Source organism: Mustela erminea, chromosome 1 (genome assembly GCF_009829155.1).
Source record: "Mustela erminea isolate mMusErm1 chromosome 1, mMusErm1.Pri, whole genome shotgun sequence".
NCBI classification, from domain to species: domain Eukaryota; kingdom Metazoa; phylum Chordata; class Mammalia; order Carnivora; family Mustelidae; genus Mustela; species Mustela erminea.
The window spans coordinates 105,230,895-105,301,409 of NC_045614.1; the positions used below are offsets into that span (position 1 = coordinate 105,230,895).

General features: G+C 49.6%; 1 protein-coding gene and 1 long non-coding RNA gene across 8 annotated transcripts; one reads left to right on the forward strand and one right to left on the reverse strand.

Annotated features, from left to right (window-relative positions):
• Positions 1 to 24,597: 24,597 nt before the first annotated feature.
• Positions 24,598 to 26,896, reverse strand: HES1 (hes family bHLH transcription factor 1). Its single transcript, XM_032337568.1, is given in 9 exon segments — positions 24,598 to 24,958; positions 24,960 to 24,998; positions 25,000 to 25,032; positions 25,034 to 25,063; positions 25,065 to 25,139; positions 25,141 to 25,262; positions 25,931 to 26,018; positions 26,286 to 26,381; positions 26,518 to 26,896. Coding segments are annotated over 9 exon segments (849 nt in total). The 5' UTR covers positions 26,626 to 26,896; the 3' UTR covers positions 24,598 to 24,700.
• A 627-nt stretch (positions 26,897 to 27,523) lies between these two features.
• Positions 27,524 to 53,012, forward strand: LOC116586975. 7 transcript variants are annotated; one of them, XR_004284243.1, is made up of 11 exons: positions 27,524 to 28,140; positions 31,804 to 31,868; positions 31,959 to 32,024; positions 34,786 to 34,873; positions 36,244 to 36,441; positions 41,116 to 41,223; positions 44,765 to 44,955; positions 45,913 to 46,126; positions 47,526 to 47,831; positions 49,763 to 49,831; positions 52,565 to 53,012. It is a non-coding gene; the product is annotated as an uncharacterized LOC116586975 (long non-coding RNA). The 7 variants fall into 7 exon arrangements; XR_004284248.1 differs by lacking the exon at positions 31,804 to 31,868; XR_004284241.1 differs by lacking the exons at positions 27,524 to 28,140; positions 31,804 to 31,868; positions 31,959 to 32,024 and adding an exon at positions 33,276 to 33,447.
• The last annotated feature ends 17,503 nt before the right edge of the window (positions 53,013 to 70,515 follow it).

A 70,515-nucleotide genomic window follows, 5' to 3' on the forward strand; every position in this document is an offset into this window, starting at 1 on the left:
AAAAAAGATAGTGAATATATCCATCACCCACGAAAGTTTCCCCCTCTCCATTTGCGTCCCTGCCTCCCCAACCCTCGGTGCCCTTTGCCCCCTCCCCCACTCCCATCTCTAGGCAACTAGATGATTTGCCTTACATCCCTATATGAGTTTGCATCTTGTAGAATGTCATATAAGTGGAATCATAAAGGAGTTATTCTTTTTTTTTCTTTTCTTTTTCTGGCTTCTTTCACTCAGCATGATTATTTTGAGATGTACCCTTGTTGTTGTATATATCAATAATTTATTCCATTTTATTGCTAGGTAGGAATCTATTGGAGGGAAATACTGCAATTTGTTTATCCATTCACTTATTGATAGACCTTTCTACCATTTCCAGTTTGGGGCTCTTACAAATAACGCTCCCTTGGATATTCAGGTATAAGTCTTTTATTTCTCTTGGGTGAACACCAGGGAATGGAAGGGCTGGGTCATATATTAGGCATATGTTTAAAGAAACTGTTTTCCAAAATGTTTTTATTGTTTTACATTCTCACTGGTGGTGTGTGAGAGTTCCGGTTGTTCCATATCCTTGCCAACACTTGATACAGTTAGGGTTTTTTTTGTTCTATTTGGGCTAATTTTAGCGAATGTGTCATGGGGACATGGTATCTCATTGTAATTTTAATTTGTGTTTCCCTAATGACAGACGATATGTATCTTTTCTTTTTTTTAAAGTTTTTTTTTTTTTTTTTTTTTAATTTATTTGACAGAGAAAGACATAGCGGAGAGGGACCATAAGCAGGGGGAGTGGGAGAGGGAGAAACAGGCTTCCTACTGAGATCATGAACTGAGCCAAAGGCAAACGCTTAAGGACTGAGCCACCCAGGTGTCCCGATATTTATCTTTTCATGAGTTGTTTGCCATCTATATTCTTCTTAGATAAAGCGTCTGTTTAAATCTTTTGCCTATTTTTTAATCTTTTTTTTTGTTTTCCTATTATTGAGGTTTTTTTCCCCCCAACGATTTTATTTATTTATTTAACAGAGCGAAAGTGAGATCACAAGTAGGCAGAGAGAGAGGGGGAAGCAGGCTCCCTGCTGAGCAGGGAGCCTGATGTGGGTCTCAATCCCAGGACCCTGAGATCATGACCTGAGCCAAAGGCAGAGAGAGGCTTAACCCACTGAGCCACCCAGGTGCCCCTATTATTGAGTTGTAAAACTTTTTGGTTTTTAATTTTTTAATTTTTTAAAAAGACTTTATTTATTTATTTGAGAGAGAGAGTGAGAGAGAGAACAGGAACAGGGAGGAGGGTCAGAGGGAGAAGCAGACTCCCTGCTGAGCAGGGGTCCTGCCCCAGGACTTGATCCTGAGACTCCAGGATCATGACAATAGCTGAAGGCAAACACCCAATCAACTGAGCCACCCAGGTGCCCCGAGTTTAAAAGTTTTTAAACTTAATTTGGGTGCAATCCTCTTATCAGATCTGTGATATTCTCCAAATTCTTTTTTCTTTTTTTCTCCAAAGTGTTTTTGTTTATTTATTTGTCTTTTATTTTCAAAACATTGTTTTTGGAAGAGAAGCTCTTAATTTTGGTAAATTCTAATTTGCTGAATTTTTGTAAAGCACTGTGCTTTTTGGTGTTGTATCTAAGAAATACTGGCCTAATCCTGGGTCACAAGGATTTTCTCCTATGTTTCTTAGAGAAATTTTGTAGTTTTAGAGGCACCTGAGTGGCTCAGTGGGTTAAGCATCTGCCTTCAGTTCAGGTCATGATCCCAGGGTCCTGGGTTTGAGCCCCGCATCAGGCTCTCTGCTCATTGGGGAGTCTGCTTCTCCCTCTCTCTCTCTCTGCCCCCCTCCCTGTTTGTGCTCTCTCTTTCTCTCAAATAAATAAATAAAAAGTCTTTTAAAAAATGGAATTTTATAGTTTTACATTTTATATTTATATCTTAAGATGTATCATGGGTTATTTCTTGAACACGACAGGAGGCATAGATTGAAGTTCCTTTTTTTTTTGCATTGTTATCCAATTGTTCCAGTGCAGTTTGTTTAAGTAGATCACTTTTTCTTCATTAAATTTTAGTTTCTGCCTCTATATACATGTGGTATCCATGTGTAGATTCTCTGTACTATTTTATTGATCAGTTTGCCCATTGCTACACCAATGTCATATTGTCAAGATTAATGTAGCTTTAAATGAGTCTTGAAATACATGTATAAGTCTTCAGTTTTGTTCTTTTTCAGAAGTGTTTTGGCTATTCTAGTTTCTTTGCATTTCTAAATTGGATAGGACTAGCCTCGTGTGGGACACACAGATGAGAGTCCAAACTTCCTTAAACCACACTCGCCATCAGCTCCTTATAAAAGAGGATTCAGAGACAGATACTCAGTCATTATACCTTTATTTATTTATTTATTTGACAGTGAGAGATCACGAGTAGGCAGAGAGGCAGGCAGGGGCGGGGGGGGGGGGGGGGAAGCAGGCTCCATGCGGAGCAGAGGAGCCTGATGTAGGGCTTGATCCCAGGACCCTGAGATCATGACCCAAGCCGAAGGCAGAGGCTTTAACCCACTGAGCCACTCAAGTGACCCTATACCTTTATTTAGAAGTAAGTACACAAGTATCTTGAAAGATACGTGTTTGATAACTTGAAAGACAGGAAGTGAGGGAGGAGGGAAGATAAAGTTTATGGAAGAGATGAAATTTATTGATAGAAATTTAAAGTAGGGAGTAGATAGAACATGAGTTAGCATCTAGAGAGAATTATATAAAGTACTTTCAGCAAGAATTCCAATTAGATTGTGAGAAAGGGTGTATAAAAAGTACAATGGGAGACAAAGCTAAAAAAAGGGGTTGTCTTCAGACCGTAGAGAGTCTTGAAATGGAGGTTGAAGAGTTTGTGCTTAATTTTCCGGGTGATGAGGAGCCATGGAGTTGCTTTGTTTTGTTTTGTTTTGTTTCAGAGAGAGAAGGTTTCTAATTGGGAGGGGATTGTCATGGGAGTTGAACCCACAGCATTAACTGAGCCACTTGAAGCTCATCCTGTTACAGATCCAATCACGTCTCACCTGCTGGCCCCTAGACGCAGGAGGAGGAGGAAGAAGAAGAAGGGAGGACTAGGACTTGTGGGAGAGGCTGATTGGCAGCAGGGCTTTAATTTCAATGGAATGTTTTCATGGGCATTGCCTTTCCCTTCCTGGATGGGTGAATGAGTGGAGTTTCCTTGGGAGTGTTTTTCTTGGGCACTTTCATTGGGTTTCAACTAAAAACACAGGATATTGGTATGGATCTTCATGGTTTAGGTTGAATTGCAGGCCACCACCAAAACTTCCTTGAGGTTACATTCTATCCAACCCTTCTTGTTGCTCAAATGCCAACCAAACACAGATTTATAGAACGCCGAAGCTGGAAAGGGCCTCCGGGACCATCTGAACCATTCTTCTCCTCTTACTTCCACTGTTCTGTGGAAAAGTGAGAGCCGGAGAGTGACTCAATTCCAATAACGTGAATCTGATGGTACCATTTACTCTGTAGAACCCTTCAGTGGCAGCCCAAGGTCTTTAGCTGGTGTGGCCATGCATCCTGGTTTTCCCAGTATAGTCCTATGTTCCTTGTTCCTTGTTCCTCTGGTGCAGTTATTCATAGTGACCCCATTCACTCTCCAAAGTGGACCAATCTGGATGAGAAACTGTACGGTCACCCTAAGTACTGGGTAGGGCCCCAAGTATGGAGTACAGTGTGGGGTCAGGCATGGGTGTAGGGGGGTGGGCTCTTAGAGTTACTATAGATGTTTCTATAGAGTTAACTCTACAGTATTGTAACTCTATAGAGTTACTATAGATGTTACTATAGTTTCTCAGAAAAATAAGACTACTACATTTTAATCATCTAAGGTGAATGTTGAAGTCACGTATAGGAATCCCTGGAAAATATGGGGACATAATGACCTAAGGGATCCAACCCTCCTTATCTGCCCTTTCCCCTTCCTGCTTATCTCCTAACCACCTGTGGTCCTGCCCTAGGGGTCATTCATGGTGACAAGACTCTGCCACGTAGTGCTTTTGAACATGTTTCCATCTGCTGGAAGACATGGGCCACCCCCACTCCCTGCCTTGTCGGACTCCTGAATGCCCCCCTCTTTCAAAGCTCAGAGTTGCCGCTCCCCCTGTCCTCCTTCCCCACAAAGGGCAGGCCTGAGCTCTCTTTTCTGAGCCTCCCTGCGCCCTGTTCTCTTCTGTCGTGGCACCAGCCCATTAACACTTTATATGGGCTGTATTTGTGGATGTGCATGTCTCCCTCCTGGTCTGTGAGCACCTCAAGGGCCTGGGCTGTCTCTCAGCTCTGAACACGGTGCCTGGCCCAAGGAAGGAATGCAGGAAACGTTTGCCAAGTGCATTCATTCAGTCAGTATTGAGCATTCATTTTGTTCCAAGCACAATACTGCCGGGGACCCAGAAGGGCACGCAGCAGCATCCCTGTGGCTGGACCTCAGAGTCCAATCCGTGAGCCGATGCATGTCTGAGCTGCCTGGAACCTCGGGTTCCTCTCAGGAAGTCAGAACCCTTCAGAACAAATCAGTCTTTTTCCGTGCAGCTTCTTTGTGAATTAAAAAGCATAAATCTCTGATCTATTTAAAAACAGGGTAAGGGAAGTCTATGGAGGCTAAGTTAACTTTCTCAAGGTCACCGAATTGTGTGGTTAGTTCCCTGGGAGAGAAGCTTTGTGCCTTGGACCCAGCTTCATGGGGGGAGGGGTGACTGTGATCCCACCAAGCCCTGCCCACTCACATGGGAGGTGGGGGAGAGGGTCCTCAGGGTTGCCTGTAGGGGACAGGCAGGCTGTGTTGGTGCCTGTCACCAGACAGGGCCCCTTCCCAGGAGCTGGTTCAAAGCCTCAGAGGCTGAGCAGAAGCCAGCAGAAGCCTCTTCAATGTTTGTGGTGAGGAGGGCTCTGCTCCTCACGGTTTATTTGAGCAATTCCTGGAGTGAGAGGGAAGGTTTGCAGCTGGGGCTGAAGTCAATACCAGGTCCCAAGATGCTCCACCACTGATAATGCAAAGCCCTGAAGCCAAAGAAGAGGGAGGTGGGAGGGAGAGAGGGAGGGGGAGGGGGAAGCGGGAAGCGAGAAGGTAAGTGGAGTGTGGGGGTGGGGAGGTGGAGGGTGGGGGGCGTGGGAAGGGAGAGAGATTGAAATCTGGAGACCCTCAGGCTGAGCCGAGATTCAGCTGTGGAGGGGGAGGAAAGATCCAGTTTGCCCTCAGAATTCTGTCAATCTGTCTCCTTCTCTCTCTCCCTCCCTCTCTCTCTCTCCACACCCACCGCCCCACTTTGTCACCCCAGTTCATTTCTGCCTTGAAACAGCTCCCCCCATCCCAGCTCAGAGCATTCTTTCTCCTTGCATTTGGAGGTTTGGCGACTTTGGGCTGCCCCTGGGTTCCCAATTCAGGACTCCTCCTTCCCACCTTCACCCCTCCTGAATTCCATATTTGAACTCTCCTGGGGACAGAGAAGAGTGAGGCTGGGAGGGGGCTTCCCACAGACCTGAAGGGAAAGGTGACAGTTCCTATGGGAGGTGGCAAGTCTCCAGGTCAGGCTGGGGACGGTGCGGGCCCTGCACCCCATCAGAAGCCCAGGCCTGCCTGACTGCTCTGCCCGTGGCCTGGGAGCTTGCCCAGTCTCCCTTGAGGTAGGGACTCCAGCTCTGAGCCTCTCTGTTAGACGCCATAGCAGGCTCTCCCAGTTCCAAGCAAATAAAAAGCCACAGGGACGGCAAAGAAAGTGACTTGGAGGTGGTGGAGGAATGCCAGCTGCTGGCATTTCTGAACCCTGAGACCCAAAGTACTCAGCAACCCTCCGGCAAGCCCTGAGCCTTCTCTCCCCCCCCCCTCCCCCCACTGCCTCTCTCTGCTGCTTGAATCTGCCTCCAGTGTCCCACTGCCTCCTGGTCACTTGCCCAACAATGACCACATATGCCCTTCCACTTCTTAGGGTCACTTGCCTCCTCTGTGGACCCATCAATGCACCCAAGTATAGTTGAGTGAAAAGAGAAATATATAGAGAAAAAGAGAGGGTATTCCTGTTCACTGAGGGGTTGTGCTGTGAAGGGGGTGCCATCTTGAACTTCAGTCTGGAAGGTTGAGTCTGCGGTGTGCTAGGACACCCTGTGCAGCGACTCCCCTCACCCTTCCTTCCAGGTAATCGGGCAAACATCCAGAAAATGGGTGCTGCTGCAAGAGGGCCCAGCAGGGTGGCCAGAGCCCTCCCCAGAGCCTCCTGGGTCCGGTGTCCTGGACACCCTCCCTGCCTCCCCTTCCTCCTTTCCCACTTAGCTCACTTGAGTCAGGAAGGCATAGATTCGGGGCCTGATCTAGTGCCCAGCACACATCAGGGGCTAAACGTATCAGTTGAATGAACAAGGGGATGAGTGAAAACATGAACCAGCTAGAGAGGGGGAATAACGCAAGACGGCAGGTGGAAATCGGGAGGGGCAGAGCCTGGGGATGAGGGTAGGAGGTGAGAGGTTGAAAGGGAGTTCTGTGTTCTGGGGCAGAGAATGTGCACTTGGAGTTCACAAGTCACACCCAGCTAACTGTGACACTGGCATAAATAGTTCCACAGCTCACGCTGTCGGCACGCACAGACCCCCCCCCCATGCGGCAATAGGCGTATTGGGACGGTAATTCAGGGGATTTTGTCTCAAAACTGGAGGACCCCTGGGACCATGGGATCCCACCCTCTTAAATAACAAGAAACGAGTTAAAGGCAGGTGAGTGACATTGCCAAGGTCATTCTGAGTTGGAGCAGGGCCCATACCAGCTCCAGGTCACGTTCTTCTGGTTCCACCTGTCCTCCTCCAGGGGATTTGAAGAGGCAGCTTTTCCTGGACAACATTGATTGATGGTTGTGACTCATAAGCACATGGAACCAGTCAGACCTGGCCTTTCTCTGCCCTACCTTTTGAAATCACCTCCAGCCCCGGAGCATCCTGTAACCTCTTCTCTACTTCGCTGGCTGCTCTCACCTACCAAGCTGCCTGCAATTCCCAGGCTTTCAAAAAAGAAGCACACATTTCCCTTGAATCACCTGAGGGGGGCACTTTATGTGAAATTCTTTGTTGGGGCGCCTGGGTGGCTCAGTTCTTAAGCGTCTGCCTTCGGCTCAGATCATGATCCTAGGGTCCTGGGTCGAGCCCCACATCGAGCTCCCTGCTCAGCCAGAAACCTGCTTCTCCCTCGCCCATTCCCCCTGCTTGTGTTCCTCTCTAGCTGTCTCTCTCTCTGTCAGATAAATGGATAAAATCTTAAAAAAAAAAAAAAGAAAGAAAGAAATTCTTTGTTGATACCTAAATTCCCCAGCAATTGAGAGTGTCTCACTCATCTGTTTCTCTACAGAGACAGCACATAGTAGGTGCTCAGTCAGAGTCTGGTATTGGAAGGAAGTGGGGAAGGACAGAGACCAGAACTCTAGACAACCTGGGGAGTCGTGAGCTTTGAGCTTTGTTAGTGGGTCTTCTCAGCAAAGCCCTGCCCCTATGGTGTGGCCTAGAGTAATGCCTTTCTGTGCTTGTTAGACAAGCAATGAGTGTTTGCTCTTAGACGTGTATTTATACTCAAATATATGCAAAGGATTGAACTCGGCTCCCAAAGCAAGTTAAAATCAAACCAGATCAAGTTGGTAAGGAAGAGTTCGGTAATGGAGACTGTTGCTGGCGCAGGCTTGTGAGCCCCTTGCCTTTGCACATGAATTTCCAGAGATGCAAGCACAGACTTCCTTCCTTCAGTAGCAATTTATGACTCAGTTCACTTCCAGTCTAATTCCAGAGTTGGTATCTCACGGCCATGACTAGTCAGGAGCAGCTGTGGGACGGGCACTGGCAGAGGACACATCATGTGAATTTTGTTTTGATGGCTCTTTTGGAGTGGAGTCTGCAAAATTACATATTCAGTTACTTAAATGTTTCAATCAAGGGGGAAAAGAAAAACACAAAGAATGGCTCTCAACCGTACTTCAAAGATGGCAACGTTTTTAAGGTCATAACCAAAGTCAAGGAGGAGTTTAGAGATTCCCAGCCTGGACTTGTCATAACCCATAGTGTTTCTGGTAATTTCAAGTGATGTCAGGGGTTGTTCAAAATACAATTAAGTGTACTTTAGCCTCGAAATTCATACACACACACACACACACATACACACACACCATATGATGCTTGATTATGTATATTTGCCATGTAACACTTTTGCTAAGAGTTGGATTGTGGGACAAGAACAAGCAAGAAATCAAGCAGCAAGTAGGCAACTCATATCCACATGCAGCAATTGCCTTTAAAAGAAGAAAAAAACTTTACAAAATAAAAACTCTTAAAGAAGAAGAAAACACAAAACTTCGTATGGAGAGGGAAATTCTTATTAAAGGGGAATAATACATGGAAGCAAACCCTGAAAACTTTCAATGTTTGGCTACCATCGTTCCGTGGTGGGGTAGGGATATTTTGGAAAATAAAATAACTTTACTTTTATAAGTTACTGGAGCAAGTGTGTTGAAGTGGACCAAACTGGGCCCTGGGTTTTAACTGTATTATGTAAAGGGCACACAGCAGGAAATAAGGCTAACAGGAGGGGTGGGGCTGGTCTTTGAGGGGTCTTATAGGCCTTCTGAAGGAGTTTGAACCTCACAGGCAGTGAGAGCTATGGAAGATTTTGCAGGGGAGAGGGGAGAAGGTGGGTGTTGTGTTTAGCAGAATGTGTCAGTAGCCTCATGGAGAGCGATTGGCAGAGGTGGAGGCAAAAAGCCCCGTTCAGAGACTGTAGCACTAACTGATGTGTGAAATAGGGAAGACATCTGAGCTGTGGTAAAGATGATGGACTAGCTGTGGGGGTATTTAGATAGAATTATCCAAGCTCTTGGATGTGATGGCAGGTAGACGTGAGGGGGAGAGAGGACTAAAAGACAGCTCTGAGCCCGGGAATCTGGGACGACCATGGTCATTAGATCCTCCAGTGTTCTTCTGGCTAGAATGGCAGCCACTGGCCACAGGTGTCTGTTGAGCCCCTGAAATGTGGTCAGTCTCCACTGAAAGGAGCTGTCACTGTAGCATATACACATATTTCAAAGACTCTGTACCAAAAAAGAATGTAAAATACCCCATTAATCATATGGCATATGGATTACATGTTGAAATATTTGGGGTATATTATAGGGTTAAATAAAATATTAAAATTTATTAGACTTTTAAAATATACTTTTAAATAATGTGGCTACTAGAAAATTTTAAATTGCCTCTGCTGCTGGCATGCGATCTCTCTTGGGCAATGCTGCTCCCATGGCTTCCCATTACCCCTAAATTCACATCCAAATTTCTCACCATGACTGTCAAGGCCCTCTGTGATCTGACCTCTGCCAGCCTTGCTGGCCTCAGCGTGGGCCACACTCCCTTTGGTCAGCCTGTTTCAGGCACGCTGGCCTTTCTGGTCTCCCAGCATGCCAGTGCTCTCCCTTGCCTCGAGGACTTGGCCCTGGCCGTGCTCCTGCTTGTATGTTCTCTCCTGAGATCTTAACCTGTTGGATCCTTTCACCATTCACACGCCATCAGCACAGACATCGTCTTTTGAGAGTGCTTCTTTTGACCACAGCTGTTTCTAAAACAATTTTATCTCCTTCCTGCAATATCATGCTATCCTCTTGCCTTTTTATTTTCCTCAGAACACGTCATCTGTATGGAGATTACCTTGTTAATTGTTTTGTTTGAGGCTTTCCTATCTCTTCCTGATTACTATTTTAAACTCCTAGAAGGCAAGGACCCTGTCTTTGTCCCTTTTGTATTGCCAGTGCCTGGCACAGTGCCTGGGACCTAACGGGTGTACAGTCAATATGGATGAAGGAATGAATGGAGAAATACAGAAGCATTGAAAAATGGAAGGTTTGGAGAGTGTCTGAATTGTTATTTGCTGTGTAAAAACCCCATCCCTAAACTTAGTGGCTGGAGAATGGACACCGGCTGGCCAGGACGCTGAGAACAGAAGCTACATCTTACTGTCTGAATTAGCCTGACTTCATGCTCTTTCTCTGTCTTCATTAGCAGAATTTTAGTATTCCTCTTTGTTAGTATGACCCTAGTTCAGGGAAATGGTTCGATTGTTCATTAAAGGAATTTCCCTTCCGCTCCTCAAGGGAGATAGTGACAGACAGTGTGTCCTAAAATCCTCTGAATTGCTCAGCTGAAAATCCCTGCCTTGGGTTTCCAACAGTCTTGGATTGTCACGGGGTGATTCTTGCCCAATTCTAATTATATCCCCATATGGAAAGACTGCCTTAGACCAGGCTTCTAGTTATCAATAAATTCTGACCTTCTCTCCTGTCTTGGAGACACTGACCAAGCTCTGCTAGGGGATCTCCCTTACTACAGTAAGCAATGAATTTATCTTTGTCTTATCCACAGACCATGTTCATTTTCCTTGGGGCCAGCTTTTTAGGCTTAACAGAACAACTGTCATCATGTGGGATGACGGGGCTCAGCTGGCCAGTTCTTCTTCTTCTTCTTCTTCTTTTTTTTTTTTTTAAGATTTTTATTTTATTTATTTGACAGACAGAGATCACAAGTAGGCGGAGAGGCAGGCAGAGAGAGAGGAGGAAGAGGGCTCTCTGCAGCGCAGAGAGCCCGATGCGGGGCTCGATCTCAGGACCCTGGGATCAGGATCTGATCCGAAGGCAGAGGCTTTAACCCGCTAAGCCACCCAGGCGCCCTGGCCAGCTCTTCTGTTCCACATGCTGTGCTGCCGTTGTCTTAGGACTCCACCAGCTGAAACATCTAAGATGGCTGCCTGGAACATCTGGTGCCTTGGTGGTGATGGCCGGAAGGCTGACCTCAGCCGGGATGCTGGGATGGCAGGACCTCTGTCGCTCTCTCCAGGTGGAGAGGTGTTGAGGTCTCTCCCTCTCCTGTGGCTGCCCTCTCCCGCTCTCTCTCTCCATCAGTGTAGCTGAATTCTCACAATGGCATCTCAGGGCTCCCGGTGTGCAAGAGCGAGGCTGCCAGTCCTTCTTAAGGCTTAGGCCTGGAACAGCAGCACCTCTACTACCTTCTGCTCATTGAAACGGTCACAGGGCCAGCATCGAGGGAAGGAGAAAAAACTCCACCTCTCGACTGCAGTCATGACATCTTCATCTCCCAGAGAGCTGAATTCAGAGACTTAGATGCTCGTTAGTCATCACGACCGGGGAGAAAAGTGGAGCCAGAGGCTGAAGCAAGGCTGAGAAGATGGGGAGGCTTCTCCTCGATCCTCAGGGTGAAGCCCCGGGGCTGAGTCAATCCTGTCCTACAAGCAGAGGAGCCTAACAATGTTTCTGAGAAGCCACGGTATGCCAGGCACTCCCTGGGCTGATCTTAACAGAGGGATGCGGAGAAAAGCATCTGATTGTCCCTGTACGCCAGCCTCGCCCGTGAGAGACCCAACAAAGACACTCAGGACTCGGGAAGATGGTAATTAAATGATGAGCTGAACTGTCCTGATTATTAGCATAGGGGGCATTCGGAAAGGAGAAATAGTTTCTCCAAGATGTTGCCCAAGACTCATTTTCTTAAAATAGAAGCGCCGGTTATAAAAAGAGCATACGTACTTTACAGAATATTTGGAAAATGGGGAAAGGAAAAACGCCACCGAATCTGCTCCTTCCCTAACCCAGGCGCTTGGACAGTGTCCGCGTGCTCCCTCCCAACCTTGTCCTGTGAGTGGATGCCATGCACATACCTGGGAACTGTTAAGGAACGGGTGGCTTTGGGGGGCTTGTTCAGAAGGATACAGAAAGGACTTCTAGGTCCTTTACAAAGAAACCCACTGGAGAAGTGGCTCCATCGGGGCTCTTCTCCGGTCTCCTGTCATTCATCAAACCAGAACGGCCAGCGTGAGTGGCAGGCAAGGGCCGTATGAAGAGTCTCCCAGGAACTCTGAGGAAGGCAGGGCTTGGTGGATCCCTGGTGTGGAGAGCAGGTGCACGGGGGTCCAATGCTGTGCCTGGAGGTAGGAAAAAGAGGGATGGAAAGAGGCAAGAAAGGAGGGAGGACACGCCAAGACAAAGGTTGCCTTGAAGTGCAGGGTAGGGGCAGCGTGAGCCTTCTCTGTGGCCCTGGGTGCCATGGTCAACCATTCGTAAGCCTTGCCCAAGCTGGCCAGAGGTAACATCTTCTGTCTTCACTGACTGGGTCCCCAAAATTGGGTTAGGCTTTTTGTTTGACTGACCTTCAGGGCTTCAGGGGTCACCTCCTCAGTGAGGCCTTCCCTGATTACCCATTCTAAATTAAACCCTAGCCCCACTTCAGTCCCCTTCTACCCTGCATCCTGTTTTAGTTTCCTCTTAGTATCTACCATGAGCTGACATTCTCTTCTTGGTTTCTTTCTTTCTTTTCTTTTTTATTGTCTTCTGCATGTGGAAATGGAATGTGTGCTGAAGCCATAGCCTCCCTATCTTGTTCCTTGCAGAAACTCTGGTGCCTGGAACAGTGCCTGGCACAGAATAGGCAATGCGGTAACCTCTAGTGATTGTTTAGCCAGTCCCCACCGGGAGCTGCTAGGTTGGCCAGTGACCCATCTTGGGCAGGATGCCCCTCCCTGCGGGTACTGGGCCCCCAGCTGCAGGTGACCCTGAACAAACACTAGCTTCTCCTCTAAAGAAACCCCTCAGGTAAGAGAGGCTCATTTTGATCTACCACAAAGCCGAATGCAAACCACTGGCAGTTCCAGGCAGGAGAGAAAAGCCAAACACAGCATATCTAGAAAGTTAGCAACTGCTTCACGGCTAGGGAACATTCAGCTTACAGAGACCGTAAATGCAAGAAGCATTTTTTCTAGGGTGGCCTCATCCGTAGCTGGTGCTCTGGGATCACGTGTTACACCCTTCTGTGCCTCCCCCCTCTGCTTTCTCTGGGTCCCGGTGTGACTCGTTCACCTATTTCAGGTTGGCTCTATTTCAAAACAACCATGCACATAAGATCTAAAAAATTGGAAGGCTTTTCTTCCTTCTTGAAGTTTGAGATTTACTTTCCCATTCCCTCTATAGAATTTTTGATTCTGAAAAATTCCTGGTAATGCATTTGTGTTGAAGATCATTAATCTTTCTGTTGAAAAAAACAAACAAACTTGCCTTTGATTGCATTAATTCTCTGACACCTGGGAGACAAGGGGAAGGAGGGAACCTGCAGTTCTCGTGCCTGAGAGATTTCAGTTATGTGTATTAAGACAGCAAAGCAGGACTAAGGAGAATAGATTTCCAGCTGCTCTGAATTGGTTCACGTTACATATGTAGCAAAAGTGAGGGACCGTGGAGACTGAATGTAGGCTTCCCTTGGGAGTCAGCAGGGAAGGGGTACTTGGGCAACCACTGAGACAGGTGTTAGAGCAGGGCTCAGGCCCCTCCAATGAGGCAGAGAATGAGGGAAGGCTGGCGCTCCAGCCAGAAGATGTGGGTTCCAGAGACCCCTCTCTGCTACTTTCTAGCTGCTTCCAGGCCAAACCAAATACTATCTTTGAGTCCTGCTTATGTCCGTGGATTGCTTGCGGATCAAATGAGGTGGTGTTTATGAAAGCATTTTGTGAATGTTGAAGTATTATTCAAATATTAGTTATTGTTTTTCTTAGTACCCAGCCCCTTACTATGCTGGGATACAGATTTCTGGACGTCTTCTGGATAACAGGCACTGTGCCGTATGCTGAAAGTACAGAAAAGTATGTTGTTTCTGCCTCTAAAAAACTTGCCCAGTCTGGGTTGGGGAGACAGAGAAACACACTCTAATCCAGTAGCATCAGTGCTGTGTTCAAGGCCCCAGGATGGGGCAGGAGGAAAGGGGTCCTGGCAGGGAACTGGAGGCATCTGGATGGGCTTCCGGAAGCAGGCAGATGGAGCAAAATCTTGTGGGACCCATGGGGTAGCAGGTCCCTAGATGGAGAAGCAGAGGAGGTGCGCCCCAGCACAGGACAGCATGTGTAAAGGGAAAGAAGCCAGAGGGAGCCTGGAGGGCACTGAAGCAGCCTGGCGTGTGGGTGGTGCATGGATAGGACGCAGCTTCCTTAGGGTCAGTAAGGCAAGGTGAATAGGCTGGGAGCAGATCACACAAGTTTTTCAGTCTCAGAGGTGACAGGAAACCTCTGGAAGTTTTCTCCCAGAGATGTGGTTGCTGGGATAGATGATGGGGTATAGCTGATGGTTTGGGGAGGGAGCACAACTGAAGGCAAGGAGCTCAGGCTAGAGGAGGGCAAAGCAAAAACCCAAAACTCCTAGTGACCCCTGACACTCAGGGAGGAGATGGGTAGGGTGGAGGAAGTCACGTTAAGCCTGGGAGGTAGAGATAGGCATCTCATAGGCACAGGGTTTGAGATATACTGACTGTCTGGTGGGCAGCAGGGTTCTGGTTTGGATCTCAGGAGAGAATTCTAGATGGGAGATGGCAGATTTGATGGTCTTTGTGCAGATGCCAGTCACTGCTGTGGGTGGCCAAACAACAAGGGAAATAGGACATGAATGGGGTTTTCAGGGGCAGTGACTTTAATGGGGTAAGTACAAGGAAAGAATCCAATTGATGGATGTTGAGAAGTTGCCAGACAGGTTGGAAGAAGTTAGGAGGAAGATATGCCCCAGGGGCTAAGGAAGGAGGGAATTTCAAGGATGGAGTTTGCACCTGGTCGAAACCTCAGGAATGCTGACAGAGGAGAAGACAGAAAAGTGACTATCTGGCTTGTTCACTGAGTTTTGCCCTGGCCAGAGCATTCTGTGGAGAGGGGGACACAGAAGCCTGGCCGCGACAGTGGCCATGAGAAGACTGAGACAGTGGGGGCCACGAGGGAGCTGTCAGGAGTTTCCTGGTGAGAAGGGAGAGAAGTTGCAGGTGGAGAGAGCGGAAGGCTTGAAGTTGGCTCTGTGGAGACTGTGGAGAAATAAATGTGATTCTAGGCTGTGAAGAAAAGTAAAAATAAGGTAAGAGAGGTTCAAAGTCAGGAATAAAAGTGGATGTTTTTTGAACCACACCTTCCATGAAGGGGAAAGGGGTGGCATCACAGCCCATCTCTGAAAAAGAAGGGAGGCCCAGCCAGGTGAAGGCGAGCTTGAGGGAGGTCAGGAGATGAGGAGGAACGGAGATTAAAGAGAACTGGATGCCACCAAGGACCGATCTTCACCCGAAGAAGGAGGAGCCATGGTTTGGCGAGGGTCTGGGGAGGCAGAGACTGTGTCCTCACTCATAGCCCATGGCATCCATGCTCCCTGACCCAGGTACAAACCCCTACTTCCGGGACCCCATTCCCCAGCCCGGGTGTGCACACTCCTCACCCCGCCCCCCCACCCGACTTCCTGCCTACTGGCACCCTGGGTGGGGGACATGAAGAGTCATTTATCCAGCAGACTCACAACAAAGGGAGAACCAGACAATGAGGGGGTAAAGGGCTGCGGTAATGGGGCATCCACGGAAAACAGAACAAGTTTCCAGGGAGTACAGTAGAGAGGCTGAGGAGGGTCCTGGCAAAGGAGAGAAAGCACAGAGCTGAGGCCAGGACCCCAGGCTGGAAGCTATGGGCTAACTCTAAAAGCTGGCTTTTAAAGAGGAAGCTGAATTCAGCCCGCCATCAGGTTAGACACTGATTGCCAGATTTCAAGATGATGGACTGTGGGAAAGGCAACTTCTCTTTTTTAAACCAGTGTATGTTTAAATATGACTGGCCTGAGGTCTTTGTAACTTGGTGAGGTGATAGCAACAGTTTAAGTTATCCTTTTTGTTTTTGTTTTAAAGATTTTATTTATTTGTTTTCAGAGAGAGAGAGTGCACAAGCAGGCAGAGTGGCAGGCAGAGGAGAGAGAGAAGCAGGCACCCCGCTGAGCAAGGAGACCAATGTGGGACTCGATCCCAGGATCCAAGGATCATGACCTGAGCCGAAGGCAGATGCTTAACCCACTGAGCCACCCAGGTGTCCCTAAGTTATCCTTTCTGAAAGGCTCCCAGCATTCAACTGCTTCAAAAATGCCTCTTCTGTGGCTGTTTTGAACCGACAATGAAATCTCAAACTTATCACACAGAAGTAGTTTCAGGGTTCTCTAGAGGATCATATATTAGGCAGCCCCTCCAACCTTGGCCTCCCCATCTTGCCCCTACCCCTACCCCGAAACAGGAAAACAAAAATAGCATGAATGAGGCAGGGCGCGGGCTATGGGGGGAGGTCCCACAGATCTGCCTCTTGCTCTATGGGTGTTTGGACAGAACAGACCCAGGGAAGCCTTCTACCAGCCTCCTACCACCCTCCACCCTTTGTTCTAGATGCAACCTTCGGAGCCATCTTCCTGGCCACCCTCTGCCTCCAGGATGGCCAACACCCTCTTTTGAGCTTAGCTCCTTATTACAGATCCACCAGATCTCCCAGATTCGTGAGAATTATTCCACTAAGGTGGAGGCTGCTGTTGGCCCCGCTCAACATCCATCCGCGGGGTCCTACCCCTCCCTCTGTCTGGGCTCCTATTTCCACTACTACAATGTGGCTCCAGAGGGCGTGGCCCAGGAGAAGCACTAGGGCACTGAGCTTCTCTTGCAGGTGCAAAACCAGTCCAGTGGCAGGGCCCTCTTCTAGGACATGTAGAAGCCGTCCCAAGATGAGTGGAAGGGGAACCCTGGATGCCATGGAAGGCACCCTGGTTCCAGAGAAGAGCCTGGGCTGGTCTCTTTGGAATCTGCCTGCCCTGGGTTCTGCCCGCTCAGGCCCCCACCTCTGTGACTTCCTGGAGAGCCACTTCCAAGATGAGGAGGTGAGAGTCAGCAAGTAGACGGGCGACCACCCAACTAGGAGCCTCCAGAGCCCAGCAGCCTTCCAGGGGCCCCTCTGGCCTCTCCCTGGTCCCAGGGATTGTGCCTGAGCATCTCTCTGCAACCAATAGGCAGCTTTTTAATCGCCCTGGAGCTCTCTCCCGAGCCTGGATCAAATGGACCACAATAAAGCTTTTTGCTGCCAAAAAACCAAAAAACAAAAAGCACACAAATGAGTCTTTAGTTTGGATTTTTTTTTTTTTTTGGTTTTGTTTTGTTTTTGAGACTTGCTCTCTTCTGCAAGGCATTAATGGCCAATTCCCCAGTTACCTTGTATATAGAGTTTCAAGGGAAATAGTTGTGTGATTCTACAAGATTCTGTTTGTTTGTTTTTTAATATTTTATTTATTTATTTGAGAGAGAGAGAGAGAGAGAGCATGCACACAAGCAGGGGGAGGAGCAAAGGGAGAGGGAGAAGCAGACTCCTCTGCTCCATACGAGGGAGCCTGACATGGACTCAATCTCAGGACTTCAGGACCATGACCCCAGCTGAAGGCAGATGCTTAAATGGCTGAGCCACACAGACGTCCCTTTGAAAGATTCTATTTGTATAAAAATAATCAGGGGTTCCTAATTATGGAACAGAACACAAGAAAGAAGAACTTTGTATGTTCAAGAGTACTTGTTCTTTACAAATCTGGGATGTAGGAAGACTTCCTTTACATTTTGTATCCCGTCCCTGAGTCCACATATCTATTGGGCGTTCACTTAAATGAAGAAATGCCCTCACCACGTTCCCACTTAACTTTGACTCCTCAACATCATATATGGCAGTTCCTTTTGAAACTAATTTGACATTGCCTTTAACCTCTCCTGGCCCTGTTTTTTTCTTTTTTCTCTTTCTCCTGGCCCTGTTAAGGAATGGTATTCCTGTGATATATTTTGATGCCATAAGGACAGATTTTTATGGCTAAGGGGGGAAGGCTCATAGAAGAGAAACTATGGAGCAGGAAACATGACATTTTGGGTGCCGGGGCTTGTCCACCCCGGTGTTTCTCTAAGCAGGAGTTTTCTGTGAGCTGGACTTACAAAGGTCATGTCTCATGCAGGTGAGTAAATAAGGGAAATGAATCTAACATGAAAACAGATCACATTTGTGAATAATGAAATAGTAAGCTACAAGTAGTATTCCTTAAATAACAGTGCTCTCATTGAGTGATACTTGCAATTTTAAGGAAAAAAAAAAAAAATGCATCAATCTCTGCTTGCCCAAAGGCAGACTACAACTCAAACATATCCAGACATAGACTAGCTACAGTAAAGCCTTATTATTAATTTAGGCTACAATTATTTACTTGGGTTGCAATCAGAACTCTTTTTCTTACTCCAAAGAAAGATTTATACGGTTTGCTTTTGAACAATGCAGGAACTCTAGCATGGATCTCCCCCATCCTCAAATCTGCATATAATTTTTGACTCCCAAAAGTTTATCTCCTAATAAACTACTAATAAAGTGTTGATCAGAAACCTTAGTGATAACCTAAACAATTAATTAATGCATATTTTGTATATTACATGTATTACATACTGTATTCTTATGGTAAACCAGAGAAAAGAAAATGTTATGAAGAAAATCATAAGGAAGGGAAAATATATTTTATAGTACTGTACTCTATTTACTGAAAAAAAAAAAAAGTCCACATACAGGGGACCTGCAGAGGTCAAACCTGCATTCTTCAAGGGTCACCTATTTTATAAATAATATTGCAAAAGCCACGTTTAACCGGTTTAGGAGAATACGTTCTTTAAATGACTTTATTTGTTTTATAAGAGCAAGTGCTTTTGTAAACTATGAATTCAGACTTGCTACAAGTATTTACAAAATTTACTGCTCTCCCTATTGAATTTTTAAATTTTAGATTTTTCCCTAATTCAGACTGACATTCTTGTTTAACGAGACTAATTCAGTAAGTTTATTTAATCCAGTAAGTGTACTAGTGGAAAAATTCTAGCCAGTTGGGGAACTATGTTTCCTAAGTGGAAGGAGTCCTGATAAACAACAGATCACGTTCTTTTTTTTTTTTTTTTTCAGGAAAGAAGTGGGCAAATGAGAAGGATGGGAAGCAATTTTTAGGATCAAGAAGGAAAGTGGTGGTATTTTTAACTCTTGTTATTCAGTTTTCCCAGTAAGATAACAAGATATTACAGCAAAGTATAGGGTCTTAGGAGCAGATATGTGAGCAAATCCCGGGAGACGCAATCTTCCTTTGATGTGCCGTGCTGTGAACATGATTCTCACCAACACGGCCCGGCTACAGAATCTAACATGCGGCCTGTTTGCTTGCAACAGTGGAACTACAATGCCCATCTATTCGGGTCTGCTTCCCCATCTTTTACTGCGGATGGCAGTACTTGGTTGTAAAATCATCCCAGCCTTTGGTCGAAAGTTTTGAACTATGCCAGATACACGTTCTCAGAGCCACAGAGCATGTGTCAAAATGTGGAGACACATGGAAGCAAGCTGAGGAAAGAGAATCACAGACCACGGAGTTGAAAAGGACTTTAGAGACTTCCGGTCTAAACTTCCCACCTTGTCGGGGAGGAAATGGAAGCCCAGAGACTCTAGGGGACTCACTCAGCATTTCACAGGTAGTGGCCAATTTGGAACCGGATTCCTTGAATTGTGTCCAGTTCCTTGACCACATCTCGTAGACTGTGCTCATTTGGAACATACTAGTATCATAAAAGGATTAATCTTCAAATTAACCATTTAACAATAGCTTTTCTTCTGTGGAATTTGACTAGTTACATACCATGCCTGCCATGTCTGCGGTCACACAGATTCCCAGGTTAATCATAATTTGGAGGACCAAAAACTTGCCTGCTATGACATGTTCCCTTCTTTCGCACCATCAAGGTGCACTACTTCTCTTTTATGGCACTTAACACAGACTAACTATTATTGTTATTAATTTTTTTTACTGGTTTGTCTCGCCTACTAGACCGTGAGCTTTGCAGCTATAGAGCTCACGCCTTTCTTCAGCCTTTATTCCCGTAGTGCCTCATTCAGTAATTTTTTAAAAAGATTTTATTTATTTGACAGAGAGAGACACAGAGAGAACACAAGCAGGGAGAGTGGGAGAGGGAGAAGCAGGCTTCCTACTGAGCAGAGAGCCCTATTGGGGGGGCCTCAATCCCAGCACCCTGGGGTCATGACCTGAGCCCAAGGCAGAAGCTTAACACTGAGCCACGAAGGGGCCCCAGGGAAATTGAATGAGTACATGAAATTCAAAAACTATGGAAGAAGCAGCAGGCCTTTCACATAGGGCCTGGTGCAATTAAAAGTGGTCCACTGGGCAAAGTTCAGGGTTTGGCATCCGCGTTTGGTGAGCATCCCTTCCTTGCTGGCGTGGCTTTGACCATGCGTTGAGGTCTCCTGTGCCAAGCACCATTCTAAATGCTTTACGTCCATTTACTTATTTTATCCTCACCACCTTATGAAATACTGCCCCTCTGAGCCCCAAGTTACAGACAAGGCTCAAAGAACTTAATTCGCCTTGGTCTTACAACCTAAGCAACCTGAAGCCAGACGCTATGCTTTACACCCTCGGACTTCTGCAGTAAACCAAGGACTGAAGCAGACAGACAGTTTGGTGTCCCCCCCCCCCGCCTCTAAGCCAAGTTATATATTTGAAAATTTAAATAGGACTACCACGGCGAACGTCCGGAAATTTCTCAAACTGGACCTAAATATTTACCCATCTCTGCCTCTTCGTTCACCTTCCTATGCCTCCTTTCTCTTCCTGTTGATCTCATCTTTCAGCTCTCAGCTTCAAGTGCCAACTCCCTGAAAAACTTACCTGGTTTCCTCTCAAATCAGAATTAATCTCTCTGTTCTTAGGTGCCCTTTGTTTAAACTTCATTTTTGGCGCTTACCTCATCATACCTGGGATGAGTCACCTGAAGGTTTGTCTGTCTTCCTAGCTAAACCAGAGCTCTGGGAGTTAGGGGCTGGATAGGAGTTACTGCTATCTTCGCAACTCTTGCGGTGGGCCTGCTGGACACTTTGTAGGTGCTCAGGGTTTTTAGAAACGAGGTTTTTTTTGTTTTGTTTTTTAGAGTTCAGAGTTGCTGTGGGGCGGCTCGGTCTTTTTTGGGACGCCGGTGTGGGCCAAGATGGCCTTCCCCCCTACCCCCGCCCCTCCTCCACCCCCTCCCTGCCCACTCCCGCCCTGGCTTGGCCTGACGCTTGGCAGGGCCTCGGGTGCCCTGACACTGGCCTCGGCCCAGTTTCCCCGGCTTCTAAATGCGGCCCGGAGCTACCGGGGGAACTGGAAAAACACTGGCAGGCCGCCCCACCCCCAGGCCCTGGCGGGGCCGGGCGGCCGCATTTCTGCGGCTGGGGCCTGCTGCTTGGGAGGCGCTGGGGCCCGGGGCGGGGGAAGCGGGGGAGGCGGCCGGGCGCGGGCGGCTGCCTGCCTGTCAGCGGGAGCGGGCGCGGGCTCGTGTGTCAGCGGCTCCCTCCTCCCTCTCCCCCTGCCGCCGCCCGCCCGCCCGCCCGCCGGGCCTCCCGGCCTCCCGCCGCCGCCGCCGCCCGCTCCCCCCGCGGCCTGGCAGGTTGCCGGCTGCACAGGCGGGGGTTCGCGCCGTTCTCACGACCTCTCAGGTTGCCTGAGCTCATCTGGGAGCTATTCATTTCCTGCCAGAAAGCAGCCAGGCCTGCTAAGCAAACCACCTTGGCCGCAGGGCCGCCGGGGCTGGCCCGGCGTGGCCGCCCTGGCCTGCTCCCGCCCCGGGCCGCGGGCCCCGGCGGCCTCCCTTGGAACCCCCGGGCCTCCCTGGCGGGCGCGCGGCGGGGGCAGCTCGGCGGCCCATCTGGTTGCACTTAGGAGCCGAGGAGGAAGCTAGCAGCGGGCTGTTACCGGCCAAGGGGTGTGGGAAAAGTTAATTGACTTTAATGACAGGTTTCCCGGGACGGTGGTGACGATGAGGGGGTCCAGTTTAACCCCTGGGTCCCCATTCCAGAAACACGTGGGGTGGAATGGGGCGCGAGGAGGGGGCGCGCCCCGGGGTCGCACTGATTCATTAGAGAAGGCTCGCGTCTCCACCGGGGAGAGCTCCCCTTCCAGTTCAGCGCCTTTCCCGCTCCGGATGCTGCCGGGGACAGCAGGGGGCCGGTGCCCTGGAGGGTCTCCATTGAGAGGATAATGCGCGTTGCGGCGGAGGCCGCCCGCCCGCATCCGGACGTGGAGCTGCGAGCTGGGCCTTATCTCTTGGAACCATCGGGACTGCCGGGGGCGGGAGAGAGGGGCCGCCGGGTGTGCCTCGAGGTCGTAAAACTTGGCCAGGCCGGGTGGGGGGTGGGTGGGCAAGGTTGCTGTCGTCTTTGAAGCTTCGTCCCCCACCCCCTCCCCACCCGACCAATTACTCCAGAAACAGCTTGGGTGCTTGAGGACACAAGGTCTTCGAAATAAACCCACTCGTTTTACGGACTGGCAATGTCCCCAGATAAGGGAAATGACTCATCCAAAGTGACACAGTCAGTGTTAGGGTGGTAGCTGGCACCGAATGCCTGAAAATTCCCATTGGGACCAAGATGTTACTCTTTCTCCCATGTTGTATGGAAAACAGATGCTTCATCTGAGGTCTAGACCAAATTCCAGGGGGAAACCCCCCCCCCCCGATTTTCAGATTACCAAAAGAACAAATTTTTACCTCTTTTTCTTAAATATATTATTCCGTGCCCCCAAGAGATCTTTTCCTTAAATTTCCCTCCCCCAAGAGATCTCTGTACTTTGAGTTAATAAATTTCACCTTTTTCAGTCGTTCCCTTTTAATACACGGAAAGACAAAGAGATTTAATTTTAAGTTGGTGTAGAGATTGCATGGTGTGTGTGTGTGTGCCTTAAAAAAAATACAGGTATTTTTATAAAAATGAGACCCTGATGCCTCCATTATATGCCGGGACAGTTAAGGACTTCTAGGGAGGGCAGAGGACAGGTTTGCCAAATGAAGCATTTTAGGTTTGTGTTGGGTGTCTTCACAGAGCAATTGCTTTATGTTTGTGTTTAAACAAGAGGGAAATCATGCAAAAATGGTACGATAAAAAGGAGTGTATGTGTATATATTTGTGTATTTCTCCGGGTGGGTATTGGACTCCTTTCACCTAATGAGACAAGTAGGAGCCAAATTTAAAAAGTATCTTTAAAACTCTCCCTCTGGGTCGAAGCTGGGTCGAAGGTATTCGGGTAGAAAAGTGCTGTCTGCTAGCTCGATCATTCCTGTGATAGAGCGGCTCTCCACACTGGCCTGTGGGAAAGGCCAGAGCAAGGCGGGGGAGAGGTAAAGCTTTTGAAACAAGACAGAAAATCGTTGCTTTATCTTTGTTAGGAAGGCTTCAAAGATTGATTTCTCCCGCCTCATCCTTCTCCTCCCAGAAGCCGTTCTAAAAGAAGGGGGATGAGAGGAGGCTGGGCGGGAGGGGCAGGGAGGGGAGGAGGACTGGCCGGCGGTGGGGAGGAGGGCGCGCCCGCCAGACCACAGCGCGGCTGATGTGTCTGGTCTCGCAGGGCTCGTGGTTTTCATTTCCCCAACACCTGGATGCAGTCAAACACCTGGCCAAATCTGACAAAATCTGACAAGCCTTTGTGATGGGATTTGGAAGAAATTCCCTGCAGATCCTGGCACAGTTTAAAGCTGTCCGCTTTGAGTTAGGACTTGTTAAGGAGGGTTATGTGAGCTGAAACCCGAGACAACCCTTTTGCTTCTATCTGGAGCCCACATCTTGCCTGGAAATGGGGCATGACCAAGCGAAGGGGTCGCTTGCTGTTTGTATTAAAGGGAAGATGGCCTGGTGCCTGCCAGCGCAGCCCCCCACATGCTTTCTCTATTAGAGCCAAGCGCAGAAACTTATCAAAAACATATGTCTGGTGTTAATCATCTGGACTTGGGCTCCACTTGGGAGTCTAACTAGCTGTCCCTTGGCAGAAGGAATCTGTTGACCTTCTCAGCTTGCTTGAAGAGGGTGCAGAGAGGCATTTTCAAACTTTTGGATACTGGTACAAGGGAATGCCTAGCTGCACCTTAGTATTCACTAATTAAACAGGCTCCAACATTAAACAGGCTCCAACACTGAAGGCTAGAGGCTGCCTGAATCCATTTACTTTGGACAGACGCAGTGCCAACAAGGGTCTTCCTTAATGGGAGGTGAGCACGCATTACTCTTTTAACTTCATTACTTCGGCTAGGTTCAACCTTCCTCAGAAGGAGCTAGTGGGAGAACCAGGACTGAATGATTTACCCAACTGCAACAAAACATTTTTTGAAATCCTTTAAGAGATAGACCACAAATTGATCAGAGTAGCCATATTAGATGGGTTCCTGCAAATTAAGTGTAATTTAATTCACGGAGCATTGGTAAAAGTTTTGACGGATTTTTAAAAATGTTCTTCTAATAACAAAGGAGCCAGTGACTGAATTTTCAAAATTACCAGTAATCCACCTTCTGCCAAGAGCCTCCTCTTTCTTTTTTGTTTTTTAAAAACATATTCTGAAATAATCAGCTCGAAGACATAGGAGCCTTCATTCTTTTTTCTTTTATTATATTTTCTCAAATAAACTTCCCAAAAGGAAGATATTTTAAGAGCATTTTCAAACATCTTTGGCATCACATAAAAAAGAAATCTCGTGTAAAAAACGAAATGTCATCTGAACTTTTATAATACAAAGGCGCAATCCAATATGAACATATAAAATATATACAAATATAGTGCATGGTCAGTCACTTAATACAGCTCTCTACAAAAAAGTAACTTTTTAGAAATTAAAAAAACCAAAATAACCACTTAATCACAAAAGTCCTCTTTTCTCCCAGTGTCCAAGTTCCTGTTGCGTGTCCCAAAGGAAGAGAGGTGGGTTGGGAGTTTAGGGGGAGGGGTGACCTGAGCCCCTCAGTTCCGCCACGGCCTCCACATGGAGTCCGCCGTGAGCGAGGGGCCGCTGGAAGGCGACACTGCGTTCGGGCCCACAGAGGTCCCGCTGTTGCTGGTGTAGACTGGGATGACGGGGCCACTGTGAGCGAAGGCCCCGTTGGGGATGAGGAAGGCAAATTGGCCGTCTGGAGCCGGCACCACCTGGAAACCGCCGAACACCTTAGCAGCCTCTCCAGCGGGGCTGCCCAGCTTGCAGGGCGCGCCGCCGGGAGGGGGGCGCCGCGCCCCCGGGGATGGGCACGAGCGGCGGTGGCGGCTGCGAACGGCGCGTGCTGCGGACCGCCCGGGTCCCGGCGGGGGCGGCGGCGGCGGCGCCTGCAAGTGCGGGGTGCGGCTGCCCCGGGTAGGTCATGGCGTTGATCTGGGTCATGCAGTTGGCCAGGTGGCCGCAGGCAGCCGGGTGTGCGCACCTCAGTGTTAACGCCCTCGCACGTGGACAGGAAGCGGGTCACCTCGTTCATGCACTCGCTGAAGCCGGCACGGTACTTCCCCAGCACGCTCGGGTCTGTGCTAAGCGCGGCTGCGGGCCAGAAGCAGACAGACGGTCACCCAGTGGCCCTGGCCCTGAGGCCACCGCCTCCGCCCTGGGAGGTCCCTGCGGCGCTCCTCCCTGACCACCCGCCCGCGGAACAGCCCCCGGCTGGCGTTGGGGGTAGGGTGGTGGTTTAGAAAAACCTTCCACCTCTAAACACTAGCTTGGCAGCCGGAGTTGAGACGGTTCCTCTCCATTCCCCGCAGCTCTATTTTAACCCATTCAGCCTCACATCTTCCCCCACGGTCCGCGCGCGCGTAGTGACCTTGGGCAATGCCCTTCCCCCCCCCTTCCCCGCCATCCGGACCGCATTTCCCCTACTCTAATGGGGAAGCGGGGAGTGCTAAACCAGGTGACCCATACGTTCCACGCAGCTCAAAACCGCCTCGGTTCTGAGTCTTTTCGTCCCCACCCGCTTCCCCCCACTGCCAAGCCGCCCGCCACCCTCGCCGCTACAACCTCTCTCCCTCCCTTTCCGGAACAGTAACAACTTGGAGTTGTGGCTATAAATAAGCCCCAGACCGTGGGAACGCAAGAGTGAGCCAAGGCAGTAAAATGTAGCTGAATGCCTCTCACAACCACGGGCGGAAGTCTGGAAGAAATCACCGCGGGGCGAAGGGACGCCCGCAGAGAGGGACGCGGCGAGCCGCCCTCACCCGTCATCTGCGCCCGCTGCAGGTTCCGGAGGTGCTTCACTGTCATTTCCAGAATGTCCGCCTTCTCCAGCTTGGAATGCCGTGAGCTCTGCACAGAATAAGAGGCAAGGCACTAAGTGAGAACCCGGCCAGCGGCCTCGGAGTCTGGGGTCCCTCCCCCTCACCTCCCGGCCGCGGCGCCGACATCCTCGGACCCTGGAGGGGGCTCGGCCCTCTGGTCTCAGAGAACGCAGTGCAGGCGGGGACCATCCCGCCAGTGGGGGCGGGGGCGGGGGTGGTGGTCACGTTTTGTACATGAGAAATGGTATTTCATTTTTAATTAAAAAAAAAATAAAAGGCAGCATTACCCACTTACATCTTTCTTAAGAGCATCCAAAATCAGTGTTTTCAGCTGGCTCAGACTTTCATTTATTCTTGCTCTTCGTCTTTTCTCCATGATAGGCTTTGAGGACTGTAAGGAAAAAAAAAAGAAGCCATGAGTTCCCATGGGATCTGCCATTTCACCCCGGGGTTTCAGGGAAGAAGGGAGCCCCCCAACCCCGACTTAATTTCTTAGGGCTGCAGAGAGAGAGTGGTACTGCCCTTACCTTTCTGTGCTCAGATGCTGTCTTTGGTTTATCCGGTGTCGTGTTGACACTGGCTGGGGTAGCAGCCACCGGGGACGAGGAATTTTTCTCCATTATATCAGCTGGCATTTTCTGTTGCTTTTTTTTTTTAATCCCTAGAGAATTTTATTTTTGGAGTCCTTCACACAGAAAATTGTTTTGTTTATGTCCCTTTCACTTGAGACTCTCGCAAAACTACTGAGCAAGTGCTGAGGGTTTATTATAATATCTTATGGCTACTTGGTGACCGGTAGCGCTATTCCAGGACCAAGGAGAGAGGTAGACGGGGGATTCCACTGTTATCTGCACCAGCTCCGGATCCTGTGTGATCCCCAGGCCCTGGCGGCCTCTATATATATCTGGGACTGCACGCGAACGGCTCGTGTGAAACTTCCCAAACTTTCTTTCCCACAGTAACTTTCAGCCAATGGGAGGAGGAGACACGCGGCACAGCTCGTGGACCGCGCCCCCCCATTGGCCGCCAGGCACAAGGCCTGGCGGCCAATGGCGCGCGCCTGAGCCCGGGGCACCGGAGGCTACAACGTCAATCAAAAGGATTTTAACCCTTTGCTATTCTTCCTGCTGGGCTTTGCTTTAGAGAGGATTTTTCCGCAGGTTTTGTCCCAGTCTAGTTTATTTCTTTTGGGGCCAGGGTCTTTGCTCTTTATTTCCTTTCACATGTGTAATAGAGCTGCTTTGACACTAATAAGAAGTTCATTTGAAATATATATATATATATATATATATATATATATATATATATATATATATATAAAGACTTAGAAGGACAGGGATAAAAGAGGATAACGTATGCAAGGGTGTGAGTTAGCGAAACATCTAAGTGATTTCCCGCTCAGACACTATACACTGGGGGAAGGAGGATAATGGAAAGCGATCATGCGGAAAAGGGACGCCAATGTGTGTGTGTGTGTATATATATATATATATATATATATATATATATAATGCAGAAAAAGGAAAAAAATGCCTCCCACCTTACATTTACGAATTTTCAGAGCAAGGGTTTTTTGTTGATGTTGTTTTAAAATCGGCGCCCCCCCGCCCGCCCGTCCCTCATTCCTCTTCTGGAATTGGGGCCTTGGATCCCGCGCTTCCCCAGGAAACAATCAGAATAATTTCCAACTGGGCAGAAAGGAAATGGAATTTCAAATGAAAGATGAACAAGAGGGGCTTTGATGGCAAAGCCTCAGGGACGCGCGCGCGCCCTCGCCATCCTTTTCCTTTCCACCCACAGATTCTGGGTTCTGCGGCCTATTGAGGTGGTGCGCCGGGCGGCAGCCTCTCCCCTCCTTCTCGCCCCGCGGGCGGCCGGGGCCGCCTCTGCACCCGGCGCGCGCGGGCCCTTTAAGAGCTACACCAGCCGAGCTGCAGTTTGACATCAGCCGGCCGGCGAGGGCGCGCCTGGAGCCGGAGCACGTGCCAGGATGTTTTATTGCCGCCGCGGCTGCGGCCGGGCCGGGAGGATGTGTGTGTGCGTGCGTGTGTGAGTGTGTGTGCGCGCGCCCCGGGGGCAGGGAGGCGGGGGGCGGCGGCGGGCGGCGGAGCGCGGGGGCTGGTTCTTGGTCCCCGGGAGAAGCCAAGAAGGTAAATAGCAGCTGCTGTGCTCGAGCCTGGGAAAACCCCGCCCCCTGCGCCTGGCCGGGGCTCATTGGCGCGCGCTGCGTGTGGGGTGTGTGTGTGTGTCCGGGGCCCCCTCCTCCGGCCCCCGCCGGGCCAGGAATCCGAGGGGGCGGCGGGCTGGGAGCCGAGCCCCGGCGCTTACCACCGCCCCCCGCCTTTCCCCGGCCAAGGTCAGCCCTTCCGGGCGGGGAGCGCACGCCCTGGGGTGGATAGTAGGGAATTATTCCAACCCCCCACTCCACCCCTGATTTCGGGCTTGGGGTTTTAACTCGGCCGAAAGCCTCACTAGCAACAGCCCGGGGGAGGGGTGGGGGCATTCTTGTTTGCTCCTTGCCCCGGCCCTCCCTCCCCTCGCGGGGCCCCCGGCGCCCGCCGCGGTCACGAGATGCCTGACCGCACTTAGGAAGCGGCCGGGTCAGCCTCCTGCCTCCGCTCGGCGGCTGCGGTTAAAGCGGCTTCGCGCCGCCCGCCCCTTCCCCGGGTCCAGGGCGGCCGGGCAGCTCCCCCTCGCAGCGCCCAGGCAGCCGCCGGCGGGCCGGCCGGGAGGAGGCGGGCGGCGCAGGCGGCTGCGTGCTGCCGGCTGGCCGGGCCGCGCGCCGGGAGGAGCCGCCCGCCGCCGCCGCCGGGTGCCACGTGGCGGGGCGCCGGGCCGGGAGCGCCAGGGCTCTGGCGGGCGGCCCTCCCTGGGGGATTTGCCGCGCGGGGCGGGCGACGCGCACTGCCCTGGCCGGCGGGCCGCCACCGCTGCCTCCCGCCCGCCAGCGTGGGTCGCCGGCCCCCGCGCCCCCACCCCCTCCACCCTTCCCGCCGCCCGGGAGCTCGGCGCGCTGCTCGGGAGGCTCCGGGCAGCCCGGGAGCCCAGCGTCTTGTTTGACGTCGCGCTTCTCCCCAACCCCCCCCCCCCCCCCCGCCCTCCCAGCCCTTCTCCAGGCTTGGAGGCCGCCAGAGGCCTGGCACACATTTCTCAGACACTTCATTCCTTCCTTCCTCCGAGCTCCCCACTGAGATAATGTTGTAAATGGTTCCACCAGATCTCGTCCGGATGAGATTCAGCGGTTCCTGACTCGGAGTGACCTTGGGCAAGCCCCTCTAGTTCTTTCATTCTGTACAGCACGCTCTGTGCCAGACACTGTGTTAAACCCTGGGATTACCAAGATGAGAGATACAGTGGCAGTCTGCAAGGAGTTTACAGTCTACTGGAGGCAGACAGACCCTGATTTTCTGATGGATGACCGGGCATTCCTCCATTATTCCTCTCCCTTAGGGCTTAGATGATGGCGTGAGCGATCAGGAGAAACTAAAGGAAGCACTAAACCACACTTGTATGGGCAACACTCTTGCCCGACTATGCGGGGGGGTGGGGGGGGGAAATGCAGGGATGAATGAAATGGTTATTACCCTCAAGAAGCCTACAGCAGATACTAGACTCAGGAGTGCAGCTGACATCTGTTTCCCAGTGTATTCCTCCAGTCGGTTCAAGAGAAAAATTTGTGTGTCTAGATAGAAGTAAAATGCTATGGAGTTTTGGGATAGTTAAATTACTAAGAAATGGGTGTATCCTGGAACACTTCTGGGAGGAAATGGTGTGTGCTTTGTATCTTAAAAATAGGTAGGATTGGGGCACTGGAAATAGGAGTCATGGGGCAGGGGGGAATGGGAGTACTCATGGCATTAAAGGCCTACAGCCTGGAACTTGAGGTCCTGATTCAGAGAGCATGGTCTGGAGTCCAGGGTGGATGACAGGCAGGAATGTAAGAAGAAACTGAAGGAGGAGGCTTGCAGCCAAATCACAAGACCCTTAAACTTCTCACTAAAGGACTTTAGCCTTATCTTCAGACAATGGAGAGCTGTGAAATGCTCTTGAATAGAGCAGGGACAGCAAGGTTCTCCTTTAGAAGGATGGCTCTGGCAAAAGTGTGGAGAGTGGATTGCAGAATTTAGAAGCAGAGAGCCCAGCTGGGAGGATTCAAGCAGTGAAGGAGGTTCCTAAGTGCCAGGTATAGACTGTCACCAGGAAGCACCTGCCTAGAACCAGCTCACCTGGACATTGACTGCACACTGTCCAGTGACCCAAGTTCAACAGAAACCTGTATACCCTTTCACGCCACATTCCCCACGACGTGGAGTCTAACTAAAGACTCATTTGACTCTGACCGAATTTACCTTCCAAGCATCATTTCCATCTTGCAGGACAGCCCTCACGTCGGCAGCCAAACCTTTACCTCATTGCAGGCTTGGTTTACTCACTCTTGCCCCTCCGGCTACTCTCTGGGATTTTGGTGTGTTTTCTTAACACACTGCCGAGTGGGCTGTGCCCTATCATGTTCTGAAGAAATGATGAACAATGTCTCCTTTGTTGACCTGCACCCTGGGCCAATGGCACAGAACTTTTCTTTCTTACTTTAAACAGATGGAAAGGTGGTGATGACAGAAAATTGTCTGTTGCTTTCGGGGCAGGGGAGGAAAAAGGGGAGTCTTCCTGTGTATTTGAAATCCTCTTGGTGAAAGGTGATGAGCCTCCCAAGTCACCCTCCTTTCTTGCCATGCAAACTTTGCAAGCTTCTTAAAATGCTCTACTCAGCATCTGACTTTTAAAAAACTGCATAAATACTCTGACCCAGATTCTTCCAAGGAACTAAACCCTTCCCAGGGAAGCATGTTAACCCTTCCAGGTACCCTCCCCCAAGCCTGTGAGAGCCTGTGACTTCCTCCAGTAAGTTCTGCTATGATATTGTGGTCTGCTGTCTGGCCCTAATGAACTAGCTGGGTGTGCCACCCCCTGTCCCTTCTAGCCTGAATGTTTTTTTTTTTTTTTTTTGTCTCTGCCTCTGTCATCCCGGGATTTGGCACCCTGAAGGTGCATGGGGAATGCTGATTATAGTCAGTTTAGGGTCTCACTGCTGGACCTGAGGCAGCTCTCATGGGTCAAATAGTTAATCAGCAACTCTTTATTGCCACTTTAGAATGCTTAGACTGGTAGAATGAGCAAATAACTTAAACACACACACACACACACACACACACACACATTTCTGGAGAGACAGAGGGGTCAGTCGAGTAACCAGAAATGTGCCATGAATTTGTCTCTGGGCTGAACAGACAAACAAACAAAAAACCCAAACCCGCGAAATCTCTGGCCCTCTTCCCTAACCATTCAAGAAGAAAATTTCTTTGCGAAGGTACTTATACACTACTTTTCAGTATCCTTACTTATCCTGGTCAAAGAAAATAGGAACAAGCTGACACTCTTTCCAGCCCTTCTCAAATGCGGACCTAAGCTCCTACATTCAAGAAAAGACTTTAGGGATTGGAAGCCCCCCACCCCCATCCCGCTTAGATAGGACGACCTTTATTTTTCAGTCCTCCCACCCCCCAAAGCAAAGGGAAAATTGCACCCTGTTCATCAACAGAGGTCACTTCTTTGATCGCACTGTGAGACCAGCAGAACACAAGGAATCTTTCCTACTGTATCAACCCGGATAAATAGGACCAGGGGCTGCTCCCTTTATCCCTGTCCGGCTTTCTGGCCCATGAAGGCTGATTTTCTCTGTCTTCTGACATCACCTGTTTGCTTTAAACCATAAAACAAATAACTGCACCTCTAGTGAGATTCCCCTTTGTCCCTAGGTATCAGAATGGCTTGTGGGTTTGGCTTAAAGCTACAGAAAAGACAGAGTGAGAGAAGAAAAAAGGTATTTTGCCTGAGGACTTGAAGTCTCCCCCCCACCCCCACCCCGTTTCCCTCCGCTTGACTGACTTTCTCACACTCGGATTCCCTGCAGCCTGCCAGAGCCGAGGTAGCTGCACGGCCAAGAGCTATCCTGGGAGAGCTATTGAAAGAGCCTTGAGTAAGTACACATGGGGCGGATTTCTCCTCCCCCAGGACCTGCTGCGCACCTGTACAGGGAGCAGTCCCACACATATCACCTGATCGCAGCCTTTTCAGAGACCGTGAGAAAAATAAAGCCCGGGATAGAAGAGATGTTTGTTGTCTCCCCGGAGCCGCAGCCAGCTCTCCGCAGTCTGAGTGCCCAGAAACAGCACGTTGCCGCCGACGGTGGGGCGGTGCACGCGTGTTTGCCGGCGCGCGAGCCTGGCGGGGGTGGGGGGCAGGGTTGGGGAGCCAGAGATCACTTGCAGAATGACAGGCCTTCCTGCCTACATTTTCTCGCATCCGCCTGACCGGTAGTTTTATGATCCTTTGCTGGAATCATGATTGTAGCCCTTCTAGATAAGAGCCCATAGATGCTCATCATGGCAGAATTCACAACCAGGATTTCTCACTGGAAGTTTCACGGAAGAATGTCCGCCCCCCGCCCCCTCTTCCGAGGAACAAAAAAACAAAAAAAAAAAAAAAGCCTGAAATGGAATTCAAAGTTAAGTCTACGTGCATATTTGGCAGTTGCTGAATATATACTTTTTGAATGAATAAATAAATCAATGGCTGCATCATTCCCCCCAACCCCCACCCCCACCCCAGAGAAGGGTCCATAGCTTTCAGCAGAATGTCAAAGCTTCTTGGGACCCAGGAAGGTGGAGGAAACAGATTTAGGCAATCTCCATTTACAAGTTGGTAGTCTAAACTCCAGAGGGGCAAGGGACTGACTTAAGGGCCTCCAGCAACACAGAGCCAGAGGGGGAGCCGACAGCCAGCTCCGAACTCTTTCCACCCCACCATAGTGCTGTGGCCCGTGGGAAATTCAGGGTGGGGTTTTATTAGAGTTGTGCTCACCACCAAAGCCCGGATTTAAAATAGACACATTAACAAAAGGACTTTGAATTTCCAGAACTTTTTTTTTTGTTTCAAATTCTGCAACACTTGAGCCACTCTGCACCCAGTTTTTGGATGGAGAAAAGGATAGTCAAGAAAGCCAAGTGGGGGCACCTGGGTGGCTCAGTGGGTTAAGCCGCTGCCTTCAGCTCAGGTCATGATCTCAGGGTCTTGGGATCGAGTCCCGCATTGGGCTCTCTGCTCAGGAGGGAGTCTGCTTTCTCCTCTCTCTCTCTCTGCCTGCCTCTCTGCCTACTTGTGATTTCTCTCTGTCAAATAAATAAATAAAAAAAAAAAAATCTTAAAAAAAAAAAAAAAAAAAAGCCAAGTGTTCATCAAGAGAACAGGACTCAGGAATGCTTGGAACAAGAGTCCTGGTGGCCATGAAGAGGCATTAGAAACAACTGCAAGTCTGCATTCCATCTTTGATAAAAAAAAAATAAGCTGCTACTTCTCAACAAAACTGCCTGGTTGGTTTCTAGCCAAGCGGGGACCTCGAGGTGCAAACAGGGTGAAGGCAGAAAATTCGACTGGCTAATAGCAGTCTGTAATGCTTTCTGCTCCCCACTCCCCACCTCCCTTACAAAACTTGACCAAGCCAGTGAGACCAGGGAAATGTGCACTTTTTTGATGGGCCCTGAAAAAGGATGGTTGCCAAGAAAGCCTTTTCCAAACCGGGTTGGGGGGTGGGGGTGGGGCAGTGCACTCTGGAATGCCTTACCTCCCACATTTGACCCAGTCATCGGCAGCAGCAGCAGTGCAGTGGAAAGGCTCTAAACTTGCTTTTAGCTGACCTTTACCCTCTGAACAGCACTGCAGTGAGGCAAACCTGCAAGCCCAGGGATGAGAAGGGCATTCCCCCGGGAGCATAGGGTTGCTAACTGCATCTCCGGCGTGTGAAAGGTTCAGAACCGCACAGGGGCCAGTGCCTGTGGGTGCGGGGGAGGGATGTATCTGGAAGGCTCAAGAAGGCGGGGTGAAGCCTAGCCCCTTTAAACCCAGGACATGCATTTTATTTGGCTTCTTGATGGCTGCTTCAGTTGTGACATCAGATCAAATTGCTTAAACAAAACAAAACAAAACAACAACAATAAAAAAAAACCCACCCAAACCCTGAGTTAGTCCGGAAAACGATTAGGATAAAACTTAATGCCTGAAAATGATATGAGGCGAATGTTCCAACATTTTTAAATTAAAATCTCCATCATTATTATTCTCCCGTCATTTCTCCACTTACAGGAGAAGGGTCAGGGGAGGCTGGGGAGGGGACCTGAGAGGGGGTATAACTGAGCCTGAGAGAAGTGACTTGCCCCAAGTTCAGCAGCCTCTCCAAGAGGAAATAGCAAAGCCAGAATTAGGCTTAGATTTTCCACCCACCAGTCTAGAAACCCACCTCGCCATATCTCGCTAAAAACATCTTGACATATCATTTACAGCAAGTGGCTAAAATCCACCAAGGATGGATTTTCCAATCGGGAACCTGAACTACCTGCTGGCGAGTGATTTGGTAGCATGACAGGCTATGCCCACCCAGAACACGGGTAAATTCCAGGCTTGCTGCACTGGGATTTTCTTTGGGATTTGCCCATCACTCTGTAACCTCTGGAAAAGAAAGGATCTTGATTTCTGAGTTCCAGGAGCTGGGAAGCCACTTACAGGGGCCACACAGAGTAAGTCAGCTAGCCTCTCTGTCAGCCAAAGCAAGCCAAGCCACACACCATCCTTCCTTTCCTCCGATTGCCAACCTGTTTCCCTCATTAGTGCTCTAAAAGGAAGATGGGAAGGGGGGCAGGGAGAGAATATGTCCAGGCCCTGAATCTGTGCTTTATCAATACTAGGCTTTTATGGGGACCAGAGAAGATGGGATAATGTTGGAGCCCAAAGCCATTGAGCTGCTGGCTGACGTCACACATAGCAGAGGGAGAGGTGAGAAACAGAATGGATTTTCCAAGTGGTTGATGGATGGCATTCGCATGTGAAATAGCTATTTTTCCTTTTAGAGATCAGGCTTAGGGAACAAGAGAAGATGGTTTAGGCAGCTGCTGTGGCCACGGCTTAAGACTCTGGTGGTTTCCAGCACGGCTCAGGCCATCCAGTCTCATCCACAGAGCTGATGGTCACTGTGCCCTGCTTGGTAGAGGACAGGGCACTTTCTAGTCCATTACAGCATTTTGTCCTCATATATGGTTTTATGATCTAGAAGGATTATGGTGGGAGGCTCAGGGAGGGGGAGAAAATTCACGTTGTCAGTGCAGGAGGCATTTGGTCAGGCTATGGGCAGTAGGGGGCACAGGATATAGGACAGGTAAGCTTTCTGGAAAACAGTACATCTAGAGAGACAAGGTAGGGCAGGGAGCTTAGCAGTCAGGGGAGAATTAACTTTTCTTTCTCAGCCATGGGCAAAAATAGTTTCCAGAAAAATGGAACAGAGAGGAGAAGAGAGATGTCTGTCAGCTTGGTATAGAATAGTGGTGATCTGGAGGACATGTCTTTGAGAGTGTGTGTGTTGGGGGGAAGCAAGGAGGAAGTGTACTCTCTTGTGATGGGAAGCCCAGTGCGGGAGGAGAAAGGGGAAGGAATCCCACCTAGCAAGAAGATGACTGAGCGGGTTCTGGAAAGGATACAGGAAAGGCAATGGCCATAGTCTCCCCTGGGCTGAGGCTTCCTTCAGCAGACAGTACTACCTACAGGGAGACAGGGGCTCTGAGTGAGGGAGCCCTTAGAAAGCTCTGGCACCTGCATCACTTTCCCCATTAGATAGTTCGTTCTGTGCTAGTTTGTATTGCTGTAGGCATAACATAAAATGCCACAGACTGGAAAAGGCCGTGGGATTGTTTGGGGTGGTTGCAGGGAATCGGGGGGCTATGGGGACCCTGCATTCTGCACCATGGTTGGTCTGAGGGTCATGGTCCCGACGTCAAGGTGGCTGCATGGCTGAGAACCAAGGGGAAGGCAAGTGCATAAAATCCTCGCCGTTCTAGGAAGGGACTGAGGACCGAGTGCTCAACCCCAGCTCCCTAACCACTTGTGGGCAGTTGCCCACATACAGTGCATTCGGGGCATGCTCTGCCCTCCTCTGTGTGAGGTGTTCTGTGAGGCAAAAGCCAGTGAGGAGTGAGCCAGTGACGGAGCCAGTGAGGGCGAGCTCTGTTCCAACACGATGGTGGGTAGTGCTGCTTGCCTAAATGATGGAGGTCTCTTGGTAAAGTCCCGGAGCATTGCCGGCTCCTGGAGGAGGTTGCCAAGCTGTATGGGTTTATCCGGCATGTGTCCAACTGTGGCCTTTCTCTCTCTAGCCCTCCATGGCCATGGACGGAGCCAGCACTCACATTCAAGTATTTGATCTCCTTGTCCTCGGTCGCGAGTCCCCCTCTTCACCTGGCACTTGGGACAGACCTAGACTTGGTGTCTAGGACTTCTTGTTATCTGGACAGAAGGATCGAGTGTCAGCTTGTTTTCTTTGAGACACGTGGACCTGTGTTAATGGTGCTGAGGTAATGTAGCCAAGGATTTCCAGTGGCCTATTTCACTGCATTCAGTTCATGACGATTCTTGAGGACCTACTGTGTGTAAGGCAGACCCACACACCTCTTTCAGCAGATCACTTCCATCCCCGCTGCTGTGTGAATGCTGGTCATCTGTGCAGAGTGGTGAGACTAACAATATAAAAATTTCCTCTTTGCCTTCCACTTTTTTCACATCTATCGCTTCTCTGATTAGAAAAAATAAAATAATAATAATAAAAAAATAAGCTCTGAAATTCCATATAGTATCTGGCATCCCCAGATCTTTGGAGAAGAAATACACGAATGAACTTTGACTTAAGGAAATAGGTTTTATCGGTAATTGGGTGAAACCCTCAAAAGATCCACGTATTTTTTCCAAAATTTTCTTGGTTGTGCAATCTAAGAGGTCGGTTGCCTTTGGCTGCTCCTGGTGGCCACCTCTGGCCAGCCGGGCTATCCCCTACAGACAGCTCTACTCTGTTGCATTCAGGTGAATTTGGAGGAGTCCATGGTTGTCCGTATTTTCCCAGGCCTATCTTTATTGATGGTTATTAAAGGCACACCACCACATGGCAATATGAAAGTACAAAGCAATTCCCAGGGTAAGGTGCGTGGGAAGAAGTGAGATACTGAGCTCCCAAACCGTTCCACTGTAATCACAGTCTGCCGGATCGATGTACAGTTAATCAGTAAGGTGCAGGTAGCCGGGTTCCACCGCTGGGCAGCAGATGGGAAGAGGGGGAAAGGCAGGCGGGGAGATCACTGTTCCTTCTGGAAAACTGTAAGAGAAATTAAGAAGGGGGTCACCTGGGAAAGGAAAAACTGATGGGCAGTCACTCAGGTGGACCAGGAGCCCGCAAACGGTCAGAGGAAGGAGCCCCGCTGACCTCCTCCCTGGCCCTCATGCTCTGTTCATGCCAGGCCCTCATGGAACATTCTGTGTAACCAGGAAGGATGGTGTCATCGTGTGCAGACACGCTGGGTTTAATAAGTGTAAATACAACACAAGAAAACACTGGTTTTTATAGCACACCCCAACACACCTGTTGCTTTACGATGCTGATGATATTGATAAAGGGGCCCCTTAAAGTTGAGGTGAAATGGCCTCGTATTTAAATAGGCACTTCAAGTGTTTTACAGCTGTGATTGACCTGGTGATTATTTCTGTTAGGAATGTTTCACACAGATCTCTGTATATATTCAGGGAAAATGATGGCCGTGGGGTTAGAACGCAAGGACGACAGAGTCAGACGGCCTCGGTTCATGTTCTAGCTTGTTTGCTTTCTAGCTATGGGACCTCAGTCTTCTGTACCTCAGTTTCCTTCCCTGTTTAATGGGGAGATAGTCCCAGTGCTTATAGGACTGCCATGAGGACTAATACGTATTGTGCTTAGAACAGGGCCCGGCATGTCACAAATACAGTGTTAAGTTTTCTGCCGCTTCTCTCAGTGCTGTCTGTGTATCAGTATGTAAGGTAGGTAGCCTCATTTATCAGAAAAAGAAATCACAAGATGTTAGTTAACATTTTCAAAGAAATGGATGGGCAGCCACTGTGGTAAATTGGTCCATGACTATTTGTCAAAGCCAAGGCTTCAGCCAATCTTTCATTCATGCTTCATAGGCTGGGGGGACCAGTAGAAACCTAAAAAATTATCTGGCTCCCGGGGCGCCTGGGTGGCTCATCTGGTTGAGCGTCTGACTCTTGATTTCTGCTCGGGTCATGAGCTCAGGGTCCTGAGAGGTGCTGGGCTCCATGCTGGGCGTGGAGCCTGCTTAAGATTCTTTCTTCCCCTCTCCCTCTGTCCCTCCCCTGGCCACACCGTGGCTCTCGAGCATGCACACACAGTGGCTTTTTCTCTCTCAAAAAAAAATATACCCCCCACACACATACACACCCACCTGACTCCTTCTCCTTTTCCAGAGAAGAGGGTCTCCTCCACACAAGTAACCCTGCTCTGAATAATTGTGATGAGCCTCAGGCCCACAGAAGGGAGAGTTCTGGATGCAGGCAAGGGCATCATCGTGGGCCTGGCGTGCAGGTGTGTGGGATGGCCCGGCCCCTCAGGGAGGTATGGGAAGAGCTGCCAACGGTCACTTGAATGTGCAGGAGCACACTCAGGCAGGCCCTCGCTAGATCCAGCTACCATTACGTGAAGTACGATTGGTGGAGACATGAGCGTCTGAGGCCTTTCCTGCCCGAGCAGGTTCTTGTCGATGACCGTCTAATTTGTGGTCCCGACTCGGTCACTTCTGAGAGTAAAAGATAGTGTTGTTCCCAATCATGTCAGGACACCCGGCCTAATTTGGGACTCGTGGCCGTCCTGGTTCTGTGGCCTGTGGTGACATGGGCTACGTCATTCCTCCAGCTAGTCAGATGTCTTTTTATCAGAGATACTCCCTAAGAAGGAACACCATTCTTGGTCATTGATGTCTTAGCACTTCTATGTCTCTGGAAGGTGATGCCATTGATCTACCTTCCGTAAAGGGAGGAGCCCCATTGTTGAGCCTAGAGAACCTTGTTCAGCGTATCTAGAAGGGAGGGTCAGAGGAGGCCCTGTCATAGTTGGATGGTTGCTTACAGGATGCTTGATGGGTCTTGGTCTCCCTTCCGTAGAACAGACATGCCTTGAGCCTCCCCACCTTCTGGTCTGCACCAGGCTGTGGGCTGGAGTAGCCATGCCACCAGCCACTCTTGTACCTCCCGACTGTGGCTGACAATATCCGTTTCTCCTGGGCATGGGAATACAAGAAAGCAAGTGCCGTAATTTGAAATCCAGGCCCTTGTTTAATGGCAGAAGGAAGACCCCAAAGGAACGAGCTTTTTCCCCACCTGAAATACTTGCCCTTTTAGTCTTGTATTTGACTAAGTCTTTTATGGAAAGGAAAAAAAAAAAACAAAAACCCAAAACCAAAACACTTTTTCCCCCACCGAATAGGTCAAAGTCAAGGTTTGCTCTTTGTTATTTTCTTAAAAAAAAAGACAAGAAAGAAAAGAAAACTGGGTCCCTTGCCTGAGTGTTCTCCTATGTGCCTATTTAATGATTAATAATACCTTGTGGGCTATTGTTTGATGTGGCCTCTGCTGGTTTGAACAGGAGAATACTGATTCACTCTTGAGGCATTTATGAATCACAAGTGTTTACTCTGAGACAATAAACGAAAGGGGGAGATTGAAAAAAAAAACACCCAAATATGTTGAATTCTTTGAGCAGAAACTGGAGATAACAGGGAATCTCAGTCTTTGATACCCCGTGTGGGGCCCACCGATTTCTCTCCCAGAATCAAGACCACGTCAAATGACCAAGATGAGGCATTTGAGTTTTAAAGACTTTTCCTTTCACTCGCTGATTGGATTGAGGCAACTTTTCCTCTTGTTTTCCAGGTCACACGTATCCCTTGTCTTCCCACCTGTCTGGTCCCTCCATGTCAGTTGTTTAGAAGGGAATTTCTGGGGTGCCTGGGTGGCTTAGTGGGTTAAGCCGCTGCCTTCGGCTCAGGTCATGATCTCAGGGTCCTGGGATCGAGTCCCGCATCGGGGTCTCTGCTCAGCAGGGAGCCTGCTTCCTGCTTCCTCCTCTCTCTCTCTCTGCCTGCCTCTCTGCCTACTTGTGATCTCTCTCTGTTAAATAAATAAATAAAATCTTAAAAAAAAAAAAAGAAGGGAGTTTCTGGATGGTTCTTTAGGGGAGCTATTTCCCTGAGAGGGTGGATTCGACAGATGGAGGGACACAACAGGCCTCGGTGACGGACTGGACCGGGATGGCCAAGGAGGAGCCCCTTGATGACACCTGGTTTGTTACCCAAACAGCTAATTCTTCTACAGCTCCACTTGCAATAAGAGGTCCTAGACTTATTTTCCCTTCTTTCTGCCCTGAAGCCTGGAGTTGAGTGAAAAAAAGATTGCTACATTTGCCCCTAATTACCCTTTACTTTTTTTTTTTTTTTTAAAGATAATTTTAGACTTAGAGAAAAGTTGCGACTAGTAAGGGAGCTCTCATACCCTTTCACCAGCTTCCCCAGCGTCATTGAACTGAGCAAATAATCTTGGTCCAGTGCTCTAAACGACAGACTTCCTTCCAATTTCATCAATTTTTTTTTTCTAGTTGTTGTTGTTTTTGTTTTTTTTCCGGGACCCCATCCAGAATTCCAGGTGCCTTGAGTTGTCTGGTGACCTCAGTCTCCTCTCTGTGACAGTTCTGAAGTCCGTCCTTGTTTTCATGATGCTTTTGGGAATACCAACCAGCTGTTTTCATAAACTCTCCTCCTGGGGTCTGTGTGCTGTTTTCGCATGATGAGGTCAGGGAGCTGCACTTTTGGGGAACACATAGCACAGGTGGTGTACCCTTCCCAGAGCAACAGGGAAGGGGTGACATGTGCTGTCTTATTTCCCTGTTGCTGTTAAGCATGATTATGAGGGTAAGACGGTTTCTGCCAGGGGTGTCCACTGTAACGTCACACTTTCCCCCTTCCTAGTCCCTGAATGTTTGGGGGGTGATACTTCAAGGTTTCTGCAAATAATGCTGTTTCTGCTAACCGTTCTGCCCACCAGATTTAGGATCCATCAAAGAATCTTGCCTGTGGCAATTACTGCTGTCATAATCTAATAGCGATTTTTGATCTCCCTCATTCTTTTTACATTTATCCACTGGAATGCTGGTTAAGGAGGAATTACATGATGTTGCAGGTGATAAAGCAGAAATAAGGAATCCATACTCTTTTGAAGCCTACATTTAAACTGGAGAGATGGACAAGCAAAATAAATGGAGTGGGGTAGGTAGTATATTAGTACTATAGAGAGAAGTCAAGTAGGGAAGGAGGGGGAAGTGCTGGGAGTGGCAGGTTTAAATCACATGGTCAGGAAAGGCTTCTGAGGGAAGACTTGTAGCAGGGGAGGGAACCAGTACATGAATATGGGGTCTAAAGAGGAGAAACTGCAAGTGCAAAGGCCCTGAGGCAGGACCATGCCTAGTGATGGGCCCTAGGAAAGTGTGGCTTGTACAAAGTGAGCAGAATGCAAAGGGGAGAGAGGGAAGAGGAAGCAGAGAGTGGCAGACCAGATGCAGTGGGCTTGGGGCAGTCCTCATGGCCTGGCTGTGGCTCTGAGGAAGCCAGAGCCTTGGCAAGGTTTGGAACAGAGGGGTCACACCTGTTCCTAAAAGAGTGCTTTAGCTGCCCTGTGGTGGGCACAGCAGGAGGCAAGGAGCCCACAGGGAGGAAACCATCACATTCATCCAGGAGGTGATTGTACTGTGGATATATTTTAAAGATAGAACCACCACTGCCAGGAAGGGGCTTTCTTGTGGCCAGCAGCTTCAAGCTACCTCCAGATCCCCCAGGGGGCATATCCTTCCTCCCCAGCATCGAAGTGGGGCTTCAGGCACATGTCTGAAAGAGTCCAGGCACTGTGGCTTCTCCTGGGAGCCTTATGTCACCTAGGTCCACCTTGTATCTCTCTGCACTGCACCACACGCCTCACTCTGCCTCGGGGCCAAGCTTCCGTTCTGGTCTACCCATCACCTGCCATCCTCTCAAGATCCTTCCCATCTTCTAAGGATGCAGTTCTGCCGCCCCCAGCCCCACTCTCTGAACACTTCCCTGTCGACGGGGGACACTAACCAGGTCCGCTTCACGTGTGTAGCCCCAGGAGACAGAGACCACAAATATGCCTGTAGTGTGAGGGCCCCTTAGACTCCAGGACTGCCCCAGGTGGCCTCAGCAGCCTGTTAGCTGGTCTGTCGGTGTATGGCATACGTTCAGAATGAAACGATTATGTTTCTTCTTAATCATGTAAGTACATTTTGCCTTATACTCCACGTATGTTCATATTTCCTTTAATATAAAAATAATGTCTCTGCCTCTCCCTCTGCCTAACTCTTCAAGTCAAATGGAAATTCCAGATTTGCTCTCGTTGGGCTACCCCATACCCTTAGAGGGGTGCTGTTAAAAAAAAAAATAGTTTGAGAAGTCAGGTGAGGGGTGCAGGGAGAGGTAGATGTCACTGAGGTTTCATTTGCTATGAATGGATTTCTCTTTATCTGGTGATCAATTTCACTTTAAAAAATGCATACGTTAAAAAACTTCAAGCAGTAGAAAAGGGTAGATCCTGAAAAGTCACCCTTCCATCTGTGGCCCCAGCCCCCAAGTCCTGTCTTGAGGACAGCCACTCTTACTCACCAATGCAGGGATGGCTAATGAACAGTCAATGGCTGGTAATAGAAAGTGCTGACCCATTGAAGGTCAACTGAGGCACCATGGAACCCAGCCCCCAGCAATGTCCTTCCTAGGGCTAAGGTGGCTTCCATGCGGCAGGGTTAGCTAACCTGCCATTTCTATTATCGTCTTTGGTTCAGGCCCCCTAAGGGTAAGTTTGCAAAAACCCCATGCTAGAGTGGAACTGGGGCATTTGGCACTGCCCTCTGTGGCTCTGGATCTGTGCCCTCACGGGGAGGTCTGCTGTCATTGAGATCCTCTCTCCCACAAAGCTACATTGGGAAGAAAGGCAGGTGGGGGATGTTGGGGGAAGCCAGCCTCTGCATCGTGATCACAGCAATGTGAGCGATGACCGTGAGGTTTCGGGGGGCTTTCTCCTTCCTCCCCACTCCTCCTATGCCTCAGAGGCTCACCTGAGAGGCAGCACTCTTGGCCACCTTTCCCGTGGGAATTCAGCACAGCCGACAGAACCCCTGAACTCTGCTGGGCCACTGCCAGCAACCTTCAAGCCTTTCCCCCCTGCCGCCTACAGTGACATGATGTCATTTTTATTGAGGCAAGATTAGATTTTTTTCTAAGTTTTCAAAAGTGTGCTTCACATGATCTCCAGTACTTTTCCCATTGAGTGAAGACCACAGAGCTGCCAATTTCAATTTTCTTCAGCTTTTATCACTAGAAGAAGATTAAAAGGAAAAAGGAAGGGGGAGAAAGGCTGAATGAAAATATTCCACTTGGCCCCGGCTGTTAGCATGAGGGTGGCGGGGGACACCCGCATCGCCCGCTCCCTTTTCTGTAACTGGTGCAACAGGAAGATGTCAGAAGACTGGAGTTGGCCCTGGCTGCTGGAAGATGCACAAGATCCACTGGCCCGAAGGGTCCTCCTGCCAGGAACTGGAAGAGAGGAAAGGTACAACCTCGGGTCATTCACGGTCGTCAGGAGAGGATCAGAGAAGATGTTTATCATTTGGGAGGCTATTGGGTAAAATACACTCTAGGAAAATCTTCGTCCTCTTAATTCTAAGGGACTGGATCCCAGGGCCTCAGATCAAAGGCAGACGTTTAATCGACTGAGCCACCCAGGTGCCCTGCCATTTACTTTTCTTTAAGGGAAATTGAAGAATGCCGCTTTACATGGATCGTGGTTTTTTGGGTGCCAACTCAGCCTTCAAAATGAGTTGGTGTGATGGAAAAATCTTGAAAAGCACAAGCTCCAATCATGTAAAATGAGGGAATGAAGTGTGGCAGAGTAAGGGACATGCCGAAAAAACTACATGTCTTGGGACGCCGAGATGGCTCAGTCAGTTAGGCATCTGCCTTCAGCTCTGGTCATGATCCCAGGGTCCTGGGATCAAGCCCCACATCGGGCTCCTTGATCAGCTGGGAGCCTGCTTCTCCCTCGGCCTGCCACCCCCCTACTAATGCCCTCTCTCTGACAAATAAATGAAATCTTAAAAAAAAAAAAAAAAGGAAAAAGAAAAAGAAAAGAAACACATGTCTCCCACTCTGTAGGAGTCTTTTTTTTTTTTTTTTAAGATTTTATTTATTTATTTGACAGAGATGGCAAGTAGGCAGAGAGGCAGGCAGAGAGAGAGGAGGAAGCAGGCTCCCCGCTAAGCAGAGAGCCCGATGCGGGGCTCGATCTCAGAACCCTGGGATCCTCACCCGAGCCGAAGGCAGAAGCTTTAACCCACTGAGCCACCCAGGCGCCCCCCACTCTGTAGGAGTCTTAAAGTGGAAACAACATTTATGTGACACCACCACTGATGAGCCGAGTTCACATTCCTGCTGGTCTGTTCCTCACCACAGCCTGTGCAGTGGGCGGGGGCAAAATTTACCACAGCTCTACACTACACCTGGCACGGAATAGGTGCTCAGTGAAGGTTTGTTGAATAAATGTTGTGTAAACCCCCAATTTCTAGAGGTCAGACAGCCTCACAAGTAATCAAGAAATCGGTCCCAAGTCCCTTGGAGTAAGTGGCAGAGGTAAGACTTGACCTTAGAGGTCTTGAATTCACACATAGAAGCTCATCAGTACCCAGTTCTCCTTAGAGGCACTGCCTCGGAGAATTCTCTTGACAACTGGCCTTTCTCTGGCTGGCAGGAAGGCGACTGTGAAGGCAACCTCCTTGAAGATGGCAGTGAGTCTTCAAAGAGTCGCTTCAATGGATGGAGGCCAAGGTGACTTCAGACGTGGACAGGACATCTCGTGAGGAGACCCTGCTTGGCTGGAAGGTTCTCCTAGCATTGACTTGGTTGTGCTAAGAAACGTAGGCATCCGGTGTTGTTCTTCAGGTATGGATTTCTAAGCGGTTCCAATTCCTTGTGAAAGTCTCTGCAGCTGTCTGACTTACTCTGTCTCTGTCAGTTATGTGGAACAGAAGAAGTGGCTTCAGAGGCAACTTGTGAGGGAATTCTCCCCATTTGTGTCTTGTGAACCTTGATTCTTCTCCTCCTCAGAGCGAGAGAAGGACTGTGTGGGGAGTGATGTAAGTCCCAAGTAGTTTGCAAGGCTTTGTCAGGATGACAGAAATAGCAGCTGCAGTATCACTGGGCTGAAAGAGACCCAGAGAGGGACTGAGCACCTTCTCCTGCCCACAGGGGCTGGAGCTGATTATGGCCCTGTGGAAATATGCAGCGTGGGGACCAGGAGGAGGCTGTAGGAAAGGACGGTCTGTCTGGATGAGAAGGGAGACCAGAGTGTGAAACTTCATCTTTTTGTCTAATCTGTGCTAAGGGCATGAGGCAGTACACAAAGGCTTTGTCCTGGAAGTCAGAGAAGGATCCGGGTTCTAGTTTTGCCTGTGCCGTAGACTTATGTGTATGTCCCTGCGGGCAGTGTTCCCGCATCCTTCTCTGGGCCTCGGTTTCCCCATCAGCAGTCATTAGACATTGGTTTTCACCCAATGCCTTGGGAGGTGTTTCCTCCCCAGGCAGTGCAGGGTCTGAACGTGGAGGTGATGCTGGGCGGGAGCGGTCGCTGTAAGCTCTCAGATCCTTCTACCAGAACAGCTTGGCTTTTGCCCGTTCACACATTCCATGGTCCTCATACGATTTTGTTCAAAGAAAGTATTCCACTGGTTTTGTGTTTAAGTTTGAAAACTACCAACTTAGAGACTCAGAATTCCTTTCCGACGGAGAAAATTGTAAGATTCTTCCCTGATGCCTCCCCGGCTTTTGGACTTTCGTCTCCCCTGCTCTGTAGCACGTTCTGTGTTAACCCCTTGGATCCCTCTTTTTCTCTTTCTCAAGGGTCATCGCAAGCAAAGTCCGCAGATGATTTGGAGCATGTGGGGCTTGCTGTAAAGGCTGCCTGGGAGAGGGCACCCCCACCCCCCGCACTGCTCACACTGTCCCCAGCCCGCCAGTGGAACCAAAGACTTCAGATCTCCACTGTGCCTTATTCCCCATAACTGGGACCTCGTCTCACATCCCTCACCCACAGCCAGCACACGCAGGACATCGAGTAGGTGCTTAGTAACTATTTGCTGAAAGGATTGGTGAATGAATGGCTTGTTCGCCTCTGTGGGAGGAATCACAGATGTCCTCATCTCGAAGGGCCTTCCCGGGACTGACTGGAACTTTGTGAATGCTGTGAGCTCTGTGTGTTCCTTTTATGAGCTGGGATGGTTATGGCCTGTGCGGGTCATCCCATGGTATGGTTTCACCTGTGTCCCCTTAAAAAAGGTATCGAAGTCCTAACCCCTAGTACTTCAGAATGAGACCTTTTTTGGAAATATGCATTGCGAGAGGTTTGCAGATGTAATTCGCTAAAATGAGGTCATGATGGATAGAGTAGGGTGGGCCCTTAATCCAGGGGGACTGGTGTCCTCGCGAGAAGAAAAGGAGACACACAGACACACAGGGGGACAACAGTCATGTGACGATGCAGGCAGAGATGAGGGATGCATGCTGAAGCCGAGCGGTGTCAAGGAACGCCGGCAGGCGCCAGAAGCTAGGGGAGGCAGGCCAGGATTCTCCCCTCTAGATTTCAGAGGGAGCGGGGCTCTGCTGACTCCTTGATCTCAGACTTAAAGCTCCCAGAACTGTGAGGCAATACGTTTCTGTTGTCTTTTTTTTTTTTTTTCCAAAGATTTTATTTATTCATCAGAGAGAGAGGGAGAGAGAGAGTGCACACAAGCAGGGGAGCAGCAGTTGAGGGAGAGGGAGAAGCAGGCTCCCCACTGAGCAGGGAGCCTGATGCGGGACTTGATCCCAGGACTCTGGGATCATAACCTGAGCTGAAGGCAGATGCTTAACTGACAGAGCCACCCTGGTGCCCCTAATTTCTGTTGTCTTAAGCCACCCAGTCTGTAGTACTTTGTAAGGGTGGCTCTAAGGAAGGACTATATCCCTCTACCCCCAAAGTTATGCTTAAAAGGAAAAATCTACAACCTCTTTTTCCTTTAACCTCTATGAAGTGTTCATAGGAACCTGTTTGGCTTGAATTTACTGTTTTGAAGCATTAATTACAATCTCTTATCCAAATGCTTCATGTATTTAAACCTCTAAAATCTTTGTATATTGGGTCATATGTGTGTATTTATTGGAAAGTAAAATAGACAAATCAAAAAGCAAGCGACTTCCCTCCCAAACAAACCAAAAACTCCAGTCCTAGCTCGTCCTAGTCCTCATCTTTTTTTGAGGCAAATTTGCTGAGAATCGGCTACTCATTTGACTTGAAAGGTTGAATGCAAGTGGGGCCTGGGGATGAGTTTCACTTTCCTCTCTAGGAGCTCGGCGTGCTTGCCTGGTTTAAAGCAGGGACACAGAATCACTGTTCACACCTCTGCAGAAGTGGTACTCCTTGCTTCTGAATATGCTTCCTGAGTTTTGTTTCATTGGCCCTCTCTTCCTGGGAGCAGGTTACCAGCTCTGGCTTCTCCCGGGTGCCCTTGACCAAGCAAGCACGGCCCTCCCTCCTCCATCGCCAAGGAGATTCAGGAATTTGTGGGACCCACCTCATGTCGGGTTATTGAGTAACTGGTGGGGCATTGAATGTCAGGGCTGAGAAAACAAAGCTGCCTACCTGTTGGGCCAGATGACTTCACAGCCCCAGCTGGTCTTCTGGCGCGGGCTTTCTCCAGCTTCCGTCAGTGACGCCTTCCAACAAGCCCCGCCCGCATCGTGCTGTTCTAAACACCCAACTTGAGGATTCTCGCTGTGCTCAGGTGAATGGCAGCCCCTTTGGTTCCGACTAGGCCTACAGCAGTCTTGCAGGAGTGGGAGGGGGTCTTTCCCAGAAGATGGAAGTTGAAAGGAATGAAGGGCTTACTGTATTTTAATTCAAAATCCACCATTAATCTCCCAACCTGGATTTCTAGCCCCCTCCATAGGTGTGGAGAAGACCAAACCATCCCCAGCTACCCCCACCACTCCCCCAAATCTGTCCTGGCTGACCAGGGCTTTGCTGCCCGAAAGAGACGTTTCCAGTGCCATTTTTCCAGCATAGGTACCACAGCAGCAATAATTGTGGGTATCTTCGATCCACAAATCTTCGGTGGGGAAAACCATCTTCCCCAGGTCTCAGCGGATGACTGGGGGCCTCCCTTAGGTTGTATCTGTGGAACTGCTGGCTTCCCAGTCAGTGTCTCTGACAGATGCCTACAAACCCCAGGAGGATAGGGAACGGTCTCCAACAGCAAGTCATGGTCTCCTCAAGTTTGGTTCTGAAGAACTGGGGGAAACTGAATTATATAATTATTCTGTGGTGACACTAAATTCATGCATTTGCTCATTCATTCTCTTATTCATTCATTACATGGACATTTTCTGAATTCGTTCATTACAGGCTGTGCACTGTATATAGACACGGCCACAGTTAGTGATGCTAGTGTGACTTGTGCCTAAGGGGAAGTCTGTCCAGGGGGCTGAGAAAGTTCTGGGGACCAAGAGACAGATCAGCGGACCCCAGGGAAGCGGGGCCTGCTCTCCTGGGCTGAGGATGACCTGGACACTTAAGCAAGAGCTATTGCAGGTGTTCCACGAAAGGAACCTCCAAGAGGTGTCAGTCCTCCTCAAGAGGGAGGTGGCCGGGCAAGTGACAGAGTTCACCCCAGTAGTCTCCTTGGAATTTTCATTTCAGCTTCCTTATATGAAAGTTTTCCTTAGGAAAGACAGAGAGGAACATCAATAGAAAACAGATTCCCAAACTTTTTTTTTTTTTTTTTTAAGATTTCATTTATTTATTTGAGAAAGGGAGTGTGCGCATTCTTGCCCAAGCTTCAGGGAGGAGCCGTGGGAGAAGTAGGCTCCCTGCTGAGCAAGAAGCTGATATGTGGCTCATCCCAGGATCCCGGGATCATGATCTGAGCCGAAGGCAGATGCTTAACCGACTGAGCCACCCAGCTGCCCCAGATTACCAAATGTTTTGAGACAAAATTGGTTATGGCACACATAAGACCCAAGCCTTGCATTTGACAGAAAGATGTTATAGGCTATCCTTTGGTCAATTCTAGGTTGCAGTTATAAATGAATTTATAACTACATGGAGCTCTGGGCCTCTCTCCCAAGGTCAGACTTCCATATTTGCTTGACTGTGCACTGGCTCCAGATCTCATGGGAAACATTCTGTTTTATGTACTGGCCTAACACATCCTAAAACAGACATTCTCCAACTTCGCACCTAAGAACACATTGCCAAATTTTTTTTTATCAAAGGGTCATGCCAGTTTTATTTCTGCAGTATATGGGCGTAGATGAGTTTAATTCTAAATTATCTGCTGTTTGCCTCTTGCTGAACACATGGTCAAGAATGAGAATGAGTTTAACCCTGTCCTTGTATTTGATAGAGTCAACACAAAGAAATAGGTTTGCATTACATGAGTTTAGCTCCTTTATGTTGAACTGTAAATTAAACATGACCCTAGCTTTTCTTATGTGTCATTACAAAAGATAAAAGTTCCTTTTTGCATCTTCTGCAAACCATCATTGAGAACCCCAGCCACTGGGCCACTCAGTGTCCCTTGTATCAGGACATATTAACTCTTTCTCTTTCCATTTGTGTATCAAATAATGATACCTTGGCTCTCAAGAGCTCAGAGTTCCCCTTGATGCTTGTGGGAAGTAAAGGTCTCTGAAACTGCTTCTCCTCCTCTTTCAGGGAGAAGGAGAACAGGCTCAACCACCACCAGCCAAAGGCACATCAGGTATCAGGGTAATTGATGAGTAGGTAAGCTTCCAAATCTGCAAGTCCTCTCTAACCCCTGTATCAGGGAATGAGGTGAGACCTCCAGCTTCTTCCCTGTGCTAGACTGTGGGATCTGCCTGTTCTGCCAAGCAGACCCCGAGCCCACGTGTTTAAGCTGCTGCAAGGAAAGATTGTGAGCTAGCTTCTAGAAAGCCAAGAGAGTGGGAGCAGCAGAGAATGGCGACCATCCTGCTTGGTGGTGGTGGTGGGCAGCGAGCGGTGAGTCCCTGTGCAGGTGGCCAAGGACAGAAGTCTTCAGTGGGCCAGAGAACAGGCGTGAGACCAGAGTGCAAAAGGCAGGGACTGCATCACAGTGCCCCTGGATTCAGTGACCACCTTTTGGTGAGTGTGTGCTCACCAGTCGCATTAGCTGGAAAAGTTCCACTCCAACTCTCCCCTTTTGTGGGCTGCTGTGCACAAGTCCCTCTTCCACAGAAGGGTGAAGAAGAGAAGATGAGGTTTATTCCCAAGCGTACTTAACTGCAGTAGCCAGCTAACCTGGCTAACATAATTGTCCCTTTCTTCCCCCGTGATGTTTGGGATTTTTCCCTCCATTTGTTTCTTGAGCTTTGCTATCATAAGCATGTTTGTTTTTTAATTGTAAGCAACCTAAATTTTTGTATGATATTACATAGGAGTAAATAACCAAATGTGTGGAGTTCTAAGGCTAACATGTGCAAGAAAGAGAACAAATCAAGACGCTCTGGGGGTGAGGCCTTAAAGAGCTAGGACTCCAGCAAGAACTTAAGTCAGGGGGACAATTCTCTACAGGTGACAGGCCCTGAGCTGGGTGGGACTGAGCCCAAGAATCATGAGATCAAAGGCAGGGTTGGAGGTGGGAATACTTGTGAGTAGATATGAACAATTGTCATTCTTTTAGCCCTTTACAGTTTGTAAAGTATTTTAACATCCATTATACCCCCTCATCTTCACATCAAGCCCACGATTGCATATTATCATCATCCCTGTTTTAACCATGGGAAACTAGGCTCGGAGAGTTCCAATGGTGGATCTGGGACTCATACCTGGGTCTTCTGGCCCCAAATTTCATCTTTACCCCACCCTATGTCCTACACTCATTGGGCTGGGGGAGGGGACCACCCCACCTAAAAGGGAAGAAAGTGTTCTACAGAGCAATGGAAAATTATGGTATTGAGTTAAGGCTGAGCCAGACTGAGGAGGTCCAGTGCAGATTTCATACAGAGGAAATAGGGAGCCATTGAAGACTTTTGAGCGGGAGTGTCACATGACACAAGTGGTAGGACCCATCAGTCCATAACTAGTAATCACAGAGGCTTGGGAGGTGGAAAGGGGGAATATGGGAGTAGAGATGTGGTGAGGGGGCTTGGGGAAGAACTTTGGGTCTCCAGATTCTATTGTTAGTACCCAGGAAGTTGTCGGCTTTTTTTCTTGTGATTCACTGCTGTGCCATGGAGTTGGAGTTAGACAGAGCTGAAATACTCAGTCCCTTTCGTTCACTGTCTTTATTAATGAGCCAATATCTCTGACGTTTGTTCCACATGATTTTCAGCCCATATCAAAGCACTAACATGATTTAGAGTTGGAGCAAACATCCACGTTTATTATATTTCATGAATATTTACCGAGAACCAACTATGTGCTGGGTGCTGGGCAAGATCCCCCTGCTAGGGAGACAGAAAGAATGGGTTGCAGAGCCCCGCGTTTGGGTGCTCTCAGGCTCCAAGGGGAGAAGGGGTTGGAGATAGGGTGTGGGGGAGGGGGAGGGGAGGAGCTTAGACCCGGACACAAAGACTGCAAGAGAGGGCTACCAAGACTGGCTCCTTTTCACACCAGGAGGACCCGGATTAGGCACCGATCCACCTGCAGCCGGGAATGTCCCACTCTGAGGTTGCCTTTGTCGGGGGGATCAAAGGGTGTCTCGGAGCCGCCAACAGCCCCAGCCCCAGCTAACTTCTCCTTTCTGCTCTGCTGTTGGCCAGCCCTCTGAAACTGGCTGCTCCAGAATGTCCAGCTGGGAGTCTGTCTCCTCCCCCTCCTCCCTCATATCTGCTCCCCTGGGGCTGCAGTAGCATGCCCCACCTTCCCGAAGGGAAAGTCTGTGCTGCCAGATGCAACCGGACACCTGAGTCCCGCGTCACTGTGTGCCCTTGGGCAAGTTATTTCTTCTCTTGGGTTCCTTCCTCTTTCAGAATTGGAGCAGCTCCGGGAGCTCTAAAGATAGGATGGTGATTACTGCAGAATTGCAATGTACGTGCGCGTGCGCGTATGTGACTTGCTGTTTAATAGGGTGCTAAGACAGCAGGGGGGCTGGCCTTTGCGTCCCCCACCCCCACACGTGTGGCTCTCATTACTGTCAGGAGGCCTTAAGTCGGGCCCCATGGAGATGAGAACAGACCCCTTAATTAGGCACGGTTCCCAGAGCGAGAGAGGGAGCAGCCTGGGCCGGGCTGCCCTGGCGTCGCGGGGAGCCCAGCCTGCAGGGCTGAAGGGGGGTGGGAGGGGGAGGCGGAGGGCCGGGGCATCTGAAGGACTCAGCAGGTTTACACTGCGCTGACCCGATGGATGAATGGGGCCCTGTCCACCCACATGGGGGCCTGGAATCTTCAATTATGGCAATTACATCAACAGGTCGGAAGGGCAGCACTTTCCACTGAAGAGGTTCAGGGCTTAAAAGAAAAATCCTAAAGCCACTGTTTTTTTTTTTTTTTTTTTCCTTCTTTCTTTCTTTTAAAGGGATTGGGTTGATGGAAGAAGACCCCCATCCGCCGTCTAATTGGGCTGTGGGTGAAAAACAAAGATGTGGCACGTTTGGGGAGTAAAATCTGGCTGGCACGTGTTCGCCCGCTTCTGGACTTGTGGCTCTTCTCTCAGTCGGCTTGGCGTTGGAGTCCCCTGAGCATGGGCAACTCCCCTGTCATCTCCCTAAGGGAGGGATCTGGTGACTTCATCTCTGAAGCTTCCTGGTGTGCAGCACAGAACCAGTGTCCGAGGGTTGGATTAGACCTTGGAGAAGTCATGTCTTCTCTCTGGCCCTTGACTTCCCTAGCTGTAAAATGGGCATAATGCCTTCAGTCCTTTCTCCTTCCCAAGCTTTTAAAGAAGACTCTAAGGGCGCCTGGGTGGCTCAGTGGGTTAAAGCCTCTGCCTTCGGCTCGGGTCATGATCCCAGGGTCCTGGGATCGAGCCCTGCATCGGGCTCTCTGCTCCGCAGGGAGCCTGCTTCCTCCTCTCTCTCTGTCTGCCTCTCTGCCTAGTTTCTCTCTGTCAAATAAAAAAAAAAATTATTAAAAAAAAATAACAAAGAAGACTCTAGTTCCTGCTCTGCATTCAAGCAAATTGGATTTTTTTTTTTCTCTCTCAGCCTCCACGCTGCTGCGTAGGTGAGACTCAAGTGAGGCTCTCGCACCAGCAGCCTGGGCACTACCGGGGATCTTGTTAGAAATGCAGAATCTCGGGCTCCACACCAGACAGACCAAATCTGCGTTCGGCCACAGGGTGCACGTTACAGTTGAGAAGCTCGGCCCTGGACTGAAGCTTGTACACAATGAGTGAGAGTGAATGAGACTTGCTCTCATCTATAAAATGGGGATAATGGTATTTGTTCTTTCCCATCGGGGTGATGCTGGGAGAGGGCATAAGGTACAGTTGGCCCTGGAACAACATGGGTTTGAACTATGTGGGTCCACTTACATGCAGACTTTTTTCAGTAAATATAGTAGAGTGCTGTAAATGATTTCCTTATGATTTTCTTAATAACATTTTCCTCCTTTGGCTCCCTTTATTGTAGGAATACAGTAGGTAACACATATAACACACAGATACGTGTGTAGATCAACTGTCATCGGTAAGGCTTATAGTCCACAATAGACTATTAGTGGTTAGGGTTTTGGGGAGTCAAAAATTATATGCAGATGTTCGTCTTTGAGGGGAGGCAGTGCCCCTAATCCCTGCCTTGTTCAAAGATCAACTCTACTTTGTAATTATAACAGTCTTTTATTCTGTCACTCCCTGGACCGTTCACTGAGCAGCTACTATGAGACAGGCGTGGGGTTCATACAATACCATTCCTGTCTAGAAAAAAATTTGCAATCTTCCAGGAGTCTGATTTTTAAAGGAACTAAGTGTAACAGAATGTGTTAAGTGCTATCAGATAGCTATGCTCAAAAGAGGAGATGGTAAGGGTGGGCGAAAATCGATCGTGATGGAAGTTCAAGGCTGGGTAGGTTAGGAGAGATTTCACTGACAGGCTGGCATTGAGCTTATGGGCATGAGCCCAGGTGAAGGAAGAGAAGGGTCTTCTAGATGGAGGCTTAGAGGCTTGAAAGAGGGTGGGGGATTTGGGGTGGCCTTTAGTCCTGAGATCTAGCGTGAGTGACCAGAGTGAGAGTGTATTTGCAGATGGTCCCATGGCTTGATTGGTAAGAATGGGCAGTCGAGGTCCTGCTGCCTGGTTAGTCTCTTTGGGGCACATCATCTGGTTGACTGTAGCTTCCAGTCCCATGTTGGGGTTATCGGCCTGAACGTTAGAGTCGTGCTTACAGTGCTAACCACCTAAGAGGAAGACATCACTTTTTGGTCTGTTTGTTTAATGGCTTTTCTTCTTATTCCTCATCTGCTCTGCTGGGTGAGGTGTTTAGTGCCAGCAGCAGTGTTCTACTTCTTAAGATTTTAACACAACCCCGAGGAGTGAAGGATTAGTGAGGGAGCAGAAGCAGGCTTCCAGATATGTCGTTTATTTTGTCCAGCGCAGTTGGAAAGGCCAGTTGGCATCTAGGCTGAGAATTGAGATGTCAACATGTTTAGGGAATGGCTGAAGCCCTCCTTTGGTTCCAGTGACATGTGTCGCTGCCCTGCGCCCCCTGCGACCACCCCACTGTGTCCACAGCAACAGCAGTTACAGGCTCAGGGCTCTGTGGCTCCCAGCTGGCCCACAGGTGACAGAGGACAGATAGCAGAAGCTCCAATACATGTGGGAGAGGTGGCTCTCATCCAAATAGCCAACGACACCTCTGGGCTCTGCCTGGTCCTGGTGGGTGAGACAGAGGGGAAAGTGGGTGACACAGTAGGGTGTGGGCAGAAGTCGGCGCAGCACAGAGCAGACGCAGGGTGTGAACTGAGTCCTCCTGTGGCTCAGGAGGTTTGCAGCTTGGTGCCAGGCTTGAGCTCTCCTTGCTGGTGCAGGCCGGTGGTGTGTGTGGTTATGCCGCACCCAAGTGCAACTCCACGAGGAAGGGGGCTCTGGGGACTCCTCCGTATGGCAGGAAAGTGGCTGGATGCTTGCTGGGGCTCCTTTTTGCTCCATTCCAAGCTAAAGGCAAGGACTTTGTCTTGCTTGTGTAGGATCGCGCCCTTGGGTGCTGAGTTAATATGTAACCGAATTTGCAGAAAGGTTTATCTGTTTGTCTCTGGCAAGGACATTTGGGCAAACGGCTTTCTGCACCAATGCCCTCGGCATTAGGTTTTATTTTCTTTCAGCAAAGGAAAGAGATAGAACCTTCCCATATCGCTCGTCCCTTTTAGTTGTCTGTTGACAACTTTTTAAGAAAAGGGCCCCAGGGGGTTAATGCTCTGAGTAGAGTTTCACTATAAGCTTGGGAAAGGGTACAATGCAGACCAATTGCCCGAGATGTTCAGGCAGGTAGGACTGTTCACAAATGTGGACTCTTCCACTTAAGAATAGTGAGACTTGATAAAGTACTTTACTGCCATGTGCCTCAGTGTCCCCCGTAGCACACAGGAGTGAACTGCTCTTCTTGCTAGATTTGGGGGGTGGGAACCAAGGACACAGTGCAGTGACACCTGCTGTGCCAGGAGTCTGGATAGGACCCGGCACCCACTGGTCTAGGGAAGGAGAATCGAAAGGCTTTCAGCCCTGAAAGCCATTTCAGGGCGGGGGGTTGGTGCAAGCAAAGGAGCCCAGTGTCAGCCTTGTGGCACCCAGAAAAGGAAACTGCAGTCAGGAACGCCCCACCCTGTGGGGCCCCTGTGGCTACCACACCTGTCCTCAGACCCACACAAACACCACAGAAGAGGGAGCCCCACCACCCTCAGGCTTCCTGATCTCACTCTCCACACCCACTCTCGCTCTGCCTGACCTGGCCTTTGCTCTCCCAGCCTTGCCTTGCCTTTTTGGATCTGACCCTTGCTGGTTCCTTGCTGTCGCCTCGAACCCGCTCAAAACTAACTCTGATGGAACACTCAGGGCACGACTCCTCCCGACTCTGGGGCATACACCTCCCTCTGCAGCGGGGCTGGGAGCTGGTGCCACCGAAACAGCCTCCGCCCTCCTTCTGGGTTTTTCTGTTGGTTTCCAGGGTGCCATTTCCTCCTGCCCTCTCTGTCTCTTTCATGTTTTATTTTTTATAGCTGTGGGGAGTCTTTGAGGATGGGGTGGGGTGAGACGCAGGCCATAGGCCCCCCTTCATCAAGAGTGGAAGTCAGCGGGAGGAAAAAGGATGTCCTTAAAGTGGCGTGAAGAAGCTCTCTCTCCCCTTCGGAGGGCAGAAGGGAAATCCTGAGCAAGTTCCTGGTATCAGCGACCCAATCTACCTCCTCTAGATGCTGTGGAGATAAAACGTTTCTTTCTCTCCCCAAGCCCTGGTTTCTTGTTTTGTAAAACGATGACAATGATGATTCCGGCTTAGGCAACTTCATCAGGCTGCTATGTGGAGCCCAGCAGATACTGGATGTGAAAGTACTTGGTAAGCTCCGAAGCCCCAGGCCCTTGACAGATGCTGCCCACGTCCGTTCTCAGCCCCTTCCTAGGTGGCTGTCTTGTGTATCCTCAGCCGGGGCTGTTCCTGCTTGTGCTCAGCAGCCCCCTGCCCAGCCCCCCGAGTTTCCAGGACTGGAAGACAGATGAATTCCACGTGATCCCTTTCCTCAGGCTTCCCTCCCAGATGGAGTGTGCCTTGTGGGTGGTGAGGTGGCTTGAGGAATTCGCAAGGGTGACTTTGCGGGAAGCCTCCAGATGGGACCTCTGGTGGCAAACACGCTGGAGCGGAAGACCCCAGCTCCCATCGTGGCAGATGCGTGGGGGATGTGTGGGGCTGCACATGTGACATGGTGTCCCCACGCAGGCAGGGAAAAAGTCATTAAGGGCATGTAGTTATTCTGATTTCATACTTGAAGAAGCTGAGGGTAAGAAGGGCCAAGCTCTTCCTTCATAATTGTGTGGCTAATAGAGGGAGATGTGGCATTTGAACTTGGATCAGTCTGACTGCAAAGCCTTTACTGGTTCCTTTACAGCAGCTGTCATGTGTGTAGGAACGATGGCCTCACAGGGTCAGGGAAAGAAGGATGGGAATGGTGCTGTGTAGTGGTAGAGGAGGGAGAGATCACTTCCCATGGGAGAAATCCAGGACACCTTCATGGAGGAGGTGGCTTTTGCCTCCAGGTTTTGAGGAAAAGGCCAGATTTGGACATCCAGAGATGTTTATTCTTTCTGTCAGTTGTTCATTCTGCGTGGTGTGTGGGTGGCTTCCCACATGTGGTGAATCTTCATAAAATCCAGTTAGTTCACTGTCTCAGCTTAGTTCACACTGTACCCATGCAGAAGTCCTGGAGTGCTGGCGACAGGAGAGGAAGGCACTCTGGACTGGGTTCAACCAGGAACTTTCCTGGAACAGGCCCCGGGGATAGGTCTGATGCAGTGGGTCAGTTAAGAACTGGATTTTATTACAGATTTATTGCAGCCTTCCTTCCTCCCTCCCTCCCTCCCTTGAGTCCTGAGTGCCTGCTCTCTGCCTAGGGCAGACTGAGTGCCTCTAAAGGGGAGGTGGGGGCCCATTCTGACACAGTTTGTGCCCCCTGGGAGTCTCAGTGTTTAATGATGGGAGGGATAATGTTGCAGGGCCCCAGGGTCCCGTGTTTGCCTAGAAACTCAAGAAGCCCCCAGCGTGGGGCAGGGTGACCCCATTGAGGGGTGTGGGTAACTAGAGTAAAAGAAAATAAGCTGGCCACACAGATGTGGGGGGAGGGGTGTTGGGACAAGGGCGGGGGTGGGGGGTGGGGAGGAGCAGCGGGTGGTGGTGGGGGCGGGGTGGGGGGGGAGCTTGCAGGGCAGCGGGAGGGGAAGGCCCAGGCCTGCGGGTGGGAGGGCTGAATGAGTCAGGAGCTGGGCAGCTGGCTCACCCAGAGGCTGCCCCGCCGCACCTGGTCTTGCCCACAGCTGTGCTCCAGCGAGCGGCCCACGCCAGCAGCCAGCTTTCATCAGGGCAGCTAGAGCAGAACTTGGCTGCTTCGCTGATTTTCTTCTGCCTCTCTCCACCCACTCGGAGAGAACTTGTAGACACTCTGCCTTTTTCAGAGGTGATTGGCTAAACCAAGGACCAGATGCTTCAGGACATCCTTGCACGCACTTCCTTCCCAGGTTCTTGGGTCCGCGAGCCAAAGGCCTGAAGTTTCTCCGTGAACCTGTGCCTTCCAGCTTCAGGTCCTCTCCCCTGCAGGCCTCTGCCCTGTTCCACCATCAGGGGATCTCAGTCCTGGGAGGATCTGAGGGTCACCAGGCCAGCAGTTGCTAAACTGACAGCTGGTCACCTGGGAAGCTTTTAAAAGTACACATAGCCAGGCTCTGAGCCCAGACCTATGACTCAGGAGTTAGGGCCTGGTCCCTGTCTGGTTAGTTGTTGGATTCTGTAGGTCCCACGCTCAGAGGGGTGGTCCCCTGGGGCCAGTGAGGCCCAGGCAGCACTTCCCTTGCTTGCGCTTGGCAACCGGCCTTTTCTTGTGAATTTATCGTTCTCATTAAGGGAATGGCTCTCAAAACCTGCTGAGACGACCAACACTATTGTGTGCCTGAATGCAGGGCTGACCAGCGGGAAGAGGGGTTCTGGGCTGGCTCTGTTCCATTTCATCAGGGAGAAGGAGCCCTTCCCTGGGGTGGGGGAGCATTGTCTAGGCCAGCCGCAGTTGCCTCGAGATGCTTCCCCAAGCTGTGGGGAGAGCTGGTCAGCCAGACACGTCCTCCCCCAGGCTCAGGCCTACCCGAGAGGAAGGTCTTGGGAGCAGCGCAGCTGACTGCCTCCCCTGACATAACCACCCCCACAACCCACCCTCCAGGCCTGGCTGAAGAGCAGCCTATCTTCTGGAGGAACTGAGACCTTGGGCGTTTCTCTGGGAAAACACTCTAATTTTCACTTCTAAATCCCGAGCAGTGCTCAACAAAAAGATAGTAATGATTTTACTTCATGGGCTCATGATGTGCTCAGAGCAGCTTTCAAGCGCTCGTTGTAGCTGTGCTGGGAGGAGAGGACAGGGACCATCTCCCCCCTTTCTGAGCTCAGAAGGGGATGACCTTCGGAAGTGTTTAGTCCTGAAGGGCCAAGTGTATGTTAGGTACTGTCACACTGTTGAGAAAGAAAGTGAGAGAGAGAGGGAGGAGAAAAACTGACAAAGCAAATGGGGCAAAATGTTAATAGTAGTGAATCAGCTAGGTAAAAAACATATACTTTTTTTTTTTTTTTTACGATTTTATGTATTTATTTGAGAGAGAGAGAGAATGAGAGAGAGAGAGAGAGCATGGGTAGGGGAAAGGGCAGAGGGAGAAGCAGACACCCTGCTAAGCAGTGAGCCTGATGCGGGACTCGATCCTGGGACTCCAGGATCATGACCTGAGCCGAAGGCAGTTGTTCAATCAACTGAGCCACCCAGGTGCCCCCATATACATGTTTTTTTATATTAATTTTATTTTTGTACTTTTTTGAAATTTCTTTTTTTTTAAGACTTTATTCATTTATTTCAGAGAGAGAGAGAGAGCAGGAGCAGAGGGGAGAGGGAGAAGCAGGCTCCCTGCTGAGCAGAGAGCCCAACAACAAGGGGCACGATCCTAGGACCTTGGGATCATGACCTGAGTTGAAAGCAGATGCTTAACCGACTGAGCCACCCAGGCACCCCTTAAATTTATTTTCAAATTAAAAAAAACTGGGGTGCCTAGGTAGCTCAGTTAGTTGAGTGTCTGCTTTCGGCTCAGGTCATGAGCTCGGGGTCCTGGGATCAAGCCCCACATCAGGGCTCCCTGCTCAGTGGGCTCCCTCTCTCTCCCTCTGTGCTCTCTCAATAAATAAATAAATAAATAAATAAACAAATCACTCTCAATTAAATAAATAAAATATTAACAAATTTTTTCAAATAAAAATTTCTTTAAAAAGGGGATGTGGTTTATCCAAGGACATAGCAAGGGGGAGGTGACCCTCTCCATGTGTAAAGCTCACTTGTCACATCTTCTTATCTCTGGATTTATTTCTTAGAGTTGACTTCAATGCCAATTCTCAAGTGAGCCTTCCCTGGTCCCCCAGCCTAGATCGTGGACCCCAATTCCATGTACTTTTCCTTCCACTTATCACAACAGTTAAGAGTCAATTGTTTTTTTTTAAAGATTTTATTTATTTATTTATTTGAGAGAGAGAGAGAGTTAGAGAGAGCACGAGTGGGGAGGAGAGCAAAAAGCAGACTTCTGCCAAGCAGGGAGCCTTATGTGAAGGCAGACAGACGCTTAACCAACTGAGCCACCCAGGTGGCCCAAGAGTGAATTATTTTTCAATTTCATGACTGTTTCTGCAGCAGGATCTCATTTGCCTTGTCCCTGCTGTATCCCAAGGGTCTAGCACGGTAACTGGAATGAGGTAGAAGCCCAACTTGTATTTGTTTTTGTTTTTTCCAAACTTGTATTTGTTAAAAGCGTCAATGAGCGTGTGAATGACTGCCAGTGCGTGGCCCCAGACGTGCGCAGGTGGACACAGGCATGTGCAACCATATGCTCATGCTCTGCTCTCCTCATTGCATTGCTCCATATCACGCACAGGCTGGACATGTCGGGGTTTACAGGGTGGTATCATTTCTCCGGAAATGACATCTGGGAATGAATGACATCCTTTGGGAAGAGAGGATGACGCTCCTTCCCAGCCAGTGCCTCCCTCCCTCCCTTCCCCACCTCAAATCCAGAGGGTCTTGGCGGGGTGGGGGTGTGGAGGGCGGGGGTGGTGGTGAGCAGAGATACAAAGATGATGCTCTTGTAGCAGGTGGTGGGAGGGAGCCCAGAGAAAGCAGGGATGGGGGGGCAGGGATGCAGAGTGGAAACCGCTGCCTTTCCGGAAACAAAAGAGCCCTTTAAAGTCACTTGATATCATGTCTTCCTGCCCTGGGCCTCTGCCAAGCCTCCCTCTTCCTATTGTGGAGCGGCAGGAACAAGAGGGACGGGCGTTTGCTCCCACCCGTGCACTGCCAGGAGGAACAGGGACGAGGGCTGTGCTGGGCAGGCCTCTGGTGACCTAAGTGCATCCAATAACCGAAGAATTTATATTTTCATTTTTGAATGAATAATATATCCCCATGTTTCGAAATTCCTAAGTGTAAGATACATATGTAGTGAACGGCCCGCCACCCCCTTCTGCCCTCCATCTATCTAATATGAAGGGCTTAGTTCTTAGGAATCCTTCTAGACATAGTTTCTGCGCACACAAGCAAATACACAGATTCCCAGCCAGGGCAGAGCTCCACAGACACTGTTTCTATTTCACCCTTTGCCCTTACCGATGGATACTTTTTCTTTCTCCGTTACATAGTATTCATCTGCTTCAGGTACTGCGGAAAGTGTACCAGAGACTTCCCCTGCCAAGCTGTGAGCATGAATCCCACACTTTTCTTCCTGGATTGTATTGAATATGGAGGAGTGCAGGAGAGTTACAGATGAGAGGGACCTTACGCCTTGTGCCATCCTGGATAGTAACCACTGGCCACAGGTGGCCGTTGAGCATTTGAAACATGGTCAGCTGGACTGGGATATATACTGTAAATGTCAAATGTTCCCTGCATTTGGAAGGTTTAATTTCTAAAATGTCAACTATCTTATTAATTAACACATGTTCATATTTATTACAAGCCAAAGTTGTGATTTTTGAATATATTTGTTAAAATATATCATTAAAATAAATAGCACTTTAAAAAAAAACATTGGGGAGACTTGGAGCCCGGAGAGGGAGCTGGGGTGGAAAGGAGCTAAGTAGATCTGAAGGGGAGAAAGCAAAGGAATCGAAGCAGATAGCTGGCAGTAACCTCTTGAAAGCCCCTGGCCTGGAGGTCAGGGGACTGGGTTCTCCCCTGTCCTGATATGACTCTCTGGGTGACCCCAGAACCAGCGTCCTCCCTTCTCAGTCTTCCTTCCCCTCCGTGTGCAAGAGGATGGCTAGGATTTGAGAATGTTGCCTCTCTTCTCTGTCCCTAGAGCTAGGACAGTGCCCTGCACAGAGTGGGTGCTTGTCGAATGAATGAATAAATGAATGAATGCGAATAGAAAGTGGAATGGAAAATTTGAGTTTTCCTTTCTAGGTTAAGTATCAGACTCATCAAAGAATCAGGGTCTGGATGGAGGTCCCTAAACATTGCAGGATGCCTTGGACTATGAAACCAAGACGCAGAATCCCAGGAGTGACTTGCCTGAGGTCTCTCTGGGGTGTATGGCAGAACCAGGACCACAACCAAAGAGGCTTCCAGAAAATAAAGGCTGTTACAAATTAGTATCTGCTCTTGGGAATGTCTGCTGCAAATGCAGCTTGGCCCTGGCACCCCTCCTCTGGGGTGACGCGTCCTACTGCTGTGAGATGGAAAGCCTGAGGAAGAGGGGGCCATGAGGAACCACTCAGAACCAAGGGCTTAGCATTTCCCAGTGCCCTTGGGCCAGAAGGGCCTTGCTGCAGCGTGAATCCCACGCGCGGAGGCCCTGAAACCTCGCTGGCCCCCTGGCCCGAGGCCGCTGGCCTGGAGTAGCTGGAGGCCAGCCTCCAGGCACATTGGAGCAGCAGGCAGCTATCAGCCCGGAGAGAGCAGCCTCTCAATCATTCCTGCTCTGGTGGGTGGGAGGGGTTGGTGAGGGGATTTTCAGAGATTATATTGAAAGAATTACAATGGTGAGGGAAAGGAGCCGAGTTCCCACAGAGTGTCCGGTCACTCCTGTGGGGGGCTGTGGGAGCCAGGCCCGGCTGCTTCTTTCTCTCTGGGCAGCAGCACACACAGTTTTTAATAATTAAGTAACTTTAATTGTCCTGGGAAAGCCGAGCTCGCCTTGGGGCACGCTGCACAAACTCATAATTAATGTTACCAAGAGAGATTAGCAAAGGAGAACTGAGAAATGATTCACTTTTTTAAAAAGTGCCTCACTGTTAAGCCTTATTATCCTAAGTTAGAACCTCATTTATCTGCTTTGAGGGGGGAAAAAAAACCCCGAGACCCAGAAACTAATGCATGTGAAATTAAAACTCCATGTCTTGTAATCTCATTTAAAATCATCTGATGGGAAAATGTTGCCATTTACTGATTCTATTCTGGTGACTGAGGGAAAATTGAAGACAGAGGAATATAGTTAATAAATAATAATGCACTAATACAAAGTCAAGCTTTTTGCTGCCATCCCTGTTGCTTAGAGATCAATTTTCAGATTGTTTGCAGCAGTTTGTTTCTCTCTGTCTATGGAAGACATCCCAAAGTCGGCATACTCTTCAATGATAAGTCATATGCAATGATACTGGGGAGTCTGGCCTATCGGTGTTTGGTACATATTTGATGAATTAATGAATGAGTGAGCACATTCATGCAAGGTGGGAGGACTCCAAAAAGGGAAGCTCTGTCCTTGCACAGACCAGCCTAGTCCATGTGAAGGGCCAGCTCCGCCCATGGCTGGGGAAGGAGCCTGTGGGACTGATGAGAAGAGAATGGACAGGGAAAGGGGGACGTAAGGTAGCGATGATACAGCTGGGGGAGGAGGAGGGGGAGAGAAGCCGTGAAAATTAGGAGTGGGTAGAAGCGTTGAGGGCATAGGGTGCAGCCAAGCACGGAAATGAGGCCTCCGGAGGCCCTTATGCATAATTAGGAGCCATAAATAGGACCTGATCGGTGGCCCTAAACGAGCAAGGGCGCATCTGTACGTGGTGCTCCTGTCTCCATGGCACTGCCCTGCTTTCTTCTTCCAGTTAGACCACACATATCTGTATCCTAAACGATAGGAGTCCCACTCTTCCCAAGCACCATTTTACATGGATATAGATGGAAACAGCTGAAACGTCAGTGGGAGACCTTGGCTCTAAACCTAGACATAGAACACTCTTTGTCTCCCCGAGCCTCAGTTTCCCCAGCCACACGACGGGAGCCCTATTTGGACTCTCCTGAGGCTTTACTGATGGTGTGGATGGTAGCTGCTTGGGAGGTGGGAAGATGATACTGGGAGTTCCTGGAGCCACTTTTGCAGAGAACCGTGGGGGACCTTCTTTCCTTCTGGCTTTCCACAGCCTCGGTCCTCACCCAGACGTCTGTTCTCACCACAGCCCCACCAGATCCGGCTCAGACGGCCCCGCTCCCTCTTCCTGAGGTGGGAGCTGGAAGTGGATTAGCTTCATGCAGCCACCTGTGAGGCTGCCTTTTTTGAGAGCTTTGCTGTCCCCTGAATGTCGCTTAATCCCAGGAGAGACTGGCGGGTAAATAATGAGGTGGTGGCTAATTCAGCTCAAGGTGTGACTCTTGTCTCAAGGTCCCTACCTGTGACCAGACAACTTGCAAAGAAGGAAAGCTTTTAAGACCTGAAGGAATGAAGCCATTCTCTTCCTGGGGTTGTCCCTTTGTGACCTCAGGCAAATTGTGTCTGAGCCTTTGCTGCTGGAGGGGAAAGAGTGGAAGGGGCGTCAAGGAGGCTCCTGCAGAACTTTCCCTGAGTATGTAGAAACGGAGGTACTGAGCACTGAGGTGCCAGAGGCTGGGAACAGCATTCGGACCTGTAGGTGGAGAGGTGGGGCCCCGGGAAAAGGGGGTTTGCCATTGTCCCTCAACCTGTTGTATACATTAGATACTAGGAAGTGTTTTTCCATTCAGCGCATTTGGTCTGCAGGAAAATTCCAGGAAGGAGATATTGCTATTCCCATTTTGCAGATGAGGAAACTGAGGTTTCTGAGATTTTAGTTGACCAAGGACTTGAACCTAGGTTCTCAGACACTTATCACTCTGCCCAATGAGCTGCCTGCCCTTCAGAATCCTGATACCTCTTTCTGGCTCTTAAGTACTGTGATCTATGTTCCTTGTCTTTTCCAAAATGTGATGCCATATATTTAATTATTACCTTGGAGCTCAGACAAAAAAAAATTTTTTTTTATTCCCTCGTCTTCTAATCATCCACCTATTGTTTATTCAGCTTATATGCTTATGGGTCCTAAGAAACTATTCCATGTTGACACTCACCAGGATTGCTGACTCCTAGTCTTGCGCAGGGTACGATTTTTCGATTTTAATTACATTACTTAGGCGTTTCCCTTCTGCCAAAATGGTAACATACTATAAGCACTATTTCTGTGTCTTGTTCTCTTGCTTATACAACTGTATCAGGGACGCAGCTCCACATCAAAACAGAGTCATGCCAATCTTTCTAGGTGGCTGATTCACGTTTCATTTTCTTTAACCTACATTTCATTTTGAAAAAAACTACTTGTTCACTGATGGGCACTGGGTGGTTTTTGTTGTTTTGCCGTTCACTTGTTTCCTTAACATCCAAGCCTCAACAAGCTGTTGGAGTAAACTGATGCAGTGGCAACTGCCGGGGACCCAGCACTGAGAGATGAGATTCTACCCTGTCTGTATCAATTAGCTGTTTGACTTGAGGCAAGTGCCACTGCCTCCTTGGGCCTCAGTTTCACCATCTGTCCAGGGGGACCCTGGCCTCTGGCTGGGTGTCTAGGACCCTTCCTGGCCTATCTCTGAACCCCTGAGTCTCCCTACACCTGAGAAGCCACAGAGTGGCCCACCCAGGGTCAGCCCCAGCTGACCAGCTGTGGGGAGGGTTGGCAGGCTTGGTGACCCATGAACCTCTTATGTGCTGATCCCAGTGATGCCATATTGAACTCAGTCAGGCAAGTTTGGCCTTGCTCTCCCATGGATCCAGGGTGATTCAGGGCCTGTAGCGTGGCTTCCCTACCAGCAAATGAGCTGCGAGACACCTTTCTTGGCAATGGGCTTAATCAGGGCTCCGGGAATGTCTGATTACTCATTTGTTTTGCAACGGCAGCAAACTCCCAGGGAGAAGGGGAGGCAGCTAACGCGGCTTCCTTCCTGAATTAATGACTTGAGCGTTAGGAATGACTAACCAGCTCACAACTGAGCAGAACTGGGTGGTCGAGTCCAGGCTGGGGTGAGAGTAAGGCACACGGGTATGGGTATTGAATGGACTTCAGCCTCCTCTGCTTTCTGCTTGAATGCCGGTGGGTCTCCATGCTCTGCTTTCAGGGGAGCAGAACTGGGGTCAGATATCCTATCCAGAGCCAGTCTCCACTGTCTCCTGCAGTCTGTCTAGCTCGGCTCTGTAAGCCGATTGCAAAGTTCTCCAATCTCCTCTTCCGTCTGCAGAGGGAAAGCTAAATGCTTAGGGAGAAATCCAAGAGCGAAATCCAAGGCGGGATGGCTGAATGCCTCATTTTGTATCTTGTACCGTGTAGCTAACAAGAAATTGTGAAATTTACCTGTGACTGGGAGAAGGCATGAGGTGGTGGGAGTCAGCCTTTTGCTACACTTCTGGGACAAAAGTCACAGATGGATGGTTCCCTGGCTTCTTTCCTTACTTCTCTTCTCTGAAGTGGCTTACTGCAGATTCTAGGATTCCTGGGGACCGGAAGGGGTCTTTCTCCTTTAAAGCAAAAGGTGTCCAGCTTCAGAACCCACCCAACCTCACTGCACCCCCTTTGTTTCTTCAAGTATAGCCTTTCAGGCGCCAGGGGCCCAGCCCTCTGCTTTCCAGCAGTGATTAGGCAACTGCCCCGTGTGGTGGCCCAGGGGCACTCCCAGACTGTCACTGTGGTGCAGCCTATGTCCCCCTGGGGCCTCCTGCCCTGGCCTCACCTCGCTTTGTCCCAAAAGTCCTGTCCTGAGCTCCTTGGTTCTGGGCACCACATGCTGTGATGAGTCCCCCTCCCCGTCTCCTCAGCCAGCTTGAGCTCCCCTCCTCAGCTCCCGGACTCCTTGGAAAAGAGGGGTCCCTTCCTGCTGGCTTCTCTTCTTGGGCTTCATTTTGGAACTGCTCTCCTGATGGGCACACAGGATGTGCCATCTTGGCCTGTGCCATTTGGAACTCAGGCCCCAGGAAATCTCTAATCATCCTGTGTGTGTCGGGCCACCCGCCTCCAGCAACATAGGCTGGGCCCTGTTGCCTCCGGGCTTTGTACTAGGACACTGACCCTGGCTCTTCCAGGGTCCATCGACTCACTGGAGGTTCTCTAAATTTTCCTTTCTTCCCAACATATTTCCCTTCCAGGGCTTCATGGGCCAACATGCCTGCCTGAGATTGAAAAGGGTCAACATTTAACCAGTGCTGGGCCCAACAAAAAGGCGCGATCGTTGAATGAGTGGACTGGGGGATGGTTCTTATCTCAGGCAATGTCACCTTCCCTTCACCTTCAAAACCTTCACGTTGCTTTTTGCTACATCTACCTGGACCAACCACTCAATTCTCAATCACTTTCTGGGGCACAAGTCCGCCTCCCTTGGGGCAACGGCAGCCAAGTTCATTAGGTCAGAAAGGCCCTGTTGCTAGTAAGTTCACCAAGTTTCCCAACCTGCTTGAGAGGAGTTGGTTTGTGGAAATCACCTTCAGCTAACATCTTAGTAATTTAGGATGAGCCACCCTACTTGGCCCTTTTTTGAGAACCCCCCCACCCCGCCACAAATTCACTTTATATGATTAGTGTAACCAGAGAGACCCTCCCCAAGAGGGAGGCACATCCCTGGAGAAGTGCTCTCTGTCCCCTCTCCTCTGCCCAGTAGCTCTGAGCCTTGATTTCTCCTTCTCCCCACAGTAGTATTGGGGGGGGGGCTGCCCCGCCCTGAGGCTCTGCTCCTCAGGGAAGGGGTCATGTCTAAGGGTGACCCACACGCCAACACGTGCCTTTCCTGAGATAGAGAAGACAAACCCAATACGTGGCCTGTTTGACTAAAGGAGATTTTTTTCCTTTTCTGTTCTCTACCTCATTCCCTTCCTCTCGGGTGTTTTTCACACCAAGCCACTGAAATCACAAGGTATGGGAGGTACTTTTCTCTTTAGAAATCCTTTTTTAGGCAACTATGTCAAGAATGTTTTCATACTTTGGATTGGATGGGAAGGGAGGAAAACAAAAAAACAAAAAAACAAAAAAACAAAACAAAACAAAAGGCTTAATCCCCCCAGATGGGTATTTCTCTGAAAACAGACAGGCAAATGTTGGGTTTGTCAAATTCTAAAATGTTTCCTTTATTCTTGAGAATTATGGCAGACTGCCTGCTGCCGAGCCTGGGAGATCAGACCAGGGAAGGAGGGAGCCCTGGAATGGAGCAAGTGGAGTGTGGGAAAGAGAGGCTCATGTTCGTGAAGACAGAGACAACTGCTCTACACACTGCACGTCAGACTATTCCTTCTGCCCCCCTCAGGTCCTGTGAGGGTGAAGCTCATCTTGCAGGATCTGGAGGGAAAAGCCAGACTCAGACTCGCAAACAGCCTCACGGTCGGTCTGCCTGCGGGAGGCCAGCCTGTGTCACCTGGGGGCTCCTACTGGGAGCCAAGGCTCATGCTTGCCAACCTGAGGGTACAGAGACTTAGGGAGAAATCGTCACATCTGAAGTGGCCACTGGAGGCTTCTCCTGAGCCATCTCTAAGATCTTGTCCACCAACAGACCTCGGAAGGGACAAGAGGCAGATTTAGCAAATGCTTCCTTGAGGCTGCTGAATCCTTGCAGAGCTCTTCCCTGAGAGCTTGCTACCCCTGGGTGATGTGTTCACAGCTCTGTGGGAGAGAGAGACAAGCAAACCTGCCTTTTCGCTGAAGGCAGCCTGCGCTGAAGGCACAAAGGGAGATGCAAACCTTTCCCCCCCACACTCCCCCAAATATGGTTAAGCCACATACAGCAGGTGAGAAAATGGCTGGAAGATGTATTATATTTATGTTTTATTGCTCTTGGAGCTCCAGAGAACAATCATTCTCATTTCTTTAGGTTTTGGGTTCTCCTTCCCGGGCCCTTTGCTTAACGGAAGTACGGAAATAGGGCAGGAGGTTGCCTACTCTGCATGGCTGGGGGTGCTTGGACTGGGCGCAGGTCTCCCCAAGGCTCTAGGAAGAACCAAGGAATGGACTGCTATCCGACCCATCTCTCTTGTGGTTTTGAGAATCACATGAAGTAACGGTTATGATTACACTTTGTATATTATAAATCAGTAAATAACGAAAGAGTAGTGTCATTTCCTTGGGAATTACTGTCTCGAAAGCTCTCATGTTGTCTTCAATTTATGGAGCAACTGTTATGTTCCATGCATTGTCTAGGACATTGGCCCTGCTGTACAGATGGGACCTGGAGGCTTGGAAGGGCCGAGCAGTCTTTCCTGGGTCCCCCAGCTAGCTAGTTAGGGAATTTGCATTAGAGCTCAGTCCATCTGCCTGTGAAGTTTAGGCCCTTTCCATGAAAGGCCACCTTGGAGCCCCTGGGTCATCTGTCTCCTGATTTTATCGGGTTTAGTTGTCCTTGTCAAAGTAGGATGCCATGCCAGCAGGACGTGGGAGTCCTAGGGACAGCCTCAGGGACAGGCAGAGTCTCCCCTCCTGGCTCTAAGGACCATGCAGGTCAACCCCAATTAATGGCATAAACACCCTAAGCTCTTCTTTTCAGGAAGAGATGGAACAGTATCTGTGCTAAGTAGAAATGGTCCCTCAAAGATGCTCACAACCTGATCTCTGGAACCTGTGAATATGTGATACTCTGTGTCAAAGGGGAATTAAGGTTGCAGGTGGAATTAAGGTTATTAATCAACTGACCTTGAGAAGGGGAAATGGTCTTGGCTTTTCCAGGAGAGGGGCTGCCCAGTGGAATCACAGGGGTCCTTTGAATGGGGAAGAGGGAGCCCAGGGAATCAGTGTCAGGATGATGTAATGTTAGAAAAACTTGCCTGGATACTGCTGGCTTTAAGGACAGAGGAAGGGACCACAAAGCAAGGAAGGCAGGTACCCTCTAGAAACTGGAGAAGGCAAGAAGACAGATTCTCTCCTGGAGAACCCAGAACAGCCTTAATTTTAGCCCAGTGAGACCCATTTTATACTTCTGAGCTCCAAGTGCTGTCAGAAAATACACTTGTGTTACTTTTAGGCACTAAGTTTGTGGTGATTTGTTATTACTCCCACAGGAAATTACTGCAGCATCTTCCGGAGGAGAAGGCCTCCGGGGGTTGAGCCTTTGCCTTGGACTTCGGGACAGATGTGGTAGAAGCAGATACAGCTCTGCAGGCTTTCTGGAGAACCCTCTTACTCCCGCTCTGGTGTGGCCCCCAGGGACCTGAGGCTTGGAGCCACAGAACCTTGGAGGTACTCTGGCTGCGTTTCACCTTGGGCCACTTCACAAACCTCTCACTCCCTGTTCTGGGACTTTCTGCCCTGTAGTATTGACATTCACCAATGTGTAACCTGGAGCTGCACGAGACTGGCCTTGGTGAGTTGTGGATAGGACCCTGGAGATAAGTGCTTCCCTTTTCAGTGCTCAGTGCTCCGGTGGGCAGTCCTCAGCTGCTTTTCTTTTTTTTTTTTTTTTTAAAGATTTTACTTATTTATTTTACGGACAGAAATCACAAGTAGATGGAGAGGCAGGCAGAGAGAGAGAGAGAGAGAGAGGGAAGCAGACTCCCTGCTGAGCAGAGAGCCCGATGC